Below are 60948 nucleotides of genomic sequence, written 5' to 3'. Positions count from 1 at the left end.
TTCCATAGTTTACCTTCTTCACACACCATTGTTGACGACTCCTTATGGAAACAGGTTGAATGACTTTGCCTCTGTGCTATGCAGCTGTCCGCTTCCCCTCCAGATAGAAGATCATTGATGTGAGCTTCAATAAACAACTTGGATAATTATACTTGTCAAAAACTAGAGTTCAACAACTGATTTGGACAGAAAATACTCCATTTTTTTTAAATCTTATAAATGGAAATAAAGGTCTAATTGGCTAAGGGATTAACCCTTGCAAAGATGTGGTGTTGATTGTTTAGCCATTTTAATGAAGGTGGCAGAGATAGTTGTACGTGAAACATAAGGGTGAAGATGAGTTGTTTGCTGTAGAGTTGCGAAGATAAATACATCTTGTACAATGCCGTTTCAAGCACTCCACTCTTTCAAAGAGAAGATCTTCAATCCAGGGAAAGAAGAGGCGAAGAACACGATAGGTGACTCCTTGGGTCACATTCAAAGGTAAGACATTTTTTTTCGATGATTTTTTTTATTCTTTTTAAGTTACTGATTTGTTTCTAGTCTGTCCTAACATTGTAATAAAAAGTGAATTCCACTCAAATTTTATGACTTGCATTTTAACATTTTATGTGTAACCTTTTTTTTATGGTCAGTAGAACTTATTTTTATGATTTAATTCTCTATATTATACTTTTTCAAATATATTTGTATCTGTGCAAAAACTATATACGATTTTATTCATAGTATTATTATTACAACATTACACAATAACTCTTTAGTCTTAAGCTATAAAATGAAACTTAGAAAATCTGAAGACTTGAAAATGTTGAAATATTCTAAAATAGTGTTTTTAATATTTTTTGAAAACCTCAACACCTTAATAAATTAATTAAACCTATACTTTTAAGAAGTTAAATTATAAATTAATTCTATAAAAATAAATTTTACCACAAAAAATGTGTCAATTAAACAATAATTCACAATACCACATACAAGTATAATGTTGATATCGTGTGTACCTTGGTTTCATTTCGTTTTCTTTATCATGGGATACATTTTATTCGTCTATTAGTGACCACATTAAAATTTACCGTTTTGTACAAAATTATGGCCAAATTCATCTGCAATTAAAATGATTAATCGTGAATTAAGCATAGTTTTAGTAACCAATGTTTCTATTACTATAATTATATCTGTGTTACAGATAAATCTGTATTATTATTTTTCAGTTTGGTTACAAGTCACACAATGAAGTATAAGAACATCCTATGTTTAATCTAAATGGGTTTGTAGGAACAGTATTGACAATAATACAAATTTTTAAATTTGCTATAGGGAGCAAAGAGGACATTTCACTTCATTTCCAACCCTGAATTATTGTGATAAAGCAATTGTAGTACTGAAAGATTTTTATAGTGTGTTTGGTACAATACAGTGTCACATTGATTTTAACTCTAGTTTCAAATGTAGTGCCTAAAAATGTCATCAACAAATAAAAAAACAGCAAAAAATCAAAAGCAAGCAGTTTTATATAAAGCACAGAGTATCACAAATCCATCCAGTCTTTATATTAATAGCATTACCTTATAATTATACACAGGTTATAAAACAACTGGCCTATGTTTGTGTGTTTTATAGATTAGATGTCACTGTCACAGCATTTATGATAACTTCATTCACAATTGCATCTTTAACGGAATAAAAAAAATACTTGTTTACTATCTATTCCATGGAATTTTTGTCAATGCATTTGTTGCAAGTTACATGATAAAATATAGGTGAGTCTATGAGAATATCATCCTCGGTGGCACCATTATATGGACATTGGCATTGGTGGTCAAAGCACCACACGTTGTGGCTCAAGGCAGTCCATATACATGTGCTCAGTGTTTCAAACAATGTTTCAGGAGCAATGGATAGACATCGATTCTTCCTGTAACATTTGTTGGTATTGCAGTAATCACAAATTTTTCATTTAGATTTCATTGCATTATCCCCGTTCAGATTAAATGGGATATGTGGGGAGCGAAAATGATTGGCAGTGTACTTGCTGCAGTAGGCGAATACACTGCTAATATACATTCCAGTCCCCGGTTGCGCTGATTATGAGATTTTCATAGATTTTTATAGCGCTGGCGGGGGGCCAGAAGTCTAGTGGCACAGTCTTCCTTCATGACGACACGATTCTTCATCATGTGACCGACTGCGCTGTAATCTATGTACAAGCAGAAACTATTGCTACTGCTTGTACATAGAGTACAGCAGGTTCGCTCACATGACGAAGAGTCATGTCGTCATGAAGGAAGATTGTGCAAGTAGACTTCTGGTTTATAACCAGCGCTATAAAAATCTATTAGAATCCAATAATCAGTGCAATGGGGGACCGGAATGTATATTAGCAGTGTACTCACCTACTGCAGTGAGTACACAGCTAATACTTTTCGCTTCCCACATAACCCCTTTAAAACCTAAGGATAGTCCATAAATGGTTTAAGAACATACTTGTATTTCACATGACATAACAATTCTTAGAATTATGCGTTGTGCTATTCCTCTCTTATTCCTCCTGTAAATGTATAAATAAATTGACAACTATTACCATTTCCCTTGTCAAAAGAGTGTGTCCCTACACAGTTTGACACTAACCGCTCTTATTGCACAGTATCAGTCAGGGGCGTAACTAGGAAAAACTGGGCCCCATAGCAAACTTTTGACTGGGGCCCCCCTCCCCTGGGAGTCACACAACCCCCCCCTTGTAGATAGTGCCTTTTTTACAGCCCCCCTGTAGATATCTACAGGGGGGGCTGTATGGCGTTCCCTGCAGGGGGGGGGGCTGTATGGCGTTCCCTGCAGGGGGGGGGGGCTGTATGGCGTTCTCTACAGGGGGGGCTGTATGGCGTTATCTACAGAGGGGACTGTGTGGCGTTATCTACAGGGGGGGCTGTATGGCGTTATCTACAGGGGGGCTGTATGGCGTTCTCTACAGGGGGGGCTGTGTGGCGTTATCTACAGGGGACTGTGTGGCGTTATCTACAGGGGGGCTGTATGGCGTTAACTCCACACAGTCCCCTGTAGATAACGCCATACAGCCCCCCCCTGTAGAGAACGCCATACAGCCCCCCCTGTAGATAACGCCATACAGCCCCCCTGTAGATAACGCCATACAGCCCCCCCCTGTAGATAACGCCATACAGCCCCCCTGTAGATAACGCCATACAGCCCCCCTATAGATAACGCCACACAGTCCCCTCTGTAGATAACGCCATACAGCCCCCCCCTGCAGGGAACGCCATACAGTCCCCCCTGTAGATAACGCCATACAGCGCCCCCCCCTGCAGGGAACGCCATACAGCGCCCCCCCCGCAGGGAACGCCATACAGCGCCCCCCCCGCAGGGAACGCCATACAGCGCCCCCCCCTGCAGGGAATGCCATACAGTGCCCCCCCCGCAGGGAACGCCATACAGCGCCCCCCCCTGCAGGGAACGCCGTACAGCGTCCCGTCCCCGTCCCCCCCCCAAAAAAATGCGACCTACAGTGTTGTTGTGTCCTACAAATAACATGCATCCCCTATCCACAGGATAGGGGATACATGTGCGATCGCTGGCATTGATAGGGAGAACGGGGGACTGAAAGTCCCCTGAAGTTCTCTATGACTAACCTTGGACTTCCGGCGTCTGTGTCGGCAGCTCAATAAAAATGAAAGGAGCGCTGGTCACGCATGCGCACAAGCGCGACCGGCGCTCCATTCATTTCTACGGAGGAGCCGACACAGAACCCGGAAGTCCGAGGTTTGTGATGGAGAACTTCAGGGGACTTTCAGTCCCCCGTTCTCCCTATCGCTGCCAGCGATCACACATGTATCCCCTGTCCTGTGGATAGGGGATACATGCCTTTTGTTTAATGGCAGAGCGGGGAGATACCTCCCTGCTCTGCCGTAGTGATCAGTGGCGTCCCGCTGTAGCAGCCATAGCGGCTGCTAGCGGAGCCTGCGGCCATGGTGGGGGCCTGTGCCGGCGGGCGACACGGGCCCCCTCATGCCGCGGGCCCCGTAGCAGCCGCTACTGCTGCTACGGCGGTAGTTACGCCACTGGTATCAGTGCATGTAGGGACACGCCCCATTGACAAGGGGAATGGTAACAGCCAGTTTTCAGTTTATTCATACATGTCTAAGAGGAATAACAAAAGAACGACACAAAGAGTTCCAAGAAAGGATGTTTCAGAATTGTAATTTTATGGGGATTACAAATATTTACTAAAACAGACATGTCAGGAGAGATGACAGGTTCTCTAAGGGCCCGTTCACATCAGCGTTGGCTTTCAGTTGATGGGTTGCGTCAGTGGTTTCCGCTGGGTGAACCCCTCGATGGAAAGTCAAATGGAAACCTTTGCTTCCATTTGCATCACCATTGTTAATAATGGTGACGGAAACATTGCTAATGGTTACCGTTTGTCACCATTCCGGCAGGTTTCCGTTTTTTCGACGGAACCAATAGCGCAGTCGACTACAGTGACAAATGTAAACCATTAGCAATGTGTCCATCACCATTGATAACAATGGTGATGCAAACGGAAGCTGTGGTTTCAGTTTGACTTTCCGTTGAGGGGTTCCACGGCGGAAACCTCCGACGGAACCCCTGAACGGAAAGCCAACGCTGATGTGAACAGGCCCTAAATGTCATTTTGAATAGTAATTTTCATATTGAGTATAATTATAACAATATGTAAATAGTTAACATTTGTATACAATATTATGTATTTTTTAATAGAATATTTCACACTTTAGACAGCACTGTAGATAAATTGATGACAAAGTTAGATCATATAATATCCAAAATAACCCATTTTCTGTCTCAATAAGGAAAATTGATGGAAGAAATGTTGAGGAGGACAACATAGAACTGAATGAAGATGGACAACCAATACACGTCCCCACCCACACACCACCCAGATTTGACTGCTACTGCTGCGGACTGCCCAAACGTTACATAATTGCCATCATGAGTGGGCTGGGCTTTTGTATTTCCTTTGGAATTAGATGTAACCTTGGTGTGGCCATTGTGGAAATGGTGAATAACAATACTGTTTATGTTGATGGGAAACCGGAGATTCAGGTGAGTCATTGGTATCATATACTATACCTTGTAGTGAACGTCAACCAATTTCTTCTCCAAAGAATAATACCCTGCCAATCCAGTGAGATGGTTCTTTTCTGTTACAATAAAAACAATGACATAATATTTATCACTGCAATTCGGAATGTTACATTTTCCACTTTTATTTACTAAGTGAAATAAGAGTATAAGTCTCTTTCTGGAAAGATTCTGTTATGATGGGGTAGGGAGACAGACAGGTGAGCCCTAATCTACCCGCCACTCAGTCCCTGCCTACTTGCAACGGCCCGTCCTAGGCGACGGCGTACAACTGGGCGACGGTACCTACGCTCAATAAGTGCACGACAGACAAGGGTAAACAGAAGCTAAGGGAAATGGGGCAGTTGACCACGGCAACACCGTGAGCAACAAGAGTAGTGAACGAGCCGAGTCAAACCAGGAGTGTACGAGGTACCAATCGCAGAGCAGGAGCGTAGTCAGTAAAGCCAGGGTCAAAATGAAGCAAGGTCAATAATAATAGCAGGAGCAGCAGAGCCAGGAAACAGGAAAGAATCACAGGCAAAGAAGGAGCAGGAAATAGACAGAGGGCGGGAGCTAGCTCCCTCTGGCCAGGCTGTGATAGGCTCTCCCACTCCTCAGCCTCCCAGCCTGACTGGCAGAAATCGTGTCACTCTCTCAGACTTAGGAGCAGGTGCAGACTGATTACCCACGGGAGTCGACACAGAAGCTGTGTCTGGCAGATCCTTTACAGATTCTAGGTCTATTGTTGATATGTGAAAGCTACTCCTTTGGTAAACGTATTGTTTATGAAAACCTTTTCACAGCACATGTATCTACAAACTTCTCTTTACAGATAGCCCAATTTAACTGGGATCCAGAGACAGTTGGCTTGATCCATGGATCGTTTTTTTGGGGATATATTGTGACCCAGATACCAGGAGGATTCATCGCAAACAAGCTTTCTGCCAATAGGTAATTACATTTCATGAGGTTTTCTTTTTTGTTAACGGAATAGTCGAAAAGGCGATAGAAAAATGCATGTTGTGTTACAATTCATGGTTGCTCATTCAATAAATGAGGGCTAGAGTGTTCTTGTAGCGTAGATTACAGCAGTGTTTTTTATTTAGAAAAACTATCACTTTTGACGGAGTTATGACCTATATTAGCTTTATGCTAATGACTTTCTTAATGACCAACTGGGCGTGCTTTACTTTTGACCAAGTGGGCATTGTGGAGGGAAGTGTATGATGCTGACCAATCAGTGACCAATCAGCGTCATACACTTCTCTCCATTCATGTACTCAGCACATAGTGATCTTGCTAGATCACTATGTGCAGTAACTTAATCATATATTAACGTTACTGAAGTGTCCTGACAGTGAATAGACATCACTACCAGCCAGGACGTGATGTCTATTCAGAATCCTGACACTTCGGTAACGTTTGTGTGAAATTTACAGCCCAGCAAGCTTAATCTCGCGAGATTAAGCTGTAAACTGTCATTTAAAACCCTGCCAGTGACCGTGGGATTAGACCAATTACTGAATATCGCAGGCTTCACATTGACCAAGGATTGATCCGTCGAGAGCCAAAAATGTCAAACTCAAGATATTTGTAAAAATCCTTATGGGGACCTGATAGAGTTGTTAAAGGTCTGTAAATTAAGTCTGTCATTCTCAAACAAATTACATTATTAAGTCCCTTATCTTTCCAGAGGCACAAGTCTAAGTATTATACAGCTCGACGTTTCCTGTGTAAACGAACGCCGATCAATGAGACAGCTCGTTGATCGGTGTTCGTTTGCTCCTTTCACCTGGAGCAATAATTACTTATGTATATGGATGAGTGCTCGTTAATCCAGTCGCTCGTCCCCACAAATTTTCATCACCAGAGGCATGTCCCAATAGAGACATAGCCCAATAGATTGCTTGTCAGTTTTACACTGACAGGCAATAATGCTGTGGAATACTAAGTATACCAAAGCATTATACAAGAATCACTGCTTCAAGTCCCCTAGAGGGGCAAAAAAAAGTAAAATTAAGTTTAATAAATATTTAAAAGTACCCACCCAATAAATAAATCAATTAAACCCTTTTTTCATTAACAATTATTCGATTTAATAAAAAATGGGTCCATGTAAAAAAAAAATACATATTAGGTACAGTCACAATCGTAAAGACCCGTAGAAAAAACATGACTTATTAGTTGTTTTTTTTTTGTTTTGTTTTTTTTTGCTTTCCCCCTCAAACATTTTTATAAAAGTTAATCAATAAGTTATATGTATCCCAAATTGTACCAATAAAAACTACAACTCATTTGGCAAATAACAAACCCTCATACAGCTACTAACGGAAAAGTGAAAAAGGTTATGGCTCTTGGAATGTGAGGATGAAAAAAATGAAAGAAAATGGTTTGGCATTAAGGCCCAAACAGGCATGGAAAGAAGAAAGGTAGGATCCAGCGAAGTATAATGATAAAAGGAAAACTCGGTTTCCACTTTATAGAAAATAAGCAGTAAAATGACGAACACTGGAAAAAGAAAGCAATACAAGGTGGTCTAGTTGGCAGAATGAGAGAGCTTACGCAGCATGCTTTAATTTTCGTGCGGGAAAAGGTTCATCAGCATATGTAGGAGGTTGTTTTTTAAATCCCATCCAATTGCCTGCGACAGTCTTCCGCTGCAGATTTTCTGCCCGCATATCGGGCTGGAAAATCTGCAACTTATCCACCAAGTATGCAGGGAGCCTTATCATTAAAGTGTAGTTGCTTTTTACACAACATTGGGTAATAATTTTACATAGCAGCTTATAATTTTCTTTTACTATAATGTGATTTATCATATTTTAGTTGCCCTACTTTGGTCTCTATGAATAAAACATTTAAAATAAATAAATAAATCTCTATTTTCTCTTTTTCTTAGTGTAGTCTGATTCCTTCTTTATGCAGTTGTCTGTTCCACAATTATACAATCATTGGGTCAGTTCACACAGAGTCTTTTTGCATTGATTTTGACGTGGAAACTGCGATGAATCAGCGCCAAAAAAATGGCCCAAATCACCCCCACTGATTTCAATGGGAAGCAAGGCGTTTTTTTCCCGGGCGACTTTTGGCCACTGGCATAAAAAAAAAGCAGCATGCACTCTCTTTGAGCGGTTTCCACCTCTGACCATCCAATGGGAGGTAGAAAAACCTGCAGTGTTCTCTTTGAGCGTTTTTTGCATCAGTTTTTGTCTGCGGATTTACATTAGATTAGCAAAAAACGCAGTGAAGAAAAAAAGTCAAAACAACACTAGCCGTACAGAATCTGCTTTAAAATTTCTGATGGAATTTTGAGGCAATTTTTTTTCTGCCTGCAAAAAACTCTGTGTGAACAGGTCCTTTGGGGAAGAGAAGCCCATTGTGTTGTGAAACAGGCGACTGCATACACATAACTGAGAGTTCTGACTACACTAAACATGAGTATGAAAAGAGAGTATCCGGCACATCAATTTAAAAAAAGGTAATTTTTATTTTGTTTTTTTTTTTTTGAAAAACATTTTTATTGGTTTTCATACAATCATAATACACTTCAAACACAACATTATATTTACATTCAGACAGATGTCTTCTTTAACTCACGCAGGAGCGTACACAGTGCAATATTTGAGGTCTTGTCGTTCCTTGGGTTAACATCATTTTATTATATTCTGTCTCCCTTTCTTGAGCACATCAAAGACCTTGTACCTTAGTAAGCTTATCCTTTATTATATCCCTGTCTCTTTGAACTCAACGCCCTACTGTCTTGGCCCTCACTTAAGCCCCTTCCTTGTCCACTATCTTCCCCTGGTCTTTCATCCTCTCCTTTCCTCTATTCATTCCCTTCCATCAATGCACTTTCAAGCTTCCCAGAGTACCTTTAATATCTTCTGTAAGATACCAAGAAGTATATCTGAAGTTCTCCATCAGTTCCCCTATCTCTCTTGCAGGCAACTGTTCTATAAATGGCCTCCATCGTTTGAAAAAACCTGAGGTTCTTTGTTTCTTATGTTTTGTCGTTTCTACTTTATCTGAATACATACAGACTCTCATTTGCTGAGTTACATGGTGTATTGAGGGGATATTGCTTTCAATCCATCCTTTTAGCAGGCATCTTTTGGCTACAAGAAATATTATATGCATCAGTGGGGGAATATGCATCTGAATCTCTGTTACTTCTGCACTAGCTACAGCCTTATAGTGAAAGAGCAACAACATAGGGTCTGTTGGTATCTCTCTGTTCCATAGTAGCTGAACATAATCTAAAACTTTCCTCCAAAATTTTTGTATCTCTGGGCATGACCATATGCCATGGTATAAATCAGTATTTAATTGACTACATTTTGGACAAGCATGTATTCTGCTGGTATTAGCTATCGTTGCTGGAATATTGAAAGCATAAATTGCCGCATGCATTAATTTAAAGTGTGATTCTCTCCACACCTCATTCACCACACATTTCCTCACTACCTTCCAGCCCTCCAAAAGAGGACTTTTAACGTCTTGCATGTTCAAGGTGCGTCTCCAGTATGCAAACTGGTCTCTCGGAGCTACTCGGATGTACAACTCTCTTATTGTTTTGTAAAGCATCGACAGTGACGTCCTATGTGTCTCATCTCCAATCACCTCATCAAATGCATTATTTGTAATTTCTGATTCCAAATTCCTTACCAGTTTTGTGCAGAACGATTTAACTTGTAAATACTGAAGGAAATGGCTCGGGGAAATTCCAAATTTCTCTACTAATTCCGGTAATGTATATAATCTGGCCTCCGTAGCATGAAGTACATTGCCTACTGTCTCAATTCCCCTTTGTTTCCATGCTGTGAATAGAGAACTCGATTGCCCCACTGGAAATTCTATGTGTGACCATAGTGGTAGATATTTGGATAACTGATATGACAGCCCCATCTTTTTCCTCACCTCCTTCCAGCACATTATAGTATCTCTCAGTAGCACTGATCCCTTTACATGTCTAGGAAGCGATGTTAGTCTAGTATGTAGTAAAGAGACGAGATCATGAGGTCCCGCCAGTGCCTTATCCAACTCGTAATTTGAATAGTGACTAGAATGCTGCAGCCAGTCCGCCACATGTCTAAATAAGCTGGCTATATTGTATCCCCTTAAGTGTGGTATATTTATCCCGCCTTGCCAGTGATAGCCTTGTAATTTAGCCATTGCGATTCTGGGTCTTTTATTTGCCCAAATAAACTTCGATATTTTAGTATTAAAGTCCTTCACATCCTTATGTTTCAATAAAATGGGCAATGTCTGGAGTGGATACAGCATTCTTGCAAAAGATATCATCTTAACCAGATGACATCTACCAAATAGCGAAAGGGGCAAATTTGCCCATCTAATAAGTTCATTAGTTATTTTCTGGAAAAGCGGTTTGTAATTGAGTTTATACAGAGTTTCTGCCGTTTGCCCTATCTTAATCCCTAGGTATGTTATGTGTGATGTCGCTACCTTGATACCTGTTTTTTGAATTTCTATGTTTTCCCTATGATTATGTTGTGATAATCTCAGCAACTCACACTTTGCCGGATTAATCCTAAGCCCCGCAAAAGAACCATAATGCCTAATCAGGTCAAAGACCTTCTGTAAGTGTAGATTGGGTTTTGACATAAACAGAAGAATATCATCTGCAAATACTGCTGACTTCACTTCCTTATCCCCTATGTGTATCCCCGAATATAACTCATCACCTTCTAAGATCTTGATAAGGGGTTCCAGCGCCAGATCAAATAGCAACGGCGATAAGGGGCATCCCTGTCGCGTACCCTTCTGTAATGCGAATGTCGATGACCTGAATCCCGGCGTGCAGACTGCTGCAGTAGGTTCCGTATACAGCGCTCTCAGATACTGTCTGAAGTTCCCTTTTACATTAAACTTGTCCAGGACCATGTTTAGCCATCGCCATTCAACATTGTCAAAGGCTTTTTCTGCATCTATGACCACCAGAGCTGGTTGGTCACATGACAATGGCCTAGTTTTAATCTCATCCATCACTCCCAGGACCTTTCTGATGTTAGTGACTGCAGCTCTACCCTTGATAAAGCCCACTTGTGATGTTCCCACCAACTGAGGCATCAAGACCGCCAATCTATTTGCCATTATCTTTGATATTAATTTAAGGTCCTGGTTTATTAGTGATATGGGTCTGTACGAACCCGGTTGCGAAAGATCTTTTCCTGTTTTGGGTAATACCTTTATGTACGCCATATTTGCCGCTGCTGGTATGTGGGTTCCCTGCATCAACGAGTTAAAATAGGATAATAATGTTGGTGTTATTTGTTCTATCATTATTTTGTAGAACTCTGCCGGGTATCCATCTGGTCCCGGAGCTTTACCTCTTGGTAATCCCTTAATTGCCATTTGTAGCTCTTCCATAGTAATTGGCGTATTAAGACTGTCTAATTGATCTGTGCTCAAAGTTGGCATATCTAACCTATCAAGCAACTGGTCTCCTTGTGTAGTGTTTGTCGTCTGTCCTTCTTTATATAATGTCTGATAATAGGATTTCAAAATGTCGTTTATTTTCCTAGGATCCGTGTGCATCTGCTCAGTATGATCTTTTAACTTTGTGATATGTGAGCGCGGCCGAAAACCCCTTGATAATCCTGCTAGCAGCCTCCCTGCCTTATTTCCAAACCTAAAAAGCTCCGCCTCGTAAATTGATCTGCCATATTTCTCCTTTTTGTCTAGCCACTCCTCGAACAATCTCTTGGCTTCTACCCACTGTCTCTGTTTGTCTGGCTTCGGGTCTGTCTGAAAGCTGGAATATGCCCCCCTTAGACCATCACTGTATTCCTTATATTTCTGAAACGTTTGCTTCTTTTTGAATGCAGCATAAGCCATGATCCTCCCTCTCAGTACCGCCTTCGCTGTTTCCCAGTATAATGCATATTCTGTTCTGTGTGTCGCGTTGTCCCCGTCATATTCTAACCACCAACCTCTCAATAGCTCTTGGAATCCTTCCTCATTTGCTAGCACTGTCGGAAATCTCCAAATGAAATCCCCCCCTTTAGGGTATGTGTCAGTCAGCATTATGCTCATTGGAGCATGATCTGAGATGACCATATTTTTTATGTCCACCTGCTCCAATCTCTGTATCAAGTGTGAGCTCAAAAAAATATAGTCCAATCTGGACCATGATTTATGTTGTGACGAAAAGTAAGTGTACTCTCTACCATCTGGATTCATATGCCTCCAGCTATCCCCCAGCATTGTGGCCTGTGTAAAGTTCGGCAGGATGTCGTCTGTTGCAAGAGATTGTGCGAGGGGATTTCGTTGCCTGTCTTCAGCCGGATCCATTACCGAGTTAAAATCCCCCCCCACTATTTTCAGTACATTTGTGTCCGCCTTTATTTTGTTTTTAATGCCAGTGGCAGAGTGTAACGTTTCGGTCAATACGACCTTCTTCAGGCACTGAGCCGTGCTGGGTATACTGCATGGACGAGCGCTTGTTGAAGTAATAGCAGCTGGCCGCTTTTACTTCAACAAGCGCTCGTCCATACAGTATACCCAACACGGCTCACTGCCCTGAAGAAGGTCGTATTGACCAAAACGTTACACTCTGCCACTGGCATTAAAAACAAAATAAAAATTACCTTTTTTAAAATTGATGTGCCGGATACTCTCTTTTCATATTCATCATTTGGGTTGGGCCCCTATCCGTGAAAAACCACTTCCACCCTATATCTGGTGCTATCTGAACCTACACACAAATACACTAAACATGAGTTAGTCAGGTCCGTTACCCAAGGATTTTTATTGTCTGTTTTTGCTTTGTAGTGCAAAGAAAGGCAGTACGTTTATTCTATACTGCTCTGTATATTTGTAAAATTGAATGTAATAAGTGATCCTACATCAACTATTAGGATTTTATTATGTTTATGGCCACCTTTAGACTTTGCTGAAATGATACCATCTGTCATATGTTTGGGATTGTGACTTGAAGTGGGTAAGACATTATTTCTATTCCTAACATACTATCCATCAGTAATCCTGTGGAAGACCCTACTGGTGGCCTAGCCAAGTCAATAATGGCTGATAGCAGAGCAATATGCTACGCTCGTGTTCATATCTTACAGTAGAATTCTACTTAAATATTAATGAACTCCAGTATTCTCTTACCTACATTGAAGGTGTCTTGTGATTTACATTCTAAGTACTAATGGTAGAAATGACTCTGGAAGTACTTAGAAAATATTCACTTTGTGTTAAGGAATATTAATATTTGGAGGGAAAATAACTAGAACACACAAATGAATTGAATTAGAGGTTTAAGTTAATGGGAGTCCATGTAATTGACTAGAAAATGTCTCAGCTGTGCACAGATCTATTTTTTAGATATTGCAAATATTGTAATAATTTTTACTTTTACAATGTAAGGCTACATTCAGACGAGCATATCAGATTCACGCGTGTGAAAAACACGCGTGAATCTGGTCCGTTATGCATTTTAGTGCTTTGCGAGTGGCATGCGTTATACACGCACTCGCAAAGCACATCTTTTTTTATTTTTTTTATTATTATTTTCAATTGAATTGATGCGCACAATCACGCACCTCACACGGATGTGCATCCGTGTGCGGTGCGTGATTTTCACACACCCATTGGCTTCAATGGGTGATAGGTGCGTGAAAAGTGCACCAATGTAGGACATGCAGTGAGTTTTACTCAACACCCACACGCTGCGTGAAAACTCCTGCACGTGTGAACGGCCCCATTGAACTCAATGGGTCTGTGTGCTGCACGTGATTTCCCTGCGCAGCACACAGACGTTATTCACGTCCGTCTGTATTTGCCCTAAGTGGCAGCTAGGTAGTTGTGATGGGCTTGTTACAACAAAAGCTGTCCTTGAAGTCCGGATCAATGCAGTAAGTTCTATCCTGACTTAGGTACCATGGTAGAATGTTGTTTAGCTATCAGTGACATGATGGCTGTGCTTCATGTATCTTCTTCTTGGTGTATTGAAAATGCAGCTGTGAGAGCGGTTACTAGATCAACTCTTTAATTTTCTGACTTATCAGATAAACGTAATCATGAAAACAGAGAAGCAATTTTCTAGTTCCTAGGATCTTCTATACTTGTGTTTTTTATGTTTCCTCTATTAATAGGGTTGTCTCAAAAAAAAAAAACCTTTTCATATGCCCTGTTACGACATATGGATGTCATAGAGCAGGGACCCCGGCTGAAGACCTCTTTCTTTTAGCCAGAGCGGCTCTCCTCCTGACGGAATTGGCCTGTTCCTGTCTATTGCATGGTTGGGTATCCATTTGAATGACTGGCACAATGTGACCAGCTGCAGCTTTTGCCGGCGATAAAAGTAGATAATTGGAGGTTTCTGGAGCCAGACCCAGGGCAATAAGTTCCTCATTAGGCCAGATTCAAGTCTCAAAGGGTTTGTCTTCATCAGACAGCCCTTTTAATTTGAATTTGTCTACTTTTATATTCAGGTTGAGGGCCCACCTTAGAGGTGTGCGACCTATGTGGCTGCACAGGGAGCATCACCCCGTCCCCAAGTACAGGGGGTGCCGTTGCATTGCACTTGCAGCAGGAGCTCTCAGCAGCTCTACCCGACATCGCTTACAGCTCCTGTGCTTTGTAACATGTGAGAAGAAACCTGTTGGTAAGAGCTGTTGACAGCCTGTGCTGCATGTACTATACTGCAAGTGTATAGAGGATATGGTGCCAATGATTGGGTAAGACAATTGCCTACTATGGGCGATGATAAAACTGGCGGGGCATGATACTGGGGAAGAGATAATACTGGAGGGGGTGAAAGTTTATAATGGAGGGGGGATGATACTGGGGGAGTAATGATAATGGGGAGGGGAGAGATAATACGGGAGGAGGGAAGAGATAATGCTGGAATGGAGAAAGATGATACTGTAGGGGGGGGGGGGGAGTAATAATAATGGGGTGGGGAGAGATGATACTGGAAAGGATAAAGATGATACTGGAGGGAGGGTGGTGATACAGGGGGGAAGGGGAATGATCACTGAAGCAAGGGGAGAGATGATACTGGAGGGGGGGGGGGGGTGATACAGGGGGGAAGGGGAATTGTACCTGAAGCAAGGGGAGAGATGATACGGGAGGAGGGAAGAGATGATGCTAGAATGGGGAAAGATGATACTGTAGGGAGGGAGTAATAATAATGGGTTGGGGAGAGATGATCCTGGAAAGGAGAAAGATGATACTGGGGGGTGGGTGATACAGGGGGGAAGGGAAGTGATACCTGAACCAAGGGGAGAGATGATACTGGAGGGGGGGGGGTGATACAGGGGGGAAGGGGAATGATACCTGAAGCAAGGGGAGAGATGATAGATTAGGGGGGGGGGGGTAGATATTTTATTTGTGGAGGGTAGGATGTTATACCTGGATGAGAGGGGGAGATAATACTGGGCAAAGGAGAGGAGAGACAATGTGAAGGGGAGAGACTATCATTAGATTATCTTGAGGAGGGAAGAAATGATTGTAAGATGACCTAGAGGGGGAAAACACGATCTTCAATTGGTAGGTTGCCAAGAAGTATGGGACAGAGGGAAGAAAATATAATTGCAGGATCAGACTATACAGGGTTTGTTTGTAGTTTGTTACTATGGAGACACATAGGTCTGCATAGAACCTGCGGATAAAAAAAAACTATAGAAAATGGGAAGACTATTTGCAAAGTTGCGTCATTTTTATTTTAGATGCATTAGATCAATAAAGAAAAAACATTAGTTTGCGAAGGTATTTATATCCTACATTATTTTTCCATGTTTGGTGGTTGTGCGAGGGGGTGCCAAAATAATCCTGCCATGGGCACCATCTGGCCCTGTTTGAGTTTAAGGTTTGTCTGCATGACTCAGGTGTAATGTATGAAGCAGTGAATAATATTTAAAGGATGTCATAATGCTAGGGTATCCTATTACTATCTGATTGGTGTGGGTACAACTACTCGAACCCTTCTGATATTGAGCTTGAAGGGATGCAGTACTGCTTTAGCACTGCGTTCCTTCCATTTTTTTTTTTTATCGCACAGCGTCACTCCACCCTACTGGCTCTGCAAGGTGCTGCATCACGGCTCCATTCCCTACTGCAGTTCTCTGTACAGCGTGTCACCGGGAGCGCCACTGTCTAGATAAAACAGTAAAGGGGACGCTGTGGTAAACTAGTTCTGCAGCCCCTACATTCTTAGGATTGGCGGGGGTTCTCGACAGTCAGTTCTCTACCGATCAGAAAGTGATGGTATATCCTAGCAATATGCCATCACTGTCTGTAATGGAAATTAACCTTTAAGTATAATCCTGATTTTAACAGCATTTAATAGTCCAAGTCTATATAACCGTATAAAAGATATATTTAGATACTCCATGACATTTTCTTCATTTATACATAGCTGCTTTTATAGTTCTAGTGGTTGCCCTTGGAAACAGACATTGGTTTATCTCCACTCTGCTGTCAGACATGTGACAACAGCTTAGAATCTGAGCTTCTAAATAATGCATAACTGTTTAGTAATTGACAGGATTCTGAAATTAGCTTTAGACATGAACGAAGATGAAAACTCTATGTACTTTATTATGATCATAAAAGATAAGTAAACCAAAGTATCTATACAGTTACTCAACATTTTATGAACATTATGGAAAATTGTAAATTGCTATTAAAGCAGCTTCAAATTTTTTTCTTTTTTTTTTTTTTATCTCGTAGGGTATTTGGTGCCGCTATTTTTTTAACCTCTGTCCTAAATATGTTGATACCCTCAGCAGCAAATGTTCATTATGGATGTGTTATATCAGTCCGTATTCTACAAGGCCTTGTTGAGGTAGGTGGTAAAGCTGTGATCATAGTTGCATATAAAGCTTTGAGGTACTTCTGCGTGTGGTAAATCAAAGTGTTTTTTTTTCTATTTATATTTTCAGGGTGTGACGTACCCAGCATGCCATGGGATGTGGAGTAAATGGGCACCACCCTTGGAGAGAAGCAGACTAGCAACCACTTCCTTTTGTGGTAATACAGCCTTTCTTTTTAATAATTTGTAAGTTAAGCCAGCCTCTAATTAGTCTACCACCCCATAAACATGTAGTATTGCCTCGGCTGAGCATACATTTTTATTTCAGTGGGTAGAGGGTCAAAATACTGCTGATACCTGGCAGCTTACCTCTCCTAAGGAAAAAGGATTGGGCATATTGAAATCCAACATACGTAATACTTCTTGCCCCCGACATCTTCTGTTAGGGGAATGTCAGACTGCCCTCATACATATTAGACCATTGACAAGGTTAACTTTGATCTAATGTGTACGGCCAGTCTTAAGGTGGGCATACACATTACATGACAGTCGGCGTGACTAGCCAACTTTAATGTGTATGGGGGTGTTCACTGGCGTAGTTATAGGGGTCGCAGCGGTCGCAATTGCGACCGGGCCCCGAAGCCAGGGGGGCCCACGGCCCCCCGCACCACATCAATAAAAAGTTACTATAGTAACTCGGGCCGCGGGCCCCTGTTACTATAGTAACATACTTTACTTACCTTCCTGGTTCCGGATGGCAGCGGAGGTCCTGACGTCAAGCGCTGTGCGCAGCGCATGACGTCACAGCGCTATGCGCCGCGCACAGCATCGAGACGACAGAACTCCCGCCGTGGCCGAAGAGGAAGGTAAGGTTAGCCCTGACTGGCGGGGTCCGACTCCCGGGACCCGCCAATCAGCTGTTTTGAAGGGGCCGCAGCACTCGTACGAGAGCTGCTCCCCTTCATTCCTGTCACTTCATTCCGGTCACACTGTGAATCCGTGTCGGCGATTCACAGTGTGAGCGAGTAGTGAAATGAAGGGGAAGCAGCTCTCGTACGAGTGCTGCGGCCCCTTCAAAACAGCTGATTTGCGGGTCCCGAGAGACACATCAGCTATTGATGGCCTATCCTGAGGATAGGCCATCAATGTTTAGGGACTGCACAACCCCTAAGCCTACGATGTAGCAGGCTTAGGGGGCCCATGAGACAGGATCACAGATTGTGTGATCCTGTCTGCTGGGCCCTGTATCTAAGCCAATCACATGGTAGGCTTAGATACATGGCCCATGCGTGATCCTGTCTGCTGGGCCCTGTATCTAAGCCAATCACATGGTAGGCTTAGATACATGGCCCATGTGTGATCCTGTCTGATGGGCCCTGTATATAAGCCTACCACACTGTAGGTTTAGATACAGGGCCCCAGCACACAGTAATCTTATACTGTATAAGATTACTGTCTGCTGGACCCTGTATCTAAGCCTACGTTGTGGTAGGCTTAGATACAGGGTCTCACAGACAGTATCACACATGGGCCCTGTATCTAAGCCTAACACACGTGTTACTAATCATTTTTTGTGTGTTTTCTTACAGTTTCGGTTGTTGGACTAAGTCGGATTCCAGGACTACTTCAATGACGGCTTTTTTTTATTATCAATAAAATGGTTAATGAGGGCTGTGTGGGTTTTTTTATTTCAATAAAATATTTTTTCTATGTCTTTGTGTTTTTTTTGAAACTATATTACTACCGCCTTAGTAATGTCCGCCGGCTGATTGACAGCATCCATTGCTAAGGCGGGGCTTAGTGTTAGCCGATGCAGAGGCTAACACTAACCCCCTTTATTACCCCGGTACCCACCGCCCCCAGGAGTGCTGGGAAGAGCCGGGTACCATCCAGTACCTGACCATCTGTAGTGATGGTCGGCCACTGGGGTGGCTGCAGGCTGGTATTATCAGGAGGGGAAAGGCCAGATACAGTGTCCCTTCCTACCCTGGTGATGCTAGGCTGCTGCTGCTGCTTTATTGTATCTGGCTGGTTATGAAAAATGGGGGGGACCCCACGTCATTTAAAAAAAATAAATAAATAAAATAATTGGAAAGAACGATGTGGGGTCCCCCCCCAATTTTCATAACCAGCCAGATACAACACAGCAGCAGCAGGCAGCATTACAAGGGTGGGAAGGGCCACTGTTTTTGGCCTTCCCCAGCCTAATACTACCAGCCTGCGGCCACCCCGGTGCCTGCCCGTCACTACAGATGGTCGTGTACTGGTTCGTACCCGGCTCTTCCCAGTACTCCTGGTGGCGGTGGGTACCGGGGTAATAATGGGGGTTAGTGTAGCCTCTGCACCGGCTAACATTAAGCCTCGCCTTAGTAATGGAGGTTGTCAATCAGCCAGCGGCCATTACTAAGGCGGTGATAATAAAGTTTAAAAAGATACAAGCACATAGAAAAAATATTTTATTGAAATAAAAAAACACAACCCTCATTAACCATTTTATTGAGAATAAAAAAAACGCCGTCATTGAAGTCCTCGAATCCGAAGTCCAACAACCGAACCTGTAAAAAAAACACACACACACAAAAATAATTAGTAACACATAAAGAAGCAAAATTATTATTCTTACCTATCCTGGGTCCAGCGCTGGAGACACAATGTCAGCGAGCTGGGCCCTGTATCTAATCCAATCATGTGTGATACTGTCTGCTGAGCTGTGTATCTAATCCAATCATGTGTGATACTGTCTGCTGAGCTGTGTATCTAATCCTATCATGTGCGATACTGTCTGCTGGGCCCTGTATCTAATCCTATCATGTGTGATACTGCCTTCTGAGCCACTGTATCTAATCCTATCATGTGTGGTACTGTCTGCTGGGCCACTGTATCTAATCCTATCATGTGTGATACTGTCTGCTGGGCCACTGTATCTAATCCTATCATGTGTGATACTGCCTTCTGAGCCACTGTATCTAATCCTATCATGTGTGATACTGCCTTCTGAGCCACTGTATCTAATCCTATCATGTGTGATACTGCCTTCTGAGTCATTGTATCTAATCCTATCATGTGTGATACTGTCTGCTCAGCCACTGTATCTAATCCTATCATGTGTGGTACTGTCTGCTGAGCCACTGTATCTAATCCTATCATGTGTGATACTGTCTGCTGGGCCACTGTATCTAATCCTATCATGTGTGATACTGCCTTCTGAGCCACTGTATCTAATCCTATCATGTGTGATACTGTCTGCTGAGCTCCTGTATCTAATCCTATCATGTGTGATACTGTCTGCTGAGCCACTGTATCTAATCCTATCCATAGTTTATAGGGTCGTAGTGCTATAGATATGCTATGCTGTCTCCTATACACACACTTTTTTTTGGGCGGACACATATGTATTGGGGCTATTTCCCTGACATTTTAAGCCCTGAGGGTATGTTCACATGGCAGCGTCTGTTACGGCTGAAATTACGGTGCTGTTTTCAGGAGAAAACAGCACCGTAATTTCAGACGTAATGGCATGTGCAGGCGTCTTTCGCTGCGTCCATTACGGACGTAATTGGAGCTGTTTTTCTATGGAGTCAATGGAAAACGGCTCCATTTACGTCTGAAGAAGTGACAGGCACTTCTTTGACGCGGGCGTCTTTTTTACGCGCCGCCTTTTGACAGCGGTGCGTAAAAATAAATGACCATCGGCACAGAACATCGTAAGACCCATTCAAATGAATGGGCAGATGTTTGCCAACGCTTTTGAGCCGCATTTTCGGACGTAATTCAATGCTAAAACGCCCGAATTATGTCCGTAAATAGGGTGTGTGAACCCAGCCTTAGTGACGCCCCGGCTGCTAGTGCTGTATTGTTGGGTCACTTAGGAGACCCAGCGATGCAGCTGAAAGCTGCGGACCGTCGGCCATGAGAAGTCTGCGGGGGGGGGGGGGGGCCCAGTAAGAATTTTTTGCATCGGGGCCCATGAGCCTTTAGCTACGCCCCTGGGGGTGTTCCAACTCTCTGGATTTCAACATGCCCGATCCTTTGTTCCCGCTGTAGATAAGCTGCTGCCAGTGGTGTCTGGCAGCAGATTATTGCCCTCTCCCCATTGAAAACACATGCACGGTAAACCTGTATTGGTGAGTCAGGAGGAATAGCTGTTTGCCAAACGAGTGGGCTAGAAGAGGTCTTCCCGGTATGTTACCTACCAAAAGGGGTCCAAGGATGGACACAACTGGTGTACCGGCGACAGGGGGATGGATGTCCAAGGCTCATTAATACACATGTAGAGTGAAGCATAGCCTGCCTGGTCAAATCCCTCACAAGAGCTACTGTTGCACAAATTGCTGAAAAAGGTTAATGCTGGCTATGATAGAAAGGTGTGAGAGCACACAGTGCATCGCGGCTTGTTGTATTTGGGGCTGCATAGCCGCAGACTGGTCAGAGTGCCCATGCTGACTTTTATGAGCATCAGAACTGGACCATGGAGAAATTGAAGAAGGTGGCCTTGTCTGATTAATTATGTTTTCTGTTACATCATGTGGTCTGGGGAAGAGATGGCACAAAGTTGCTTTTTGGGAAGAAGGCATGTTGGCGGAGGCAGTGTGATGCTCTGGATTATGTTCTGCTGGGTGACCTTCATGTGGATGCTACTTTGACACATACAAACTACCTCAACATTGTTTCAGACCAATACATCCCTTTATGACTTCGGTATTCCCTGATGGCCTGGCAGTGGCCTCTTTCAGCAGGATAATGCGCCCTGCCAAGTTGCAGATGTTGTTCAGGAATGATTTAAAAAAACATGAAAAGAGTTCAAGGTGTTGTCTTGACCCCAAATTCCCCAGATCTCAATCTGATCGAGTATCTGGGGGATGTGCTTGAAAAACAAGTCCGATCCATGGTGGCCCCACCTCGCAACTTACAGGACTTAAAGGATCTGCTGCAAACGTCTTGGTGCCAGATACCACAGGACATCTTCAGAGGTCTTGTGGGGTCCATGCGTTGACAGGTCAGAGCTGTTTTGCCAGCAAGAGGGGAACCTACACAATATTAGGAAGGTGCTTTTAAAGGTATGATTGAACGGTGTGTGTGTGTGTGTGTGTGTGTGTGTGTGTGTGTGTGTGTATGTATATATATATATATATATATATATATATACTGTGAAGTAAATAAGTATTTGATCCCTTGCTGATTTTGTAAGTTTGCCCACTGTCAAAGACATGAACAGTGTAGAATTTTTAGGCTAGGTTAATTTTACCAGTGAGAGATAGATTATATATAAGAAAAAAAAAGAAAATCACATAGTCAAAATTATATATATTTTTTTGCATTGTGCACAGAGAAATAAGTATTTGATCCCTTTGGCAAACAAGACTTAATACTTGGTGGCAAAACCCTTGTTGGCAAGCACAGCAGTCAGACGTTTTTTGTAGTTGATGATGAGGTTTGCACACATGTTAGATGGAATTTTGGCGCACTCCTCTTTGCAGATCAACTGTAAATCATTAAGATTTCGAGGCTGTCGCTTGGCAACTCGGATCTTCAGCTCCCTCCATAAGTTTTCGATGGGATTAAGGTCTGGAGACTGGCTAGGCCACTCCATGACCTTAATGTCCTTCTTTTTGAGCCACTCCTTTGTTGCCTTGGCTGTATGTTTCGGGTCATTGTCATGCTGGAAGACCCAGCCACGAGCCATTTTTAATGTCCTGGTGGAGGGAAGAAGGTTGTCACTCAGGATTTGACGGAACATGGCTCCATCCATTCTCCCATTGATGCGGTGAAGTAGTCCTGTACCCTTAGCAGAGAAACACCCCCAAAACATAATGTTTCCACCTCCATGCTTGACAGTGGGGACGGTGTTCTTTGGGTCATAGGCAGCATTTCTCTTCCTCCAAACACGGCGAGTTGAGTTAGAGCTCAATTTTAGTCTCATTTGACCACAGCACCTTCTCTCAATCACTCTCAGAATCATCCAGATGTTCATTTACAAACTTCAGACGGGCTTGTACATGTGCCTTCTTGAGCAGGGGGACCTTGCGGGCACTGCAGGATTTTAATCCATTACGGGGTAATGTGTTACCAATGGTTTTCTTGGTGACTGTGGTCCCAGCTGCCTTGAGATCATTAACAAGTTTCCCCCGTGTAGTTTTCGGCTGAGCTCTCACCTTCCTCAGGATCAAGGATACCCCACGAGGTGAGATTTTGCATGGAGCCCCAGATCGATGTCGATTGACAGTCATTTTGTATGTCTTCCATTTTCTTACTATTGCACCAACAGTTGTCTCCTTCTCACCCAGCGTCTTACTTATGGTTTTGTAGCCCATTCCACCCTTGTGCAGGTCTATGATCTTGTCCCTGACACCCTTAGAAAGCTCTTTGGTCTTGCCCATGTTGTAGAGGTTAGAGTCAGGGCTTATTCAGACGAACGGAAACTACGCGCGTGCAACGCGCGTGATTTTCACGTGCGTTGCCCGTAGCTATATTAGTCAATGGGGCCGTGCAGACATGGCAGCGTTTTTTGCGCAGCGTTGCTCCGTTGCAAAAAACTCACGACATGTCCGTTGATTCAGCGTTTTCAACGCATCACGCACCCATTGAAGTCAATGGGTGCGTGAAAACCACGCATGTCGCACGGAAGCACTTCCGTGCGAACTGCGTGTTTGCGCAACAGCTGTCAAAAGGATGAATGTAAACAGAAAAGCACCTGCAGTCCGACCTCCCGGGATGACACTTCAGTTCAAGTGACAGCTCCAGCCAATCACAGGCCAAGCACAGGCTGCAGCCAATCACAGGCTGCAGCGGTCACTTGGACTGCCGCGTCATCCAGGGAGGTGGGGCCCGATGTCAAGAGAGGCGCGTCACCAAGGACGCGTCACCAAGGCAACGGCCGGGAAGTTCTCGGTAAGTAGGAACTTTATCTTTTTTTTTTACAGGTTTTTCGCTGTTGTGTTCGGCATTCACTGTCGAGGGTGCTGAAAGATTTAGCTCTTTCAGCACCTTGGACAGTGACGGGCGTCGACAAGCCTAATCTCTATGATGCCGGCTGCGCGAAAATCACGCAGCCGCGCATCAGACACGGATGACACACGCAGCTGTCAAATGGTTTTTGCGCGCGCAAAACGCTGCGTTGTTTGCGCGCGCAAAAACGCAACGCTCGTGTGAATCTAGCCTCAGACTGATTAATTGAGTCTGTGGACAGGAGTCTTTTATACAGGTGACCATGTAAGACAGCTGTCTTTAATGCAGGCACCAAGTTGATTTGGAGCGTGTAACTGGTCTGGAGGAGGCTGAACTCTTAGTGGTTGGTAGGGGATCAAATACTTATTTCTCTGTGCACAATGCAAATAAATATATATAATTTTGACTATGTGATTTTTTTTATTTTTTTTTATATATAATCTATCTCTCACTGGTAAAATTAACCTAGCCTAAAAATTCTAGACTGTTCATGACTTTGACAGTGGGCAAACCTACAAAATCAGCAAGGGTTCAAATACTTATTTCCTTCACTGTATATATATATTTCAGTAAGGTTTATCCTGTTGGGAAAAAAACTGTTTTTCCTATGTAGAAGAAAAATGCTTCATGTGACGACGGCTGTGAAGTTTATTGCAGCCCAAGATGCTTGATACTCTCTTTGTGGATAGATATATTGTGCCATGTGTGGCGCAGATGATGTGCAGTTTGGAATCTCAGACTCTTAATTAATTCTTGGTTCACATTAATAGTGTAACGTACCAGTGCATTTTTTAGGTCAACTCCCAAAATAACAGGGGGAACGTAAATTCCATTGCAGATGATGTACTGGCCACATTTAATCCTAGGAACCGAGTCTACAGATACTGTATCTGTCTGCTACTATTTTGGGACTACTCATGATTCTCCATCTTTAATTAACATAAATGAAATACCATGTATTATATAAAATATAATATACTATTATATTATTCTGAGATCCTTATTTTTTACATGACCGCTGAACCAATAATGTCACTATAGTGGTTCATGTCCAACACTAAACAACTTTAGGACCATTAAACTGTATGGTAAATTGCTTAGCTTCTGCGCACATCTTGTAAACTAAGGGTATGTGCACACGAGAACTGTCTGTTATGTCTGAAATGACACTGTTTTCAGGAGAAAACAGCTGCGTCGTTTCAGACGTAAAAGCTCCTCCTCGCATTTTGCGAGGCGTCTTTGACGCCCGTAATCTTGAGCTGCTCTTCATTGACTTCAATGAAGAACGGCTCAAATTACGTTGCAAAGAAGTGTCCTGCACTTCTTTGCCGAGACAGTCAATTTACGCGTCGTTGTTTGACAGCTGTCAAACGACGACGACGCGTAAATGACCGGTCGTCGGCACAGTACGTCGGCAAACCCATTCAAATGAATGGGCAGATGTTTGCCGATGTATTGTAGCCGTATTTTCAGACGTAAAACGAGGCATAATACGCCTCCATTACGTCTGAAAATAGGTCGTGTGAATCCAGCCTAATGGTATATCAGTTATTGATCCACATAATATGCTGTTTCATCTGTTACTTTTACATTGCAGGATCGTATGCTGGTGCAGTAATTGCAATGCCATTAGCAGGGATACTAGTACAATACATCGGGTGGTCTTCTGTCTTTTACATTTATGGTAAGGTTTTTTTTTTATTTATGAGAAAACCTTCTTATATGTTGCTTAGTGAATTTAAAAAAATGCTATGAAGGAAGACAAAAAGTCTCCACTGACATGTAAAACTGTATCATATCATTTATCCATAACTGGATCTATGTCACTATGTTCTTCTCCCCAACTAGCTAGGACCAAAAGTGCTGATGGCTCAAATAAATGAGACAAAAAGCCATTTTACAATATGCAAGTAACACCACAGGATCTGCACAAGGGTATGGAGATCCAGTGGTGTCACTCGTTGGCCATATCACCTGTTATTATGCAATGGCCTGAACATATTCTGGCTGCTTAGCAAACAGGGCAGCTAGTCCGTTTTAAAGGAAATGAGTCACCTTTCATTTTTTTTTCTACAAATTAAAACTATTTCCTTTTTCTTTTCTCATTTGTATATTTTTGTTCTATTTTCTGTACATGATTATGTGGGCAGCCATAGTAAAAAAAAAAAAAAAAAAAAGTAACAGTACATCCAGTTCAGGCTATCAATGCCATCTTCTCTGAGCTGCTGATTTTAGCTGTAAACAACAGTTTAGAGATTTGCTTTACAGTAGCCACATGGACATAAAAAAACCCAAGTCAGAAAACAACTTATTAACTTCTACAGGAGAGTGTAATGGGCATGCTCTATGACACATGCAGACGTCACTGGGCATGTAGATGAAGGTGAGCTGCCCCCATCACCTATTGTCAATCATGTCATACTGGGATGAATTTCTCAATTTAATCAGCAATATAACAATGAAAAAAATATCTCCAACTGGGAGCAAGGGTAATATCTTTTGCCCATTTTTTATAAAGGGGTTATCCTCTTTAGACAAACCTTTTTATTAGAAGGGTCCCCTAACAACTGATCAGCTGTATCCTGTAAAACAAGTGTTATATTTCCCTGCAATGCCACCACAAGGTCAATAAAGCAATACACAGTTCCCTCAATGGGCCGTCCATATAATGGATTTAAATGTTGGGTCCTCCAGAGTTAGATGTGCTTTTGCAGCCACTCTTTGCTTTGGCTAATAGTTGAAGGTTCTGAATAGGGAACCCACCTCTAGTAACTTGGAATTCCCTAATATAGTATTTGTAAATGTTTTGTAAGCCATACAGCCCCTTTAACGAAATGTTTAGAAACAACTGTCAGGGTTTGGAAGCAGATAGCAGATTCAGTCCAGTGGCTGAAACAATCTGATAGGTGGGTGATATCAGAAATAGTAGCAGTCCAGCAACGGTTTGTAGCAGAAGGCAGAGATGTGGTCAGGAAACAATCCAGGTTCGGTACACAAATAAACGTCAGTAGTTTGCAGAGTAAGGGAGCACTGAGCTAGACTAAAGTCAGAAGCTCAATAGTCTGGCAAGGAGGAAGTGCAAGGTCCAAGCTTAGACTGGTGCTAGACATAGACTTTTTTTTGTAGTGACCGATTAATCGCTGACCATAGGAATGCAATAGGCTAGGGCTATTTATTCCACTGCAAAAAATCGCTTGGTTATTGCTGTGATAAAGCAGTGTCCATAAGAATTCATTGAGTATCTTTGAAATCTTTTCAAAATCGCTCCAGTCAAGCATTTTTTTTAAATCGCTACATGATGGGATTTCAGAGCTGCACAATTGTCAGAAGCGATTTTGTAGAGCGAAAAATAGCCGTACCCTCATGCATTCCTATAGACAGCGATTTATTGTTCACTGCAAAACAAAAGTCTAGGTCTAGCCCCCACCTTACATAGGAAACCAAAAGGGTGATCGAGGGAAGGAATTTTAAGAGGCAAGAATCAAGAGAAGCTAGACAATAGATTCAGCATTTGATCTGTCCAGCAGCACTAGTATCTTAACAAGAAGAGCTACTGCCTGGGCACAGGAGTCTCTGGGTTTGAATACAGACAGTGCCCCCCCTTTTACAGGATCTCCTCTGGAGATAGGGGTTGGCTTGTTAGTTTATTTCTGATTAAATTCCTTTGTAAGCCTAGGAGCATGAACATTTTATCTGTTTGCCAAAAATTTTCCTTAGAGCCATATCCCTTCCACTGAATCAAGTACTGTAGCTTATTCCGATTAAATTCTGGAGTCCAAGATCTTCTCAACAATATATTTATATTCACCTTGCACATTCACTGGTGGTGGAGGAGGCAAAACATGTCCCGGAAAATAATTTTCCTGAAATGGCTTAAAGCGAGAGTAACAGGATGCAGCTTCAAAGTGTCAGGAAGTTTTAAACAAAAGTGACAATTAATTTGAGCAGAAATGTGAAATGACCCAATATATTTCTAGCCCAATTTTGGAGAAAGTTTTTTTTTAACTTACATTATTTTGTGGAAAGCCACATTTTGTCCACTACATGAAAAGCAGGAGTCCCTTTCCTGTGTTTACTACAGCCTGGTTAAATTGTTTTAGAGCATCGTGCAAATGCTCAACTTTCTTTTCTTTAACCTTTTGTTATATCATCAAGCGTTCAGTCACTGCTAGAAGAGAGGAGTAAAGTCACAGAAAAAACCGACTGATCAAAAAAACGACACAATAAAACGTAAATTTTACTTCATATTGATAAAAAGGAAGTTGCGTTTTAAAAAAAGAGTGTGGGTCAAAAAATGCTATAGGGAAAAGAAACTGACACTGTTAAACCCTACTAGGTCACCCTACCTAAACAGAGCAACGCCCCTACTAAAGAGACTGTCCGACCTATACCCTAGATGCCATTTTAATGGCCTATCTGATTTATTAGTCTAGAGAATGGGTGGGTTGTAAACACACAGTGTGATTTGGTGTGATACCAATAGGTAAAAAAAACAAAAAAACACAACAGTGCAGTATTCAGATAAATAACATTTTGACCTATATTCCTCGAGGATGTATTGTAAAAAAGTAATCATATACGCATGAGTTACATTCCAGATCTCATTGGCCTTATGTTTCTCTAATAGAGGGAGGTACTGCACATAAAAAAGAAACAAAGTAAGTACAGATAATAAACACCGTTCAGACGCATTTCCCCTGGTAAAATGACATGTTCATCAGGGAACCCCACAATAAAAAAAATAACTGGTACAACCTGATAGAAAAGCTGGGTCAATGAGCTGTTATAATGTATAAGCTGCCCAATATACTTGACAGGTGAACAGAGAAAAAAAAGAGAAGAAAACACTTTAGTAGCCAGAGTTGTCTGGGTCATTTGTATGTTGCTACTCACGACCCCTGTCACCATGCCAAGTCTGCCACAGACCACTGGTAGGTCTGATCATGTCCAGTGGCGGTAGTCCTAGATGATTTCAATGGAGATCCCTCACTGTGGATGGTAATAGATGTGCTGATGATAAGCAGGAAGAGAGGTAGAAATTGGTAAATCAGGAATGAAGAATGAGTAAAGGTCATCCTGAAGATAATTAATGAAGAATAAAAGGTACTGTTCAAGAGTTGTATACGTTCTTTCAGTTTGTCCTTTTGATTGGTGATAAAAGGCAGAAGACAAATTTACACTGATCCCAAGAGCAGAGCAAAAACATATTCAGAATTGGAAGTGAACTGTACCTCTCGATCATAGACCACATTATCTGGAATTCCATTTAATTTGAATAATTCTTGAATCATTAGTTTAGCAGTTTGTTCAGCAGTGGGTATTTCCTTGATTTGGCTAAAGTGGGCCATCTTTGGGAAACGTTCTACAACAACCAGGGTGGTGGTCATTGCTTTGGAAGTAGGTAGGTCAGTCACGAAATCCATAGAAATTGAGCCCCAAGTGCAATATGGAATGAGGAATAGCTGTATCAAGCATAAAGGAGTTGAGTATGTAGTTTTATTTTGCGCACAAACCACACATGCAGAAACATCATTTTGAATATCCTTAAAGCTTGGCCACCAAAAGGAACAGGAAATAAGTTCTTGAGTATGTAACTAAACCTTCAACAAACTTCTGGCATGTCATAGTGACACCGAGCACTGAGACCAGCACCAATCGCTAAAACGAAGTGGCACTTCTTTTCTTTTCGGCTTTTTTGTATAGTCGATGCAGCGATGTACGGGCCGAGAGACTTTCTATTGAGTCCGTACACTGCTACATCGTCTCTCCGAGAAAAGCCCATCAGAAACCAAGCAGCTCAGCTCTCATCAGAGTGCTTCTGCCACTTCTTTCTAGCGATCGGTAGGGGTCTCAGTGCTCGGACCCCCACTGATCAAAACTTCTGACATCTCACTATGACATGTCAGAAGTTTGTTGAAAGTTTAGTTACCCTTTAAATGTCCAGCCAGCTTAGAATCATGGACTAAGTTAAGAATATTAAGTTTGGCTGTATCCCGTACATACAAACAATGAAGTCGCATCCAGAATCCATCTTGGAAGAAAAGATAGACATTCCTTGGAGGATGACTGAGCAATGATTAATTTTCATATCCATCCTTAAAGAAACACTCCGGATTATTTTTTTTTCGCCACCCCCTACCTATTTGCAAATATTATGAAGTGTAATATGAATATGTGTATTGACTTACCTGGTGCAGTTTTTCACGTGACGCAGCTCCGTTCCAGACCGCTGTGGGGTCAAGTGATCTTCATTCTGACGCCCTGTATTCTACAGCATCTGCTCTAAGGACGTCAGACCCTCAATTCAAATCTATGAAAGCCTCGATATGAGTCTTATAGACTACAATTGAGAGACTGACATTCGGTTTCTACAGCAGACGCTATAGGATATAAGTTGTCAGAGTACAGATCTCGTGACCCCATCGCAGCCCAGAATAGGGCGGCGTCTCGTGAAATACAGGACCAGGTAAGTCAATACACTTGCTCACATTACACTGAATTATATTTGTAATTTGCTAACACGGGAAGGAGGGGGCGTAGAAAAAACCCTGGAGTGCTTCTGTAAGTAGTCAGGAGTTCTTTTGAATAAGTAGCAACTGCAAAGTTATTTTCTGGTAAAATTGTGCTGTCACACTTGTCTTTCTGTGTGGACTCAGAGAACATCCTGGATAAGGTGTCAGCGTTACCATTTTTTGGTCCAGGTCGATAAATAATCACAAAATTAAATCAAGAAAAGAACAAGCTCCATCCGGGTTGTCTGGAGGATAATCTTTTGGCATATTGGATGAATTCCTTATTTCTATGTTCACTATATACAGTTACAGGAGCAGCAGCTCTACACTGAGAGAATTAATTTTTTATCGCATACTGGTCCTTATTTTCAAAATCACAGTTCTTTTCAGATGAGGATATTTGATGAGAAGAATAAGCACAAGGTTGCGACCATATCTTGTCTCCTGATCGCTGAGACAGGACTGTCCCACTGTAGAATCATATGCATCAACCTCGGCAGTACAAGGTCACTCTAGATTTGGAAGCATTAATATGAGCACTGATGTCAAGAGAATCTTTAATTTAATGAAAGCACCTTAGGTTTCCAAGTAAAAAGTAAAGCGAACATTCTTCTATGTAATTGCTGCGATGAACTTAGAGTTAGTCCCGAATTAACTTTCTCTAGAAGTTAGCAAAACCATCAAATCTCTAAACTACCTTTTCATTTTTTTGGGGTTGACCAATCAATAACAGCCTTGATTTTACCTGGTCCATATTCAGACCTTCTGGAGATATAATGTACCTAAAAAATTGAATTGTAGTCCATTTAAATTCACATTTCTCAAGTTTAATGTATAAGCAGTGTTCTCGAAGTCTTTGTAGTATGGTGCAGACATATTTGCAGTGCTCCTCAAGATTGTCTGAAAAATTAAGATATCATCCAGGTAGGCTATTAAAAATTGATCTATTAAGTCCCTGAAAACATCATTGATTAAATGTTGGAAAATGGCATTACAAAGTCCAAAATACACGATAAAATATTCAGTGTCCATAACATGTCCTAAAGGCAGTCTTCCATTCATCCCCAGGACGGATTTGAACAAGGTTACAATGTATGTTTTTCTTAGATCAAGCTAGTAAATATTTTAACTGTACGGAACCCTTCTAGTAATTCTGGAATTAAAGGCAGAGGATATCCGTTTTTAACTGTGACATTGTAGAGCTCCCTATAGTCAATGCAGAGATGTAAGATGAAATCTTTTTTCTCAACAAAGAACAAAGGTGCTCCAGCAGAAGATGTAGATGGCAGGAAAAAGCCTTTTTAAAATTCTTATACAAATATTTCCATGAGGGCTTTCCATTCTGGTTCAGAAAGAGAGTAGACATGACCAAAGGTAGTGAAAAAGTAGGTTTAGACAGACAATAAAGCTGGAAATATTTAGAGTGAAAATGTATAAAAGTGTTTCTGAACTGATGGATGGATTGTGAGTAGAAATCCAAGGAATTCACAAAATAACTGGAAACTTTGGATACCTCCCTGCTCTGCTATAGTGGCATCGCTACCGCTGTAGAGGCTGCTAGCGGCACCGCCGGCCATGAGGGGTCCCGTGCCGACGGGCTCCCTCATGCCCGGGGTCGCCGCAGCAGCAGCTATGGCTGCTACAGCGGCAGCGAAGCCACTGAGTGAAGAAGCTGCCGGGCGGATAGGCAACTGCTGAGTCCCCAGGCGCTTCTGAAACAAGCAGGGGAAGGGAGCCAGCGCATCGCCCCCTTCCACCTGCTGGGGTGATGTGCCATGTGCATTGGCACAGTTTGCACTCCGCTAAGGTTGGCCCTGGGTGGGAGGGTAGTCGTCAGGGTCTCCGCCTGGAGCAGAATCCCCGTCAATGCTACGACCGGGGATTCCGCTCCTAGCTCACATCCACCTTCCCGCCAGGTGCTGCCGGAAGGTGGATGCGGCAGCACCCAGCGTTCATCCGGCCACCATTAAAATAGGAAATGGCACCGGACCCCCCTGGGATCTGGACCAAATACGCTGCAGGTAACGTTTTTAGATCAGGCTCCCAGGGAGGTCCGACGCCGTATGTCCTCCGTGTCATAACAGATCCCATAGAAACTATGGGATCCGTTCTAGCATCAGTTTGCCTCTGGCTTTCCTTCAACATTCCGGAGGTAAACTGACATGGACGGCGGACATATGTGAACGGCCCCTTACATAGTACGGTTGAAAAAAGACACATGTCCATCAAGTTCAACCAAAGGATGGGAAAGGGAAGGGAAACATTTCTACACATTGACATAGGAGCTGATATTTTTTTGTTCTAGGAAATTATCTAAGCCTTTTTAAAGCCATCCACTGTCCCTGCTGTGACCAGCTCCTGCGGTCGGCTATTCCATAGATTCATAGTTCTCACAGTAAAGAAGACTTGTCACCTCTGCAGGTTGAACCTTTTTTCTCCAGACGGTGGGAGTGCCCCCTTGTCTGTCCTTTAAGGGGGTTTTACATAGAACAGGATTTCACCATATTTTTTGTATGTGCCATTCATAGATTTATATAAGTTAATCATGTCCCCATTAGTCGTCTCTTTTCAAGGCTAAATAGGTTTAATTGTTTTAAACTTAAATTCTCCATGCCCCTTATTAGCTTCGTTGCTCTTCTTTGTATTTTTTACAACTCCAGGGCATCCTTTCTATGAACCGTAGCCCAGAACTAAACTGCATATTCTAGATGAGGCCTCACTAATGCTTTGTAAAGTGGTAATATTATATTCCTGTCCCGCGAGTCCATGACTCTTTTAATACACGACAATATCTTGCTGGTCTTTGAAGCAGCTGACTGACATTGCATGCTGTTATTTAGTTTATGATCTAGAGTAAACATCATTTGCCAAGTGGATGCCCAAACACTTAGGGTATGTGCACACGGTAGCAGGCTTTTACGACTGAAAAGACAGACTGTTTTCAGGAGAAAACAACTGCCTCGTTTCAGCCGTAATTGCTCCTCCTCGCATTTTGCGAGGCTTCTCTGACAGCCGTAAATTTAGAGCTGTGCTTCATTGAGTTCAATGAAGAACGGCTCAAATTACATCTGAAAGAAGTGCCCTGCACTTCTTTTGACGAGGCTGTATTTTTACGCGTCGTCGTTTGACAGCTGTCAAACGACGACACGTAAATGACAGGTTGTCTGCACAGTACGTCGGAAACCCATTCAAATGAAGGGGCAGATGTTTGCCGACGTATTGTAGCCCTATTTTCAGGCGTAAAACAAGGCATAATACACCTCGTTTACGCCTGAAAATAGGTTGTGTGAACCCAGCCTTAGTGTGTCCAAATCAGCTTGCAATTTACGAACATCTTCTATGGACTTAACAATACTACTGTTAGGAATATCATCAGACATTACCACCTCCAGCCACAAGAGGCCACTATAACCCACTGAACTTGCCCTTTTTCAAGATGGGCAGTTTTACCTCAGAAGAATCCATCTTGGTTCCTGTTTCCTGTTTGGGCCTATAAATAGGTACTTGCTGAATATAGCCTTTGCTTGGGTATCTGTTTGCTCTGCTCCTGTTGCCTTGCACTTGCTCCTGTTTGGAACATCTACCTGCTTGTGTACCGACCCGGCTTCATCTGACGACCTGCTACATCTGTATAGTTGCAAATAATATGACCGAAAAGCACAGCATAGATCTAGAGTGGTTCAAAATAAAGTAAAAATGCGGCTGTCAGCAAGCATATATTCAAATATGAACCAGATCCGGGGGTGTATACCCCTAGGGCATCCAAAGCATAATATATGACCGAGAAGAGAAGAAATGCCAACAAACAAGAACATGTAGAAAAATAGAAAAAATGCTTTAATGAAAATGACACATAAATACATAATGATAAAAAGAATCCATAAACCAACAGGTTAAAAAAGACTAACACGCCATGCAATGTACAAGAAAGGTAACGTCTGAAATAGACGAGCAATGGTGACAACCAAATGGTATGATCTAATGATCAGGGTACGTAAATACATAAATATGAGTAAATGTAACTGACTACAAATGTGTGTCAGATGAAGTAGTTAGAGAGAAAGTATATACTCTAAGGTACAGAGCATAGTACCATGAATGAATACCATTAGTGGATGAATACAAAAAAATGTATGGAAATGAAACACATACCCATTGATCAACCAAGGGGCAGACATATCGCCGTGCATTCATCTGGTTGATCAATGGGTATGTGTTTCATTTCCATAAATTTTTTTGTATTCATCCACTAATGGTATTCATTCATGGTACTATGCTCTGTACCTTAGAGTATATACTTTCTCTCTAACTACTTCATCTGACACACATTTGTAGTCAGTTACATTTACTCATATTTATGTATTTACGTACCCTGATCATTAGATCATACCATTTGGTTGTCACCATTGCTCGTCTATTTCAGACGTTACCTTTCTTGTACATTGCATGGCGTGTTAGTCTTTTTTAACCTGTTGGTTTATGGATTCTTTTTATCATTATGTATTTATGTGTCATTTTCATTAAAGCATTTTTTCTATTTTTCTACATGTTCTTGTTTGTTGGCATTTCTTCTCTTCTCGGTCATATATCTGTATAGTTGCTTTCAGCTCACTGAGTCTGATTGAAATCAGCTCTTCAGCTAAAGGGACCCAGCTTAATACACCAGTATCGTGACAACTACATAGCTTGGTGTCATCTGCAAAAATCAAAATAGTGCTATTATTCCCATCCTCTATACCATTAATAAATAAGTTGAATAATAGTGGTCCCAGCACGGAAACCTGGGGTACACCACTTATAACTAGGGACCATTTAGAGTAGGAATCATTGACCACAACTCTCTGGATACGGTCCTTGAGCCAATTCTCAATCCAATTACAAACTATACGTTCTAGAAATATAGTCCTTAAATTACCCATTAGACATCTATGAGGGACAGTGTCAAATGCCTTTGCAAAGTCCAAAAACACTATATCCACAGTGGCCCCTCTGTCTAGGCTTCTGCTCACCTCTTCATAAAAACAAATCAGGTTGGTTTGACAAATTCCATCCTTAGTAAAACCGTGCTGGCTGTCACTTGTAATACTATTTTTTGTCACATAATCCTGTATATAGTCCCTCAATAGCCCCTCAAACATTTTCCGCACGATGGATGTTAAGCTTACTGGTCTATAATTACCCGGGGAAGACCTAGAGCCCTTTTTGAAAATAGGCACCACATTTGCCCTGCGCCAGTCCCTTGGCACTATACCAGTCACTAGAGAATCACTGAATATTATGAAGAGGGGGACAGAAATAACTGAACTAAGCTCTTTAAGAACTCTAAGGTGTAACCCATCTGGTCCCGGGGCTTTGTGAACATTTATTTTATTTAACTTAACTTGGACCATATCTACATTTAGCCAATTCGGTATATCAACTGATATATTAACAGCACAGGCCCCGGCTACATCAGCTGCTCTTTCTTCTGTTGTATATACAGAGCTAAAGAACACATTTAGTAACTCTGCCTTCTCTTGATCTCCTATGACCATCTCCCATTACCACTATCTAAGGGTCCTACATGTTCAGACAGACCTTGGCTTTTTTGCATTTACATACTTGAAGAATTTTTTGGGATTTGTTTTATTGTCCTTGGCCACCTGCCTTTGATTTTGTATTTTTGCTGATTTTATTACTTTTTTTGCAGATTTTATTAAGCTCTTTATTATTTGCAAAGGTTACAGCTGTACCCTCAGATTTGTGTTTTTCAAATTACCTTTTTTGTCATATATTTCCCTTTTTACAAAAGGTGTAAGCCATGTGGGGTTTAATTTTAGTTGTTTATACTTGTTACCTATAGGAATAAATTTTGCACTATAATTATACAACGTAGATTTTGTCATTTGTACCATTATTTGACATTAGTTCTTCCCAGTCTATGTCCTGAATTGCAGCCCTCATCCTGGGGAAATTGGCCTTCTTAAAATTAAGTGTTTTTGCCCTCCCAGCCTGTGTTTGTTTTTTACAGTATAGGTAAAATATAACTATATTGTGATCATTGTTACCGAGGTTTTCACGAACATTAACATTCCCAACAAGCTCTGCATTATTAGAAATGACCAGATCCAACAGAGCTTCACCTCTAGTCGGGTCTTCCACAAACTGGCCCATAAAATTTTCCTGCAACAGGTTGAGGAAATGTCTCCCCTTTGCAGTTGAAGCCGAACCATGACACCAATTAATATCCCGGTAATTAAAATATCCCATTATCACCACAGTACCCACCTGTGCAGCCCGCTCCATCTGTTTATATATTTGACCTTCCATCTCCTCCATTATTTTGGGGGGTTACACCAAAAGTAACTTTCTCAGTGTTTACCTTCCTTTGTAATTCCACCCACAAGGTTTCAACCTCCTCACAAACTTCACCCACTATTGTCTCTTTCACAGTCCCCTTCATATCACTTCTCACATACAGACATACAACACCGCCTTTCAAAGTTGGAAATGAATAACTTCTTGATGATCAGGTTTGATGAGAACTTAAAGCTGCATAGTCTCATGAGTAACTGGCCCCAACGATAGGGGTGACCCATCAACTGTTTCCATGTCTACTGGAGCTGAATTTCTTAACAATAACACATTATTATTATTATTATTATTATTATTATTATTATTATTAATAATAATAATCTTATTATGAACAAAGGCTACGTCCATGAAATTTCCACCAGCCCCAGAGTCAAACATATCAGAACAAGAAATCCCACATGTTTTAGTTCAGATGTGTATTGGCACTATAAAATGAGATTCTGTTACCAACAACTTGTCTTCATTCTGTGCCAGAGTCGAAATTTAATTTGTTTTTGAATCCAACAGATCACATGTCTCCAGTTTCATCTGTTTTTTATTTTTATATCAAAGACAGCAATTGTCATATTGCCAGAATTTTACTTTGGCAAAAAACAGCATAGTGCCCGAGCCCCCGCAATAAAGGCAAAGATTGTCTGTACATTAACAGCCGTTTTCACAGGGAAGGATAGATAGTCAATATTTTGCTGGGTCTCCAGTGTTGATTTAATTAAAAAGGCAGGATTATTTCCAAATGCCCTCAGTCTTTCCCTTCATCTTTCAGTGAGTCTCTGATCCTGGGAATGCACAATTGAATTAAGTCTTATCTGGACCCTTCACTTGCTCTGAAAGCCCTTGCCGATATTGGCTCTTCTGGGCCGCTAGATTCCACTGGACATCCGCTACCCAGTGGTGAAATTCTGCTGTGTACTCAGTAACAGAGCTTTTCCTTGCTGAAGATTATTCCATGTAGCTTTAGCTGTGGCACAACGATTAGGTTCATCAAAAATTTGCTTAATTGCAGTAATTTAGTCATCCAAATAATTCAGAAGATTATTCTACTTTTCTACATAAGAAGAGGCCCAAGCTAGAACTTCATCTAGCAGAAGACAGATTATAAACAATACCCTTTACCTTTCACTGGTAAATGGCACAGGTTGCATTTGAAAATATATTTGGCATTGATTAGGGAAACTTTGGTAATGGCGATGATCACCACTGAACTTTAAAGATTGTGGCATACGTGAACTTAAATCTGCAGCTGAGGAATGCAAAACTGGAAGTTTTCTTTGCAATTCAATAACCTTTCTTTGTTGATCTCATACTAGATTTTGCAGCTGATAAATTTTGTCTTGATAGGTGGCACCAAAATCTTGTAGGTTCAGCATTTTTTTGCTTCATAGTTGTCAAAGCACTTGTTCCTGTAGTCTCCATATTGGGGCCTGACTATTCTGTCAGGGCCTTTAAGCAAATTCAGAGTTTAGTGGCTGTAACAATCTGGAAGGTGGTTGACAGCATGTGTAGTTAAGGTAGCAGTCCAGGTTTGGTACACAGATAAGCGGCATCTAGCATTGGCTTGTCAAGAAACAATCCAAGTTCAGTACACAGATAAGGCTTCGTTCACATCTGCACCAGGGTCCCGTTCCGTCGGATTTCAATGGTGATGGATCTGGTGCCAATAGTTTCCGTTTGTCTCCATTGTGCAAGGGTTCCGTCGTTTTGACGGAATCAATAGCTTAGTCTACTACGAAGCCTAAGGTAGCAATGAACTAGACTAGAGTCAGGAAGCTCCATAGTCTGGCAAGGTGGAAGTGCAAGGTCCTGGTTTATATAGGAAGCCAAAAAAGTCAGACTAATTAGATAATCAAGGAAAGGAATCTTAAAGTGTACCTAACCTTTTAGTTGACTTTTCAGAATAAGCTGTCATATGTGTATACATGAGGAATAACACTATTTATGGCCATTATATGAAATGTATATGGCAGTTTCCCCTGAGCTAGTGGGTGGAGCCTAACTGCTTTCATGTTTGCCATACATTGCACACATAGGTAAGAGAACATCCTGCTACCCAATCTCATTGTAGCACACAGATAGTAACAGCAGCAACATGGAGGACTTTACACAGCAGTACTAAACATTGTAGCTGTGTATCCAACAGTGGGCTGGAGTAGAACACTTACGAGAAGCTGCAGCAGTGTCTTTGTGTGTCTCACTACCTCTCTCTCACTCTGCCTCTGCTTGTTCTTTTCTTGCCCCTCCCCTCTCCATATAATTCCATGGGCAGCTGTAACCTCATATTTTAGTGAACTGATAGGATTAAGCAGTAGATTTAGAGTGAATGGACAGTTAGGAAATAAATCAATTAATTGTACATTTAAGAGGAAACAATTAAGAGAACCTAGACAATAGATTCAGCATTGAAACTGTTCAGCAGCACCAGTAGCACAATGAAAATAGCTAGTGCCTGGGACACAAGAGTTTCTGCGTTTGAATCCTGACAACAACATTCTATGGATCCATGCAATTTGTGTGATGTTTAATCATGGACTGAGTTAAAACAATGGTTACATTAATCTCTAGTGAACATACTAATACATGAACTTTCTTCATTAAGGAATATTTGGTATGATTTGGTACGTGTTCTGGTTGCTACATGCCACAGGAAGCCCAGCTGCACATCCTTCTATTACTACTGAAGAAAGATCATACATTGAGACCAGCATTGGAGAAGGCTGTAGTTTAGTTACAACTAGTGTAAGTATAATTTTGTTATATTATGTTACATGGAGGCTACTGAAAGTAATTCATTCATTCATTTCATATAAATGATCTATTCCTTTACGTTTATTAGGAATGCCATGGTTATATGTAGTATGTGCAGTTACAAGTATGTCCACACTACATGCCCTTAATGGATTCATTTTGATCAATCAATAAAATGTTTATTTTTTAAAAGCCATAATTCTTTTATAAAGTCCAGCCTGCTAGCATGATCTAGATCAGGGGTCTCAAGCAAGAGGCCCGCGGGCCGCATGCGGCCCCTGGGGCTGTCATCTGCGGCCCGCGGGACACAGAGCCGCTAGTATCGGCGTTGCTCCGAGACTCTAGAATTCCCTGACATCGCTGTCCACATATGAACAGCGATGTCTGGGGCTTCCCCTGAGCCGGAGTCCTGAGCAGAGCGCTGGTGTCGGCTCTGCTCCGGGACTCTGTGGAATTCCCTGACATCGCTGTCCACATATGAACAGCGATGTCTGGGGCTTCCCCAGAGCCGGAGTCCCGGGCAGAGCGCTAGTACAGGCTCTGCTCCGGGACTCTGTGGAATTCCCTGACATCGCTGCCCATATATGGACAGTGTGTCAGGGTCTTGCCCAGAGCGGAGCAGAGCGCTGGTGTCGGCTCTGCTCCTGGACTCTGTGGAATTCCCTGACATCGCTGTCCACATATGAACAGCGATATCTGGGGCTTCCCCAGAGCCGGAGTCCCGAGCAGAGCGCTGGTGTCGGCTCTGCTCCGGGACTCTGTGGAATTCCCTGACATCGCTGCCCATATATGGACAGTGTGTCAGGGTCTTCCCCAGAGCGGAGTCCCGGGCAGAGCGCTATTATCGGCTCTGCTCCGGGACTCTGGGGAAGCCTCTGACATCGCTGTCCATACATCGACAATGATGTCAGGTGCTTCCCCAGAGCAGGAGTCCCAGTGATGTCAGGAGCACAGCTGGAGTCCCAGGAAGAGCCTACTAGCGCTCTGCCTGGGACTCCAGCTCTGGGCAAGCCCCTGACATCACTGGGGCAGCCTCTACAGAGGGCACTGGGGCAGCCTCTACAGAGGGCACTGGTGCAGCCTCTACAGAGGGCACTGGTGCAGCCTCTACAGAGGGCACTCGGGCAGCCTCTACAGAGGGCACTGGGGCAGCCTCTACAGAGGGAACTGGGGCATCCTCTACAGAGGGCACTTTGGCAGCCTCTACAGAGGGCACTGTGGCAGCCTCTACAGAGGGCACTGTGGCAGCCTCTACAGAGGGCACTGTGGCAGCCTCTACAGAGGGCACTGTGGCAGCCTCTACAGAGGGCACTGTGGCGTTATCTACAAGTGGGTGTGTGACAGTATCTGAAGAGGACACTGGTATTATCTAGGGGTGTGTTGCATTATCTACAGAGGGCACTGTGGCCTTATCTACAGAGGGCACTGTGGCCTTATCTACAGAGGGCACTGTGGCCTTATCTACAGAGGGCACTGTGGCCTTATCTACAGAGGGCACTGTGGCCTTATCTACAGAGTGCACTGTGGCCTTATCTAGGGGTGTGTTGCATTATCCACAGAGGGCACTGCGGCACTATCTAAAAAGGGGCTGCCCAATCTTGACATGTGTGCTAACTGAGCCGCCGGACTGCATTTAGCGACACTTAAACTGGAAAGCTGGATTGTTGAAATAAGCACGTGGAGAAATATCTCAAATTTTAAACCTAGCGCTATTATTATAGTAATGTAGTATTATTATTATTATAGTAATATAGTGTTATAGTAGTTCAAATAACTAATTGTTAAACAATAATTTTGTATTGTATCAAATTTGAAAGTAATGCGGCCCGTCAACTTCCCATTTTTTCTATATGCGGCCCACTTACCCGGCCAAGTTTGAGACCCCTGATCTAGATGAAGCTTTTATTATATGAAGTAATTTTTAAGTTAATAGATTAGTGGATATCCCAAGTATGCAAAACTGTCATATGTAATGTATTCAGGATGTTCTAAATATTAGTAATAGGAATTCCTCAAATGACAACATTTTATTGTAAATTGTATCAATTGTTAATTTTTGTTAAGACTCTGCTTGTAGTCATTGAATGGGTACCTTCTTCCGGTGGATAAAAATCTGTGATGATTACACAGGTACAAGACTTATTACAGTTACAGTACAGTTATCGGATGTCTGTTTGTATTAAACCGAGCACTTGTGTGATGATTATATTACCATGACAGATTTGTATCTGCTGAGAGTAAATAATGAAGGTTCCTATTCGATGAATGCAGAGATCTTAAAAACTATGAGGAATTATGGACATAAATATACACACAAATTATACAATGGAAAAGTTGTGCTGAGACAGGTCATAAATACTAAACCATAAGGCCTCATGCACACGACCGTAGTGGTGTGCACGGCCGTGATTTGCGGCTCGGACGGCTGTGGATTGTCACCCGCAAATCTCGTACAGTGCACGCGGCTGTGTGCATTCATTTCTATGAGCCTGGGACGCAAAATACGGCCGTAAGAAGACATGTCCTATCTTTTTTTTTGGTCCATGCTCCTGGGCAATGCACGGACCGTGGAAACAACGGTCGTGTGCATGGGCCCATTCTATTGAATGTTCGTGTGCATGGGGCCTAACAACATATTATATACTGTAAATACATAGTGTATATGTACTGTGTGTATATATATATATATATATATATATATATATATATATATATATAAAAATAAAAAAATCCTACAAATATTTGTACCCTTATTGCAGTTTAAACAGAAAAGCTCGCTCACACTTATTCAATAATTTTCGGTTTATTTTTCCAGAAATTTAAGACACCTTGGAAGAAGTTCTTTACCTCAATGCCGGTCTATGCAATCATAGTTGCAAATTTCTGCCGGAGCTGGACATTTTATTTGCTGCTGATCAGCCAGCCTGCTTACTTTGAAGAAGTGTTTGGCTTCCCAATAAGTAAGGTACGGCCTTGTTCAAATTTTAGAAGAATAAATATATTCAACGGAAGAGGGTATTTTTGTTCACATAGCACATAAAGAATGAAATTGAAAATATTTGATTCAGTTGTCCCAATGTTTTGCATATTTGTCGTGTTAAATGCTTTCTGATTGTTAATCAAAATGTAGTATTAAACAATCAGAATATTAGGAAAAAATAGGAGGACTCCTCCAGCTCACCGTTATGTGGGTCCAGGCATGGACTGCGCTCGGATCCTGCGTGGCGGCACCCGATGTGGATAAACAGAACAGAAGAAATTTGATCCAGCGCTGGTTGATTTAAAAGGAAACGATGTTGCAACTTTATTCGTACAAATCGTAAAATCCGATGGAGGTAAGGGTGCTGGCTCATTACTGATGTAACCACCCTTACCTCCATCGGATTTTACCATTTGTACGAATAAAGTTGGAACATCGTTTCCATTTAAATCAACCAGCGCTGGATCAAATTTCTTCTGTTCTGTTTAATCAGAATATTAGTCATATAAGACAGTTTTTGTTTAATTATTATTTATCATTTATTTAGGGATCACTTATCATACACACATATATAACCTAAGTCAGTAAGTACCTGCACCTAAAAACTTAATTTTCGTACCACCACCAGCATCATTAATTGTAACCAAAATATTTCTATAATTTCAGATCTGCCTTTGAGGGAATTTATATCAATCTTTTAGACACATCAGTTTCTGTGCATGAACTGCTTGTTTTCAATCTTAGCACAACTCTTTTGCATTTAGGTCAGAACAGGCAAGCCAAAAACTTTTGTTTTGGATTATAGTTTTCATGCATCACACAAGTAAAGCTTCAGCTTATGGACCCATGGCCAAGCCATTTTCAGTACATTGCAGAATTAAAGTTTCAGTTAAAGAGACATGGTCATTTAAAACCCACAGTATGCTGTGATTTGACCAACTTTATATGCTATTTTTCGCTTATAGCTACTGACAGGTTCTCGCTCGCTTTTATGTTCTGCCTAGTTTCTTCCAACCCGTTTTGGTATCTTATTTATCGGTATCATGTGCTTATCTTACTCTTTACTCTTTACGACTCCAATAATTTTCCCTGTCTTGTTGAAAACAATAAAAATGTCACAGCGAAATGTAATGTCACTTTTGATACAGGAACTGATACCCCCACCAATCACTGGAACGAGAGGGTAGTAGCTTAACATTTTGCCCCTTTAAGTTTTTATAACCTTTTTCAGGGTTTCTCATGTGTGAGCAATAGACGTTGTATGTGCCTGTACACCATATGCTGTAGATATCTGAAGAGGTACAGTACTCAGCCAAGGGCTTCTGCTCCTTCAGTCCAGTGATCGGAACGGTCTCAGCAACTAGACCCCATCAATTAAAACTTATGTCAGATGTTTTTGTTTTTTTAATGGAAGTTACATCTTCAAGCCCTTAATGCAGCATAACAACAGTGTACGTCATCGTGCAGGGAAAGAATTATAGAGCGGGCTATATTACTACTGACACCTCGCACTAATGGCCAGGATCAGACATGAATTTGATCCTGGCCGTTTAACCATTAGATGCCGTGGTCTATAGCGATTGTGGCATTTTAGTCCTTAGAAAGAGAGGACGACCCCCTCCGACAGCCCATCATGCCAAGCAGCCTGTAGTCCTAATGAATGACCCCAGGCCTGCCATCTTTCTTCTCCTATTAAGATAGGAGATGGTAATAATCACAATATACTGCAATAAATTAGTATTGCAGTGTATTGTACCAGCGAACTAACGATTGCTGGGCAAGTTCCCTAGGAGGACTAATAAAAAATAAAGCTACATTATTTAACCCGCAGGATGAAGAATATAATATAAATGAATAAAAATGCCAGAATTGCTGGTTTTTTGGTCCCCTTAGCGCTAAAGAAAATGTGAAAAAAAAATGATTAAAAGTCAAATGTACCAAAAAATGGTAGCAATAAAGACTACAGCTCGCCCAGCAAGAAATAAGCATTCACGGCGCTCAATCGATGGAAAAATTAAAAAGTTATGGCTGTCAGAATATGGTGATACAAAACAAATTTTCTTTTAACAAATACTTTTTTCTTTTTAAAAGTAGTAAAACATTAAAAAAACTATATACATTTAGTATCACCGTAATTGTATGGACCCGCCAGTCAGTCCAATATGGAATGCATTTTTGTCCAGTCTTTCGATTATGGTGACGTGGTAAATCATGAAATTATGCGAGGCTAGAGCAAAAGCGTAGCTAGAGAGCGCTGGTGGGGCATGTGCCTGGGTACTGTGTACTAGGGGAGCATTAACAAGATTATCTTTGAAGACAGGATTTTTCACCAGCAATTTGGTACTGCAATGGGGAGTCCAACTGCTCCCACCTATGCAAATTTATTTCTTGGCTGGTGGGAGGAGACAATTGTTTTTGGGGAGAGTTTCTCCAAGTGGACTTCGTCAATAGGGATCTGGATCAGATATATTGATGACGTGCTGCTGTTCTGGAATTCAACAGTGGAAGAATTCAATAGTTTTGTGGCTGCCCTTAACCAGAACGATCTAGGGCTAAGGTTCACATGTGAAATCAGCAATCAGGAACTGTCTTTCTTAGACCTTAAAATTACAAAAACATCAGAGGGTACAATCCGTACTCAAGTACATTGTAAAGAAACAGCAACCAACAGTTTCCTGCAATGGAACAGTTGTCATCCTTATCCCCTTAAACGCGGTATTCCCAAGGGTCAGTTCATGAGAGTACGCCGGAATTGCAGCTCCATGGACGACTTCGAGAGACAGGCACAGGAACTTACAACCAGATTGAAGGATAGAGGTTTCCCTAAGGGAGTAATCAGAAAGGCCTATGTGGGAGCGAGAGATGCGGACAGGCAGAGTCTTCTTGTTCCTAGACAACGAAGGGAAGAGAGAGTTACGAGACTTATAGGCACTTATGATTCTAAACAATGTGAAATTATGCAGATCCTGAAGAGGTATTGGCGTATTCTTAGTACTGATGTAGATTTGATAGATCAGATTACGCAATGGCCTTCAGTCACATTCCGGAGAGGGAAAAACATCAGGGACAGAGTTATGCATAGTTGTTTTGATCCCATTGCACCTAAAGGAACATGGCTGGACAGACAAATACCAGGCACACATAGATGCGGTAGGTGCAAGGCTTGTGATTTTATTCAAAAAGGTGACAAGTTTAGGAGTGTCGTTACGCAATTGGAATATGACATTCGTGATTTTGTCAATTGTAAAACAGCAGGGGTGGTATATCTGATAACATGTCCATGTCCACTGAATTATGTGGGAAAAACGGTGCGGCAGTTTCGGCGCCGGATCAGAGAACATGTTGGCGACATTGCGAATTCTAGAGATACTCCTATATCCAAACATGTACACGATACACATCAGGGTCGTGCAGAATGTCTTAAATTTCAAGCAATTGAACTCATTAGGCCTCCCAAACGGGGAGGTGACTGGGATAACCTCATACTACGAAAGGAAGCCCAGTGGATCTATAGATTGGCGTGCACACAACCAGGGGGTTTAAATGAGCAGACAAACTATGCATGTTTTATTTAAACATTCATTTAAACATGCATTTCCATGGCCAGTTATCCCTTCAGGATAGTAAGAGACCCACATGGTCGTCATGACAGGTGGTCTCTTAATTATCAATGATCATCATGTGGGCAGTCTGGCTATGGTTCCTTATTCAGTAGGTGTTCAAATGACACTTTATAGTGGGGTAGACATTCATTTATCTACACAATATGTATTATCAGTGTAGTTGTTTATCAATGGCAGTCCAGCTGCGGGTTTTGAGCTGATCCGCAACACTTACCCAAACTTTAAATATCGATATACTCCTTCTTTGCAGTGGTGAGTTCCTGGCAGCATGGGCGACTCGATTGTGGCCTCTACTGCGCCTGCGCGTTCGGCATTTGATGCGGTCGATGTTGGTTCCTGGCTGTCAGCTGATGGCCGGGAGTCACATGGACAGGTGTCACGAATTCGATTGGTGAGTGTGATTGGCTGTTTCGATTGGCGGTGCCGAGGACAGGGGGAGGAGTCAGATGCTTTAAATAACTTAGAGTCCCAGAATGAAGCATGCCGCTGACATCTATGCGAGCATGCTTCCGTGGAGCACAGCAGAATACCTGCTGCTGAACTAAATATCGCTGGCATCCCGGCCAGAGTGACCAAGCTACAGACCCCTGATGATGAGTATTGAAACGCGTAGGGTCGGTTGTGAATAGGAATTTTTAGCATTGGGAACACTAGCATTGTTTGTATACCTTAACACTAGGAGCTTCCGGTGCGGTTATCACGGACTCTAGTGTGAATTAGGGTCAAGACTATTGTTATGCCCATTTTTCAAATGCTGATTCCGTATTGATATTCTTGTTGAACACTGAGCTATAGGAGGTTCACAATTGAATTAGAACTCAGTGTTTATTATTTAATACGTTTTTATACACACGGTGGGGCTTTTTCACAGTGGTGATTGTACCCCTGTTTTTAGAGAGTTATAAATAAAAAATGTTTATATTTTACTCATATATCACACCAGTGAATCCTTTAAAATTGTCATGTTGTGGGAGCACAATTGAATATATCTTTGAAATACAGTGAATTGAGCATTAACAAGATGCCCTGCTTTGGTTAAGGTGTTTAGCTAAAGGGCTAGGGGAGTAAACAGAATATTGGCCCTAGATGATGAAAAACAAATCTACGATTCTGGCGAAGAGTGCCCTACAGTTCCTTGTTTGTACTTTTCTTTGTGACTCACTTTGGCATGCAAGCTACTCCCTTGGAGGTTCATCACAGTTGTAAGTCTTCTTTTGGCATAGGCAGAGGCGTAGGTAGGTTCTCCTGCACCCGGGGAAAAGATTCAGATTGGCGCCCCCCAACTTATTTCCCGACTTCTCCTTCCCCCTCACCATGTTTGCTTTCTCTACACACATAGCCCCCTATAGATAGCACCACACACAGCCCCCTGTAGATAATGCCACACACAGCCCCCTCTTGTATATAACGCCACACAGCCCCCTGTAGATAGCTCCACACACAGCCCCCCTTGTAGTTAACACCACACAGCCCCCCTCTTGTAGATAGCGCCACACAGCCCCCCTTTGTAAATATCGCCACACAGCCCCCCTTGTAGATAGAGCCGCACACATCACCCCCTTGTACTTAGCACCACACGGTAAACAGAGCAGAGAGCGGTAGCCTACCGCTACCACTCTGCACTCTGCCTGACGTGACTCACCAGAGGAGCCGAGGAGGTCATGCGGCGCAGGCAGCGGCGGAGTTCCTTCTGACTAGGGTCGGTGACAGCCCGGGAATGGACCAGTCCAGTCACCTGACCTGAATCCTCTGACCCCATTTCACTGACGTGAGGTCACGTGACAGGTTAGGTGACTGGACTGGTCCACTCCTTTGCCGTCACAGACCTCAGTCAGAACGCCGCCGCATGAACTACTGGCTCTTTCTAACGCTGATCGCTGCTACAGGTGTCCGACATACAGGGCGCCTAACAGCAGTGATCAGCTGCTCTGCGGCACCCCCCTTCCCTACCACCTAGTTGCGCCCGGGGCACATGCCCCGTCTGCCCGCCCCTGGCATAGGTCATATTAGTATAAATGTTGTCATTTAGGCATTGCGTTTGGCCGGGTCTTCTTGGTCTAATTTTATATTTTTAACTTAAGAACCCATTCAGTGTGAAAAGTATAGAATAATAGATGTCTGAACTAACTCAGAGTTGTTAGGATATGATCCTTTTCAGCCGTGCCCTAAACCAATGACATTATAAGCTGTAACAAAATACTAAAATTTTTTTCTGTTTCTCAGGTTGGTCTACTTTCTGCAGTTCCACACATGGTTATGACAATCATTGTACCCATTGGAGGACAGTTGGCAGATTTGTTAAGAAGCAGACAGATACTGAGCACCACAACTGTAAGAAAAATCATGAACTGTGGAGGTACTAGATTATTATGTTATGTTCCTCTATCTGTATATTTTAGATATTTATTAATGAAAAACATCAGGCAAGCATGTGAGTAATGGTTTTAGAGTTCAATATATTACTTTAAAATTTGCACTTTGCTCTCTATTGTGTTTAGTAAATGATTTATTGTAAACCCAGTGGGTTATAGTGACCTACAAATAGTAATAATTTCACCATATTTATGTACAGGTTTTGGAATGGAGGCCACTCTTCTGCTGGTGGTTGGCTACTCTCATACTAAGGTCGTTTCAATTTCCTTTCTCGTACTTGCTGTAGGATTCAGTGGTTTTGCTATATCAGGTGAGCACTGCTAGTCTGTTTTTCAGTTAATTTTCTACTATTATTTACTGTTTTTACTATTAATATAAGGCCCCATGCACACAAACGTATTTTAGCGGCCGCAATTCACCCACAAATCTGCGGGTGAATCACGGCCCCATTCATTTCAATGGGCCCATGCACACAACCATGGAAACCACGGTCCGTGAATTGCCCAGGAGCCTGGATCGCAAAAAGATAGGACATGTCTTATTACGGCTGTATTTTGCGGTTCAGGCTCATAGAAATGAATGCACGAGGCCATGTGAACGACCCGCGATTTGCGGGCGGCTCCCGGGTGACACTTTGCGGCCGTCTGAGCCGCAAATCACGCCCGTGCACACCACTACGGTCGTGTGCATGAGGCCTAAGTATGTCTATAGTATAAAATTCAACAATCCATTTTGTTTAATTATAGGCAAATCTATCTATCTATCTATCTATCTATCTATCTATCTATCTATCTATCTATCTATCTATCTATCTATCTATCTATCTATCTATCTATCTATCTATCTATCTATCTATCTATCTATCTATCTATCTATCTATCTCATGGATTAGCTGGAAACTGTGAGGTGTTCCATTTACAAGTTTGACCCTAGATCAATCACAGTTGTTAGAAGCTTTTTATTGCTATTTTATTGTTATTAAATGTTACTGCCTTGCCAGTTTAGTTGTTTGTTTACTTCTCCTTAAATGTTTTTTTTCTACCTATTCCCCCAAATTATTCCTTTCTAATCAGTCATTGTCCCACACAATATATCCATTTTAATTATTCTATATCACTGATGCGGAAAAAGATACTTTAACACGATTAGTTGTAATTAAATGTCCATCAGTGTTGCCTCCCGTTTTAATTTCTTCAGATAAAGACACAAATATTTGCGCATTGTTATAATTAATGAATGTTGTACTTGATAACATCTGGGTAATCAGCCAGTTGGAGAATCTGATTCTAGAATGTAAATAATATTGGCTTCGCTCTGTTGTTTTCTTGCCAGGCCTACAATGTGATGCTGATTAGTAAATCACCGAGCAAGGATGCCAGGGGCTGCCATTATACATGAATAATCTTTCTGTATCCCAATATGGCATCTGAACCCAGTACATTATCCGATATTGCTAATATGTGTGGAAAGATAATATGAAAACTAAGGATGATATTATATTACAACAAAAAAGTGATGCTAAAAGATATATTCTTATATATCTATATATCTCTCTCTCTGTAAATAATGTAGATGTAAGAGGCAATCATCTCTAGATGTGCTGTGGGCAAACAAAGCCCGAAATAAGAACCCACTAATAGTGTTGGTCCACACTAGGAGGGCCTGATTCTTGTTCACCATTATTCACTCTTTTCTCATCATTGGTGGAACTTTCCTCAGTTCACACCACCCTTATCAGTGTCTTCTTATTATTCATCATGTATCCCCAAAATATTCCACAGCTTTTTACAGTCAGTGAAGTTTGTATAGAACATCTGTTTTATATCTGTGAACAGCAATTTTGCTTTGTCTTTAGATCCCTACAGAATTCTGAAGGCTTTCCGTGTCTCTATCAGCAATGAGTTACTAGTCTGTAATAGTTAATATACTTTCTTGTTGTAGGTTTTAATGTCAATCATCTGGACATTGCACCAAGATATGCCAGTATTCTCATGGGGATATCCAATGGTGTTGGAACCTTATCCGGAATGGTGTGCCCACTAATTGTTGGTGCTATGACAAAGCACAAGGTAAAAGCTCAAGGTCAATGTAGATTCAGGACATGCGGTTACTATTGCAGAAGTGCTTGCAGAGCAGCAGTGTCAGACACTCGAATATGATCGCGTATGTTACTGTATATATATATATATATATTTATATTTTAATAGTTTAATCTCTAAAGACATTAAAAATGACTTGTCACTTTCTCATCATCATACATCATACAGTTTTATTCTTTGATAAATGTGACTGCGCTTTGCTCATTTTTATTATTAAGGTAAAAAAGTATGTTTTGCTTTTTGTTGCTTGTGATGTAGTATTTGTTTTGAGCTTAGGAGCTGCATACTGTTTTACTATTGAAATAAATTTGCAAGCAGTATGAAATAAGTCCCCTAGGGGTTATTGCAGGGCACCAGAATTTTATGCCCATGCAGGGGATTTGGAAAGACAAAATTGTGTGCAAGGGAGGACATTCACTTTAAGCCTTTACTAGCCAATGTCCAGAAAGGGTGTCCAAAAAACTGACAACCACATTGGGTGCTTTTTTGTGGCATTTGGGAATAAAGCCTCCTTAATACATAATAGTATATGATTATAATATAATTTCTATTGACATTTTTTCCAAGTTGGTTTCTGTAAAAAAAGCCAACAAAGAAAATGCACCTTACCCTCAACACCCCCTCCCCCTTGTATTTGCCAATGTACGTCCCACAAGATATCGAGCATTTCAAGAGGAAAATGAGAAATTACATTATACACAATAAAGATAGTGCTCTAGTTGCATGTGAAAAAAATACCCACAAGTATATATTACGTCAGGTGTTAGTGGTGTTAGAGGTTAGGACATAAAATATATCAAATGGAAAAGAAATACAATCCAAAGAGATACATTTTGCTATAAAATGTTTATATATAGAACTGAATTTGGCAGCCGATCTCTTAATAAGTCGAGAAAAAGTGAGCGAAAGCTGGGCAAGTCCCGGAGAATTCAGTCACAGAGCCCACATTATTTCTTCATACCTCTCTTTTAATGACCAAATACTTTTAAATGTCTGAGAGTATTAACCCTCGCTATAAATCTCCCAAGTGGGAGATAATCAACTCACGGCCTGGTATAAAAGCTTATATTTTGCATTTCTGCAAGTCTCTGATGCCACAATGTCAGCTACATACAAGCAAACTATGGGATTTAAATTTAAAGAGATGTCATACACCTTAATAATAAAGCCCAAATACCGACTTTAGACAATTCTACCTTGCATAGAAGAATCCGGTACCCGTGGCACAACATCAATCTCATAATGAGTTGTCTATGAGCCCCTATTTTATGGAGTTATAAAGGTGTTCTATAAATCCTATAGAACAATTTGACATAAATCCTATACAACACATTTGGGACAGCCGTTGTGCCTCAATGAGGGATAAAACAAGGACTCAAAATCTTCCTTCCACTTGACTTTTACTGTAAGGTAAAAAAATTTAAGGTAGACTACTAATAGGTAACGGTGGTGGAGAGATTTATTTCCTTTGTGCCCACTTCCCAAACTGCAGTTGGGAAAACATGTACGTTTGAGGCAAGCGTGCTAGGAGTATCTCTAATTTGGACTGAGAATGTATGTCTCAATTGTTCAAATTGGTAGAAGTCACTAATTTAAGTAAGTTATAAATTTGTTGGAGTTGTGAGAAGGACTGAAGTCTATCACTCCTGAAAATAAGGGCCTGTTCACATCAGCATTGCACTTCCGTTGAGGGGTTCTGTCGGAGGTTTCATGATCTCAATGGTGACGGAAACTTTACTAATGGTTTCCGTTTGTCTCTGTTGTGAACGGGTTCCATTGTTTTGACGGAATCAATAGCGCAGTCGACATTGATATCAATGGTGATGCAAAAGGAAGCTAAGGTTTAAGTGATCCCTTTGCATTTACACCTGTCAAACCAAGTTAGATTTGAAATAAAAGTGAATGAGGTAAATGAGGTAAACCCACATTATTTCCTAGAAAATCCCGCACCTTCCATGCATAGCATTAATCATCGGATACTCTTTGGTAGACAGACAAAAGACCCTGCTTCCAAGGCCCTCAGTAAGTGTCTATGATGAAAAAACTGACCTTATAACTTGACTGAGTTAATAGGAAGATCAGCTCCACTTCCCTTTAAGTGTTTAAGCTGAGCAACAAGGTGATATAACTATGGTTTAGAGATGTCCCGACTTCTGTTCTCTTTGGAGCATTGTAGGGTAACTAATTTGATCCTTTGAACACCTTTCTTCCAAATTAGGTCACTGTAAGTACCATTAGGTCTCCTTCACACACATTTTTTTTCCAGCGTTTTAAAAAGTATGTAAAAAAAGCCATGCGTTTCAGATGTTTTTTTACATGCATTTTTGGTGGTGTATTGTACATTTTTTACATGCGTTTTTTCTGGTACTTTTCAAGTCCTATAGAGAAGCCTATAAAAAAAAACACCATATCTAGAGCATGCTCTAGTAACACTGACCCCAATAATGTTACAAAAATACCACAAAACAAAACACAGTGTAAGAAGATCAATCTTAAGTTTTCCAAAATGTAATAAAAATCTAATAAATTATTTAAAACTTGAGTAGCACCAGAATTGTCACCCTCAGGAGTCCCAGTAAAAGGCATGATGACAGACTTATCTTAATTTATGGTTAGCCCAGATAGGCTTCCAAAGTGATCAATTACCGACATACCTGCATTTAAAGATGTGGGCCATTGCCCGAGATACAATAACATGTCATCAGTGTATAACGCCACCTTTTCACATGAATTACCATAGTGGAGCGCCTGTACAGCTGGTAAAGCTTGTGGCGTTGCTGTCAGAGGTATGATGGCTCAGGATAGTATAGTAGATGTTTGAGTGGGATATCTTGGTTCACATAGTAGTATATAATAACAGTTTGGTTCTAGGCTTCCATGTGAGATCATGATTCATGAACATGGATCATGTATTGCCAATCCTTTAATATTGCTATATTTTAATTATATCGCTTTTATTTTCTTTGTAGACTCGTGAAGAATGGCAAAACGTATTTCTGATTGCTGCTATAGTCCACTACAGTGGTGTTGTATTTTATGGCATTTTTGCTTCAGGAGAGAAGCAGGACTGGGCAGATCCAGAGAGCCTTAGTGAGGATAAATGTGGTATTATAGAGAATGACGAACTAGCAGAAGAAACTGAACTGAATAACGAATCCTTTACCAGTCCAAGTAAAATGACCACGTATGGTGCTACCATCCATAGCAATGAAGCTCGCAAGGCCGGCTGGAGGAAAAAGAAAGAAATGACACAGGACTTTGATGAACAGACATCCTACAACTATGAAAATGGAAATTTTCAGGACTCCTAATTCTGCAGGAACTGTAGTTCTGTTCAAGTGAAGTATTGTTAACAAGACCTCCATTAAGTATTACTATGAAACTAGTTTGATTGGTTGATTGTTTCTAAATGTTGATGAGGTGGAAAATGTTATTCTGTTTATTGACTGAACATATTGACTTCTTATACCATTCCATGGTATAGCGCGCTCTGATAGTAGTCTGACTTTTCATGCTATGCAACATTAATCTGCATGACGTCATAATGGTTACCATGTCTCTTTTAAATATTTTTATGTTTAAGAATGAGCCCCCTATAAGAACTTATACTTTCTCTCTTAATTTAATATTTAATACCCAGATCCTAGATGTGTGAATGTTTTATGTTAATATTTAAAGATAGAGTATATCAACAATTCAGCACCTCTTTCGATAATGATGCAGTAACGCCTACAAATAGGTGAAGCGGCCTATTTGTCTTCATATATTAAAGGCAGCTTTATTTGTGTCTATACATCTCAGATTCCTATTTTTGTATTTAATATAAAATAGGTATTACTTGAGGCAACCCATTAAACATGTCCTGTTTCAGCATTTTTTTAATCTACTGTATTTCATTTCTATGGGCCTTCATTGCATATAGCAGAGGCGTAGCTAGGTTCTCCAGCACCCGGGGCAAAGATTCAGTTTGGCGCCCCCCCCCCCAACCTCTTTCCCGACATCTCCTTCCCCCTCGCCGTGTTTTTTTTCTCTACCAATCAACGTGTCATTTATTTTTATGTAACGCGAGCATAAAATTATTTGTACATTTCACAAGCAATATGGTTCTATATACAGCCCCAGAAGCAAGCTCACTACATATATACAACACCAGCACAAATACAGCTCAATTTAGTGCAACCCCTGCCGTATAGGTGTGGACGGCGTAAAACTACAGCTCCCACCATGGCCCAAACAATGATAAGGATATGCTGGGAGATGCTGTTTCACAAAAAAAAAATCCTATCATAATCATCTCTCTGCAGATCATACAGTGACTACAGTGCTGATTAGAGGCAGAATAAACATTTACATTAAGTGACTCACCGGTGATGTCTCAGATTCTAGTTCTTTCTCTCCATCCGGTCCAGACCTCTATGGTGACTTCTCCCGGTCACAGCCCATTTCTGCAGTTTGCCGCTCACATGTCTTCAGCTTCTCACTTTTCCAACATTTCTGCACCTATAAATAAATATAAAGTTATCATTATACCACACACTATGCCCCTAAATATAATAGCGCCATACACTGCACCTCTAATTATAATAGCACCATACACCGTGTCCCACACACACACTGTGCCCCCTGTAGATAGTGCCTGCCATAGAGCCCCCTGTAGATAGTGCCTGCCATAGAGCCCCCTGTAGATAGTGCCCCCATATAGCCCACCCCTGTATATAGTGTCCCACAAATAACCCCCTATAGTGCTCTACAGATAGCCCACCCCTGTATATAGCCCCCTGTAGATATAGCCCACCCCTGTATATAGAGCTCTACAGATAGCCCAATCATGTATGTAGCCCCCTGTAGATATAGCCCACCCCTGTATATAGTGTTTCACAGATAGCCCACCCCTGTATATAGCCCCCTTGTACATATAGTCCACCCTTGTATATAGTGCTCCACTAGATAGTCCACCCCTGTATATAGTGCTCCACAGATAGCCCACCCCTGTATATACTATATACAAGGGTGGGCTATCTGTGGAGCACTACATACAGGGGTGGGCTATATCTACAGGGGGACTATATACAGGGGTGGCCTATATCTACAGGGGGACTATATACAGGGGTGGCCTATATCTACAGGGGGACTATATACAGGGGTGGGCTATATACAGGGGTGGGCTATATCTACAGGGGGACCATATCTACAGGGGGACCATATCTACAGGGGGACCATATCTACAGGGCTGGGCTATACACAGGGGGGCTATATCTACAGTGGTGGGCTATACACAGGGGGGCTATCTACAGGGGTGGGCTATACACAGGGGGGCTATATCTACAGAGGGGGGGCTATACACGGGGAATATATCTACAGGGGGCTATATCTACAGGGGGGGCTATCTATGGAGCACCATATACAGGGGTGGGCTATATCTACAGGGGGCTATATACTATGTAGCCCACCCCTGTATATGGTGCTCTATAGACAGCCCACTCCAGTATATAGCCCCCTGTAGATATAGTCCCCCTGTATATAGCCCAGCCCTGTAGATATAGTCCCCCTGTATATAGCCCCCCTGTAGATATAGTCCCCCTGTATATAGCCCAGCCCTGTAGATATAGTCCCCCTGTATATAGCCCCCCTGTAGATATAGTCCCCCTGTATATAGCCCAGCCCTGTAGATATAGTCCCCCTGTATATAGCCCCCCTGTAGATATAGTCCCCCTGTATATAGCCCAGCCCTGTAGATATAGTCCCCCTGTATATAGCCCAGCCCTGTAGATAGTCCCCCTGTATATAGCCCACCCCCTGTAGATATAGTCCCCCTGTATATAGCCCAGCCCTGTAGATATAGTCCCCCTGTATATAGCCCAGCCCTGTAGATATAGTCCCCCTGTAGATAGACACCCCCCCACGTAGATATAGTCCCCCTGTAGATATAGTCCCCCTGTATATAGCCCAGCCCTGTAGATATAGTCCCCCTGTATATAGCCCCCCTGTAGATATAGTCCCCCTGTATATAGCCCCCCTGTAGATATAGTGTCCCTGTATATAGCCCAGCCCTGTAGATATAGTCCCCCTGTATATAGCCCACCCCCTGTAGATATAGTCCCCCTGTATATATCCCAGCCCTGTAGATATAGTCCCCCTGTAGATAGACACCCCCCCACGTAGATATAGTCCCCCTGTATATAGCCCACCCCCTGTAGATATAGTCCCCCTGTATATAGCCCACCCCCTGTAGATATAGTCCCCCTGTATATAGCCCCCCTGTCGATATAGTCCCCATGTATATAGCCCAGCCCTGTAGATATAGTCCCCCTGTATATAGCCCAGCCCTGTAGATATAGTCGCCCTGTATATAGCCCAGCCCTGTATATAGCGTCCCCCTGTAGATAGACACCCCCCGCAGATACAGCCGCACACTTCTATTACAATTTAAAAAAAAAAAAACAAACTCACCTTATTCCCGCTCCCACGCCGTCCGGCAGCCATGGAGACCTGCTCTCTTCTGCGCAGGTCTCCAGGGGGTTGAACACAGCGTCTATGAAAGGCGCTGATTGGCTGGGCAGGATGACTTTCCCTGCCAGTCAGTCAGCGCCTTTCATCGACGGAAGCGTCACTGGTACAAAAGGTACCAGTCGCTTCATTCGTGGAGAGGTGCTGAATGGCCGGGCACGGAACGTGCCCGGTCATTTATTGCTTCTAATTGTACCTGTGTCCTGTGTACCTTTACCTGTGTCCTTGTGTCCAGGTACAATTATAGTGCAGGAGGAGGGGGCGCTGGCGCCCCCCTCTGAACTGCGCCCGGGGCAAGTGCCCCGCCTGCCCCCCCTAGCTACGCCCCTGCATATAGACTGTTAGCATCTTCTGTTCTGTTGTCATTGTGTTTTTTTACCTATATATCTTGTGGATATTATAGTGGTTCAGATTTAAATACATATATTTATATTTATCACCAACACCTTTCGCATCACTTTACAATTAGGGAAGCAAGAAACAAGTAAAATGACTAGTATTGAAAATAAATGAACAAACAATGAGACTCAGGGAGAGAGGAATGGTAATGACGCCATAGGTACACGGTGCTAGTTTTGTCAGGAAATTAGCCTCTTGTGTTGCATAGCTACTTATGCGTAAAAAAAAAGACATGTGTCCATCAAGGTGGACATGACACAAGTATTTGATTAAATGGTAAGGCCAGGAAAAAGGCGAGTCTCTTGAGATTTTGCACTATATTGTGTTGTAGAGATGTATTTAATATTTCAGATTTGTTATAGTTTATTTTGCAGTTGGAGAGATTTCCATATTCAGTAAAGATAGGTTGAACTCGTGGCAAGGCTTGCTGTGGATTAGTAATTATCAAAAGCAGGTCATCAGTAAAAGCTGCCGCTGGATGAGTATGTGTCCCAGTCTGCAGACCTTTAATAATATTATCAGACCGTAATTTCTGCAGGAGTGTCTCTAGAGTTAAAACTAAGAGGGTTGGGGAAAGTGGGCACCCGTGCCAAGTACCATAATAGAGAAGGAGGGAGACAAATCGCCATTGACCTTTATTCGAGCATATGGGGCACTGTAAAGTGAGAATATTGATAAATTGTTGCTGAAAATTAAACTTAGCAAGAGCATGTTTAATAAAATCCTAAGCAACCCTGTCGAAAGTTTTTTCTGCGTCTTTACCCACCAGGATTAGAGGTGTGCTGGAATAGTTAGCAAAATGGATAGAGTTTAACAATCTCATGGCGTTGTGTCTGCCTTCACTTTCCCTCACAAACCCCATCAGGTCAGTTTGAACATTCTTAAGAGGCTCTGTCACCAGATTATCAAATCTGTAAACACGCCCAGATGTTACAAACACAATACACACCCAGTTGGAAATAAGAGAAAACACACTCCCAGTTGTCCATTAGAAAGGCTCATTTGCATAAATATAAAATTGCTCATAACTTGGCCAAAAATGATCGTTTTAAAAAAAAACAAAAAACGTTACTGTTATCTACATTGCAGCGCCGATCACATGCAATAGGAGATAGGGATTTGATAATCTGGTGACAGAGCCTGTTTAGATAGAAACTTGCTAATCCTGAGAGCGATGAGTTTGGCCCAGACTTTTAAGTCAATATTCAATAAAGATATCGGTCTATAGCTAGCGCAGAGAGACACGTCTTTACCTTCTTTAGTCAATATAGTTATGAGAGCCTCCAATGACTGAGCCAGAAAAGGTGTTCCTTGCAAAAGTCTAACAAAACAACACAAAAAAACCAATGTAAAAGTCTGTTACAAGTACGAGTTAGATACGATTTTCACTGATTTAAAGGGAATGTGTTGCCAGAAAAACATGTTTTTTTTTTTTTAATTAAACATTTAGTGTGTAGGTGATTAAACATTGTTCAAATTTTTTTTATTTTTTTCACGAGTCAGGAAATATTATAAATTAGATTCTAATTTATAATATTTCCCATTGCTGGTCACTAGATGGAGCTATTCCCAAAATTGCAGCATTGCAAAATTGGGTAAAAAGCCCTCGCTCTAGTGAGCTCTCAGCATCCCCCCCTCCTTTATCCTGGCTAGTGTCGGGATAAACGAGGGGTTTGAACGGTCTAACCTCCTACACTGTGTGTCGCCATTTTTTGAGCTAACACACAGTGTAGTAGGTTTACATACAGTAGTAAACGTACACAAACACGAACATACATTGAAATCTCTTACCTGCTCCTGCCGCCGCGGCTCCCTCCGGCCCGTCCGCTCCGTCTGCTGCCGCTGGTCCAAGTGCACAAGTCCGGAAGCCGCGACCGGAAGTAGTAATCTTACTGTCCGGCCGCGACTTCCGGTCCACAGGAAAATGGCGCCGGACGGCGCCAATTTCAAATTGGACTGTGTGGGAGCGGCGCATGCGCAGTTCCCACACAGACGGCGTACACAGAAGTGGATGGGACGGGAGCCGTTCGCAGTCCCTATGGGACTGTGGCTGCCGTATTCCATGTCTGTATGTGTCGTTAATCGACACATACAGAAATGGAACAAAAAATGGCAGCCCCCATAGGGAAGAAAAAGTGTAAAAATAAGAAAAAGTAAAACACAAACACACAAATAAATATAAACGTTTTTAATAAAGCACTAACATCTTTAACATATCAAAAAAATTTTTGTGATGACACTGTTCCTTTAAGGCCCTTTTACACGGGCCAATTATCGGGCAAACGAGCGTTCACAGTGTGCTCATTCCTGATCATTGCTTTGTGTAAATAGAGCAACGATCAGCTGGTGAACGAGCAAATGCTTGTTCATCGGCTGATTGTATAGTTTATGCTGCAAGATATATTATCATTGTCTGCAGCATATCTCCCTGTGTAAACAGAGACGTGCACTCGACATGATGCAAATGTATGGGGGCGAGTGATCGACGTAACGTTCGTTTGTCCCTAGGGCCGGCAGTAGGGGGGGAAAACTGGGCAATTGCCCAGGGGCCCATCCTTTCAGGGCCCCCTCCTGACTATAGCAGCCATAGCGGCTGCTACAGGGCCCATGGCGTCGCTCAGGACGCAGATACAATTGCATACTATAGACTATAGGCCACGTTGGGCCTGCAGCCTATAAGACGCTGGGATAGAATCCCTGCGCAGGCCGGCATGATGACATCACTGGATCACGATGGCCTACACAAGGACCCCTTCTGGAGGTGGTGGAGCTGCTCCGTCCGTCGCAGGAACGGGGCTAAGTAAGTATAATTTTTTGTGTGGCGCTGTCTACAAGAGGGGGGTTGTGTGGCGCTATCTACAAGTGGTGGGGCTGTGTGGCGCTATCTTCAAGAGGGGAGCTGTGTGGCTCTATCTACAAGAGGGGCTGTGTGGCTCTATCTACAGGAGGGGGGCTGTGTGGCGCTATCTACAAGAGGGGGGCTGTGTGGGGCTATCTACAATAGGGGGCTGTGTGGCGCTCTCTACAAGAGGGGGGCTGTGTGGCGCTATCTACAAGAGGGGGGCTGTGTGGGGCTATCTACAATAGGGGGCTGTGTGGCGCTCTCTACAAGAGGGGGGGCTGTGTGGCAAGGTGGAGTGCTGTGTGTTGCACTATCTACAAGAGGGGGGTTGTGTGACATTCTCTACAAGAGGGGGGCTGTGTGGTGCTATCTATAAGAGGGGGGCTGTGTGGCACTATCTACAAGGTGAGGCTGTGTGTGGCACTATCTACAAGAGGGGGGCTGTGTGGCATTATCTACAAGAGGGGGGCTTTGTGGCGCTATCTACAGGGGGCTGTGTGTGATGCTATCTACAGGGGGCACAAAGGAGGCATTATTGATGTGTGGGGGCACGGTTACTGAGGGGGCACTTTTATAGTGTCGAGCACTAAGGGATCATTATTACCAACTGGGGCACTGTGGATTATGAGTTTCTTTAGAGGATGGGGTATAGGTCAGGATGATGCCTGAAAAGCG

The 60948-nt window shown here is 42.2% G+C and overlaps 1 protein-coding gene across 1 annotated transcript; it reads left to right on the top strand.

Annotated features, from left to right (window-relative positions):
• The first annotated feature begins 332 nt into the window (after window positions 1-332).
• SLC17A8 (solute carrier family 17 member 8) lies at window positions 333-54589 on the top strand. Its single transcript, XM_075856703.1, has 12 exons — window positions 333-483; window positions 4842-5094; window positions 5948-6066; window positions 16816-16930; window positions 17028-17115; window positions 25440-25526; window positions 39302-39441; window positions 42266-42415; window positions 48277-48409; window positions 48626-48736; window positions 50368-50495; window positions 53495-54589. Exons 1-12 carry the CDS (start codon window positions 383-385, stop codon window positions 53834-53836), a joined length of 1767 nt encoding a protein of 588 aa, XP_075712818.1. The 5' UTR covers window positions 333-382; the 3' UTR covers window positions 53837-54589.
• Window positions 54590-60948: the final 6359 nt, after the last annotated feature.

The sequence above is a fragment of the Rhinoderma darwinii genome, chromosome 3, assembly GCF_050947455.1.
Source record: "Rhinoderma darwinii isolate aRhiDar2 chromosome 3, aRhiDar2.hap1, whole genome shotgun sequence".
NCBI classification, from domain to species: domain Eukaryota; kingdom Metazoa; phylum Chordata; class Amphibia; order Anura; family Rhinodermatidae; genus Rhinoderma; species Rhinoderma darwinii.
Note: the sequence above shows the minus strand (reverse complement) of the source record. Positions and strands in the feature narration are given on the sequence as shown.

Coding starts and splice junctions, on each gene's coding strand:
- SLC17A8 (XM_075856703.1), top strand. CDS start 383: ATGCCGTTTCAAGCACTCCACTCTTTCAAAGAGAAGATCTTCAATCCA. Junction 6,067..16,815: donor AACAAGCTTTCTGCCAATAG/GTAATTACATTT, acceptor TTTATCTCGTAG/GGTATTTGGTGCCGCTATTT. Junction 48,410..48,625: donor AAAAATCATGAACTGTGGAG/GTACTAGATTAT, acceptor ATTTATGTACAG/GTTTTGGAATGGAGGCCACT.